The sequence below is a fragment of the Ruditapes philippinarum genome, unplaced genomic scaffold (assembly GCF_026571515.1).
Source record: "Ruditapes philippinarum isolate M1 unplaced genomic scaffold, ASM2657151v2 ctg2174_1_1_1_1, whole genome shotgun sequence".
NCBI classification, from domain to species: domain Eukaryota; kingdom Metazoa; phylum Mollusca; class Bivalvia; order Venerida; family Veneridae; genus Ruditapes; species Ruditapes philippinarum.
Genome location: NW_026859712.1, coordinates 122,831 through 194,919, shown reverse-complemented (window position 1 = coordinate 194,919; position 72,089 = coordinate 122,831). Strand labels below are relative to the sequence as shown.

The following is a 72,089-nucleotide window of genomic DNA, read 5'->3' as shown; positions in this document are numbered from 1 at the left end:
ATAACATACTTTTATGCTACTACAATGTAATTGCTTTCAAAATTATTATTACAAATATGACACTGTAGCCAAACAATGAATATGTATGATAAATGAATTGGAATTTCACAAGAAACTATCTCTATTATCAGTAGAAAAAACACATGCAGTCTGTAAGCGCACAAATATTTGGTACTTCATGGATAAATATAACAAATCTTATTTGTAAGTTTAAAATTCAAGATCAAATTATATTTCATTTGTGAATACAAGTTGTTTCATTTTCCCTTATCTATTTTTTTATTTGCAATTACATGACAAATTGCAAACATTTATTTAAATATCCAATTTTTACATAATTTCATTTGCTTTCCTATTGAAGTGATCAAGAAACTTTACACTCTTTGCTAAGTATTGGTTGGTTCCAGGAACGGACTCAAACGTGTGTCTTTAAGCTTATAGCTTCCTACACAATCGACAAAAATGAATTTTGTATAAACCAAAGATATTGTTTTGACTGAAGGTTCATCTTCTAAACTATCTACATCCTTGCTTTCGATTCATATTTTGTTTCCTTTCGAGTCGCATACTTCGGGATATCACAATATTAAGGGAATTATTTCAAGTAATTGACGATGAAAGTGGTCAAGATATACATGTATCTATTTAACAAGCACAAAGCAAATACAACATATACGAGACCTTACAAACATAAGCGCGAAAAAAATTAAATGTTAACAATGATACTAGACAGAAATGATCAAAGAAACCATCTAAAGAAAGAAAGTAAGCGTACATTAAAGATAAATGTTTCCAAACAAAAATGCTAGACTATAAAAATCAAATTAAAGCAATCTTATGTTGCAGGAAAGATTAAAAAGAACCAATATAAGTGATGATGTAATTGTTATGATGGAACAAACGAAAATAAATCAACGTCGCGTCAGTGAACAGTTTGAGGAAGCTTATTTGCAATATGTTAGCATCCAAGATGTAAGAATATAGAAAAGAATACGTCTATATAGCATAAAACGCTCTTGGGATTTATCTTTCTATAATAATTGTGTTGTTAATTATTTATCCAATTATTTCCGTGTGTACATTAATAGCGCAACATGATATGATAGTAAATAATATAGACTTTCAAACTTGTCTCGCTTAGCTTATAAACTTACTCCCTCTAATAGAATTATCATTTTTCACTTCTGTCTTGAATGTCCTTGCTCTTAAGGGACTTCTCTGCATACATTTTGTCATTCTTTCCAAATTTACAATTACCGTAAGAAGCAGCGAGGGCGTGTTACGCGACAGTATTATATTTTACATGGCGATGTTCCGTGTTTATTTATAGAAATAATTAAGTTGCAACAGTTTACTTATACCATTTTAACATCATCATACTCAAACGTTATAATATTAATATTTTGATACCACATTTTAGGTGAACTTCATCTTATGACGTGTTGTAACCAGACATAAAGTGAATTGAATTTTAATGCTATAGAATTACTACCGATTGATTGTTTTGCTCTATTACCAGTGGTTTATTCCAAAACGAAAACAAAATCTTTATTTCTCAATTTCGAAAAGTGTGTTCTCAACAACAACAACCATTATAATCTGACTTTTAAAACTTTTCAGAAAATTTGAGCAATTTTGAATTATGTTTCTTAGAAATAAGACATATTATATCACCATAGACATTGAAACATATTAAAACATTTCTTTTTAATTTCTTTAAAAACTGCACAATTGTTGTCCATTTTAAGCTTAAGGTCTTTTCTCAAAATAGCTAAAAAGACCATGGATTAATAACTACAACATGACATAATGTTGGTTTCAGATAGATACTTTGTAGTATTAACTTGTGTTTTATGGATAATGATTTCTGAAAAAAAACTGTCTAACTTTTGATTTTACTATTTATTGACATGATTTAGAGAATAATATGCTGCTTAATTTAATGCATTATTTTTGTTAAGTAATGCTAATTCAATGCATACCTTTTTCAAAAAAAACAGTTATACCCATGCTAATTGAAATATAACTTTTAAAAGTAATTCGCCCAATATGTGGTTGTAACAAGAACGGCATTGCTTTATTACAGTACTGAATGTTTATGTTTCATGTTTGTTTTTAAGAATACGAGTGATTGGCTGTGTTGTATAGATTAGTTTCAACGAATATTAAATATGTATAAATTAGCACATCATAATGTTGGCCATTAGCAGAATCAAAACAATCTATATTCCATTTATCTTTTAAACAGAATTTCATGTCATCGGTTCACTTATTTTGACACGAGTATTTTCAGAACTGCCTACAAATATTGATGATATTTTACCAGTTTATTTTTAAAGATTATTATATTACATTTCAGGTACACATGATCTGTCGCCTGGTATCTGCGTGCCTAAACTCACCGCTTACTTCTATTCTTGAGCACGAATTAGCACAGTTGGACAGAGTAGAGTTGACAGTCAACCAATATGTGAATGCAACCATAAACGCTTACAGCAACCCGTTGTCATGTGACAGATCAGCACCCATTACACATAATACGCCACTTCATAGCAGGACATTATGTCCCTGGGAATTTGTTAACGATATAGATCCAAACAGATTTCCGCCTGTTCTTACTATGGCAAAATGCAAATGTGCGCGTTGTTTTGATAATTATGCATGCAAGCCAGTGTTTTATTCTATACATGTACTACAAAAACAATGCATACACGGATCAAATAAATGGGTCAGAAGAACGCAACTAATATCTGTTGCATGTACATGTTCAAGGTCTGCTTTTACGCAAGTAAAAAAGAAAAGATTGTCTGAACTGATGAGTATAAGCTCGATGTTGAAAGGTGATGTTTTACCTTGATTGAAATGTTATAAATCAGGAAGTCTCATGATACATTATCAAACTCTTTTTTCTACAAGAGTTGTATGAATAAAAAGCGTTGTATGGATACACAATAGGTGATAAACTTGTCAATAAATATTTTCAAACGGAAATCAGATAGACACATTCAAAAGAGATTTTCTCAGTGTACGATGTAATGTTGGAAACACACTAAAAGAAATATTTGAGAATTGCAAATACATATATATCTATCTTTAAATTAAAAAGGTATTTCAACCATTTTAAACTATAATATTTTCATACAATAATGTACCTTAGTAATTAGTTTGTTTATTGCAAAATATTAACCTACACTATTCTATACATGTGATAGGATACATATTAAGATGCCAAAATGCTGGACGTACCGAAATTTTGTTCATCGATGTAAATGTTTATATTCATAGTACACTTTATGTTGAGATATATTATCTTTCTTTTTACCTGCTTACCATTATCTATTGATAGTTATAACTTATAAGACGCTTCACACTATTCCTCTATCAAACACATAGGGCAATCATGTGCATTATTTCACGATGTACGCACAACATAAAAATTCTTACATGTCACTTGACGTCAGTCATGACGTCAATAAACCAAATGACGTCAGGTTACATCAATCTATTTTATTATCATATTAGAATGGAAATATATTTTATTTTTTATTGCATTTTAGTATAATAATGCACGGTTAATCGTTCCAATGATATGTAATTTATCACTTAGGCCTATTTGTCTTCGTGATTATATTCCTGCGCATTTGAAAGCAAACCTTGCATTATTCTACAGCGATACACTTAAAATTGATATAGAAATCTATATTTCCAATTATATGACGACGTAAATTAACTTGTGAAGATCTATGTATTACATATAGATATTCCTCTTGAAAGGATAACATGTTTGTACATTACTAAAGTGCATATCTTAACAGAGAAGTTTAGAGACATTTACAGAATTGTATTGATATATAAGAAATGTGCTATAAGAGATAAAAATAGAAACTTCTGAAGCAAGGAAGGAAAAGTTTAATTTTCGTTTGAGCACATAAGGGTTTAGTCTTAATATGAATACATTGGCGACACAAAAGCTCGACTCGGTATTATCATGTGTCAATATCACAACGTAATTGTAAATCATTTTAATAGGGAGAATAAGTACAATGAACTAAATGACAGTGTTGAAGATCTGCAGTATATCAGTTGCATTAACAACAAAAGAAATCAATTAAGGATCAACGTTGTCATTCTTTATTTTGTGTAACCGTATACTGAAGCCATATTTGCATTGATATAAGTTTGATGCACGTGTTTAAATTGACATTGTTTCAGGAAACATCTGTTCATGCAGGAATCATTTTGTTGTTGTTTTAATGATATTGTAAGTATACTATATTGCAATAATTATCAGCATAATAAAGATGTATAGCATGATTGAGTTTTTGTTTATTTCAACCATATCTAATCGTATTATTACAAATACAAATCTTATCATATACAACCATATCTTATCATATTCAACGATATCTTATCATACAATTGCACAAACAACAAAATCTTATCATACAACCATATCTTATCACATACTATACCAAATAATCACACATACAACCGTAACTTATCACATAATTACACATACAACAATATCTTATCATACAATTACATCAACAATTTCATGAAAACTTACACATTGTTTAAATCAGCTTTGTAATTAGTGAAACACCATAAGTTTTGTTTCCAAAAGTGAAATAATATTTCATAAGACTTTGCTGTATTTCATGTCAAACATTCGTTTGCAGAGTTTGAACGATCACACTTGAAATAAAATGATAAAAAAAGATTTGACAAATATTATGTACATATCTAATGAAAATAGATAAGCAATTGAAGTGGATAGGAAACTACATTTTGTTATGTCCTTTATAACAGTCCTTTATTACTCAGAGTTCATGAACGCAATGTTTGTCAAATTTATTTCTTAAATGAAACATCGCCATTACCAAAATTATTATTGTAAAATATTTTACCTCAAAAATAGATAATAATTTTGCCCTGGTATCTGATCGAGTCACTAAGTAATGGTATATTAAATTGAAAAGAGAAACTCTGCTGACTAGCCTTGTTAAAAAAGGTATAAGTGGAAAATTATGAAAGTGAAATACTTCTGTTCGGACTTCTGTTTAGAATTTATTCAATTTTGTTAGTTTTGGAATATTTACAGAACAGATGGGTATGTAATACAATACAAAGCTCATGATTGTTTCATCTAGTAAGCTTCAAGAAAATATCAAGCATGTTGAAGACATACCGTATACTCAGAGGTCAAGCCTTTTACAGTTGGACACTCCGCTTTTCTTTTTATTTACATCCGACAAACCACGTGGAACGTCATGATTGAAAGTTTTTAAATCCTATTGGAACTAAATTGTTTTAATATTTGTCTTCTATCTAGCTTTGGCGGACCATCGTAGGAGATATTCTTGCTGCTCTGCCTTTAAGACATTGGAAACTTTTTTATGTTCATTTTGATTACTTTCTTGTATGTATGTTTTTTACTAATTTCATCTTTTGTAACTATAACAATTGTTAAATTTTTTCTCGGCGGGGATTCATTTTATATACACTGTCCCTTTTAATAGGAAAGTGACGGGGCAAAGAGTGAGGTTTGGTGTAATATTAACCAGTATAAACTCCCAACTCGTGCTTATGCTACTGACCGTTCCAAGGCGGCGCCCTTCTTTTTCCGTAGATGTATATGTTGTTTATTGTTATATGCTTATTATGGTGACATGCTTGTCTTTGTCGTCTTTGGTAAGCATCATCCCTTTCCCCTTGTTTTCATTTTTGCCACTTCCAACTTTATGTCCTCTGACCCTTACCACTGCATCCTTCTCCTTCATTGATTGTCTTCTTTAAAATCTGTTTCGGCTTTTATAGTTTCCTTTTTCAATCATTTATTATAGTAACTACCCGTTCGTACTTTGCCTTGTTTCCTCTCCTGTTTTTGTTTGGTGTCCTACTGTGCTCCTTGACAAATGGTTCTGGTTGCTGGGTTGCGTCTACAGATGCGTTCATTTAATGTCGCCCTTATTTATTAATCTGTTTTCATTTACTTGCACATCAATATTCCAAACAAATTTATATCACAGCCAAAACCAGATGAAATTTAACAAGACGTTATATAAGGTAATCATGTTTGATCGGCAAATCTACAGTTTTATTTATAACACCTTTATGAAAACTTGTTGTCTGCAATTTATATACTCTGCTCAATCAGAAATGGGCAGTAGATAGTCACAATTAACACATAAAGCAATTTAAAATGAGCATTTTAGTCTTTTTAGTAATATCAATCACTTTTCTGTCTTTGAGTAACAACAAATGGGAGGTTTCATAATAATTGTTCAAGAAGCATCTTTTTTACAGAGCATTGATTATTATTATTATGAGTGGTTAGCTGAGGTGAAGTTGTAAGAAGAAATGTCAGATAATTATGATCTTCCTCTTCGTCCTCCTCAATGTCATTTTTCATGTTTCTGAAATACATGAACTTATTTACGAAATATGAAAAGCTAAAGACGATTGAGCATTACCGCATACTTCACGTGCTCCAGGTGTAATCTTTTCGACCTATTTAATCATCATTCCCAAGGAGATATGTTATATATTACATGAAAAATTGATAGAGGCGTAGATATCACTATATTATATGAATCAAAGTTAAAATATGGATAAAAGAGTAATCCCGCAGAAGTACTAGTATTAAAAACAGCAAATTTACATGAAAATTGAAAAATTGAAAAATTAAAATCAAAGTAAACCTATTTCCTAGTATATTATTGTAAATACGAGGACTGTTAGAAAAGTATCCGGAAAGGTTTCATTTTTTCTCATTTGTGCACTTATCGTGATGAATTTTCAACTATGATACTTTCGGAAATTATGCTTATGGTCCGACAGAAGAAAAAACTATGTATACTTACGAGTTACCTTCAGTCACAATGCCAACGTCGGGTGACGTCGAGCGGGAAAGCATTGTTTAATTTGGTAAATAATCACATATTAACCTGTTTCTAAATAGATTAAAAAATGTATTTCCGACGTCAAAAGTTGACCAAATTGCACGTGACATTTTTGCGCGCTTTTATGTTGACGAACGTAAAGATTATCATGGAACCTTCAATGTGACACATAAGTGCCATTCCATGAAAAGCGGCATATGGTCACCAAGTAAAAAACGCGTGTGCCCTAAACGAGAAAACAGTGGGCGAAACTAAATAAAATGGAATTTCGAAAGGGGATCAGAGGTTATGAAGCCTGCATATCACGGATAATACGCCACAAGACAAATTTAAAAAGCAGGCCACAAATCCTAAGGGTGATTCAACAGTATTCAATAAGTGAGGAATACTGGAACCACCCAACAAGAAAATAGCCAAATAGAAAGAACTAAATTACAAGCAAAACAAATATGTCGTGCTGAACGTCATCGTCTGTAATATGACGTTATCTCCGTAAACAACAGAAGTTAAACACATCACTCTACTGATATCGCAATTATGGCGCTAGAGCAGTTGTATTCAATTATGTGTTGCGTGCTAATGTGAAAATCAAAGCACTGAATGTACTGATGGGGAGGCTATGACAGAATGTTTCAGACTTATAGTTTCTTTTCTTTTTGCTTAAAATGTGCTGTTAAATAAGAAGATATGCACATTTCGCCATTTATCGTTCAGCCATTCATATATATGGTTAATATGGTTGACTATTCATTTTGTTAATATTCCAGAACATTTCATTGAGGTCTACATTCGGATTGTTAATCATGCAAATTTTGAAAAACCTAAAAACCATTTATAAATGACATACCAGCAGGTATGACGACTGTTCATTATAAGATCATAATACCATTTTACAACTGACGGTTCCTTATCAAAATATTCTAGGACTGTTCATCATAAATACTTTATGTCGTTTTAATATCATTGAATGATAATAACAACTGCAAGTTAAGCAACATTTTAATTGAACATAAAAATTATACATATTTACATGTACCATAACTGAGATTAATAAGACACTGTCTTGTGATGAGTATTAATATTCATGCTCTACGGACAGAAAGTTGTCTTCTCCCGAAGCAAATCTCGAATGAAATCACGTTTCGGAAAATTATTCCCATTTCATTACTCGTCGCTGACTTTGACGGCTTCGGATAATATTAAAGCTAAATATTTCTTGAAAAAATACATATCTGCAAAGCTTATTCAAAATTGAATCAACCTAAGTGAAAGTTGATCAGGAAGTTATATCTTCTTTTTTTACCAACTTACGGTAGTTAATCGATAGATTTTAAACCTCACTAGCTTGAAATATATACTGCGGAAAATCTGTTGTTAACAGGGTGTGCGGTTATTACGTAGGGTTTTCCTTGTCGACCATTTCCCGCAAATAGATGAGAACATCGAAGGGTCAGTGCTATGAATGGTGTTTTAAATAGCGTGTTTTGGAGGTTTTTGTTGAAACTTCTCCAAATCCCTCCAGAGATATGCACGTCGCGGAGAAGGCACACGGCAGGTCAAGGTCAAGTCATCTCAAGTACCAGAGGTGATTGGTTGACCTGTCGTAACTTACTCTGGAGGTTTGGCGCTAATGAATGCCGTTTTTGTTGTCGTCAGTCAGAAAGTTGATGCCTTGACAGTACAGTCGTCTCCTTTACCACTAACGAACGAAGAATGGGCTACCAGGAAGTTTCTGCTTGAAAAAGACGTCCCCGATGCTATAATCTCGGACATATGGTTATTCCGGTGCCGAGAATAAATTAACTTAAAACACACACTCTTGTTGAAAACAAAACAAGAAAAACAACAACATATTTTCTGTAGTAATTTTTCAAGTGTTGTAAAATTAAAACGAAATTCGTCTTATGCCGCCAATTATTTTTAGAACACAAACATATAAGTTCTTTTTATTTGATTTATTCATATAAACATTAATCACTTCAGCGCGCGCAAATATCGTTTTCAAATTAAAATTTCGTAAGGTTTTTCCCATGCTCGACTGTAAGTCATTCGTATATATATGCGTTTTTTTGTTTTGTTTTTTAAAGCTTCTTATTCTTTAATATTTTTATGTATCTCATAATCTGTATTGAAAATTTTATTACACATGGACTATCAAATTATGATTCGTTGCCCTAGAATTGAATAAACTTTCTAATTACACAATACGGGGTCATTCATTTGATTGAAGACTGATCTTTGCGTCTTTCTCTGAAATAATTATTTCCTTGTTAAAACATATTTGACCACATATTTTTGTCATTTAACTGTTCACTTTACTTCCGATTTTTGTTGTACCGAAACACATGTTTCTATTTGTGTTTTCTATTGGAATCTATAATCAGTTTAATGGGATCACCACCGGGTAAACGACTACTAGGTATTGTCGATTCAAATATGATCGAGAATGGGAAATCTTAAATTTAAAACCACATAGGGGTGGCAGAAAAATAACCATATACAAAAACACATTACCTGGGAAACAGGTGATTGAATATTATCTAGCCTGATAGTGCAGTGGTTATGTTACTTGTTTTGCATGCGGAAGGTCTTAAGTTCAAATCCCACAAAGGGGTAATACTTTTATCAGGACCTTTGTAAAAAAAAATTACTTTCTTTTTTTTCTATTTATAATTTTTATACAAGTCATGTATATAATTTCCATGTTTTTATTCACGAGAATGCTAAAGCATATGTAATAAATTACAATTCAATTAAAAAATTCGAACAAAGCCTTAAACCTCTGTGGTACTGTCAGTCGCGCTGACGCGTGTTCGTCTCCAGTGCCAAGATAGACTGGTTTGATTTTGGGAAAATGTTCATCCTAACGGCATTTTTTAGTACAAGCAGGTAGTTGGGCTTACTTGCCTATTTCGAGTACGCTGAATTCATTTTTTTGCTCTACCACGGCTGTATTTTTAGTCCTCGACCTTTAAAAATCAATTTCAAAATGGTCGCCATTGACTTTTTTAATTTTACTTTAATTCTCTCTCGGGCGAGATATATACACATTTGTTGGCATTTTAATTTAAGGCTTTGTTAATTTTAGTCTGCTAAAGTGTTGATGAGAAGAATAGATGCAAAAACAAACAAAAAAAATATTGCGGCAGCCATCTTGGATTTCAAAATGGCTGACTATTTCCTAAGTTTTATACATTGTATTATAATTAAAGTAAAGAAGCACAAGAAGGCATATTACTAGGCATGTTTTCTTTTATTAGAAGTGTAGTGATACTAAGTAAGACTTACAAGCGCAGACTTTGAAAAACATCCATTAAAATTACAAACTTTATGGTGCAAAAAGGTCACAATTTATACCCTAATACAACGTAAATGAGAGTCATAATTGCGTTCACCTTGTCATTTAGATGTAATTTATATACTTCTAAGAATACAATGCATGTTCTTTAAAAATAATTGCAATGTTTTTTTAAATTCGATTTGTGTATCACCCTGAGGGGGGGGGGCTGCTCAAATTTCTGTCCGTCTGTCTATCTGTCCGAGCGTCCTCTTGTGTCAGTAAAGGGTATTTGCGATCACAATTTGGCGTTAAGATTAATTCCGTATTACCCCGACCTATAGGATGAATCATTGATAATGGGAGGCAAAAGGCTGCTTTTTGACTAAGAAACAAACATGAAGATAACAGACATCTTTACAAATCTCTCAGTAAGAGCTTGTTCCTGTCTGCCCGTTTTTAATCCTGTCCATATCTATCATTTTTGGATATATTTTGAAATAAATTGCAATAATGTGTGTCACATTGATACAATAAGAGAGAACGTCAATATTTTATTACCACGTAGATATGGATGGCGAAGTCTTCACCAAAAGGCTTAATCAAAAGCTAATCCCAAATCAGCACACATTGTCGTGGTAATAGACAACGAACCTCATAACACTTTTTGCGATGACCAACGAAATCAAGTACAAAAATTGTGATGACGTATTTCTAACAGCGCCACAACATACCTCAACGCAACAGATCAGTATTGCGTGCTAGCAATAAATAGATGATTTTCGTTGCAAGCCCAAAACCTTGCATTGATATTATATATTATTTTTAAAAAATGGAAATGATAGGATTCGAACCAGCACCTGTATAGTTACAGTGTAATAGACCAGTACGTTACCACTACACTACAATATCACACTGCAAGTAGTATTGCCAATAAGTATTACAGTTCTATTACAGTACTACCCGTACACACATGACTTTAAAAAACCTTTTCTTGAGTGCACTGATCCATGCTATGTTTAGAACGGTTCCGAAATAAATTAACTTCAACAGTACTTTGGTCATGTTTTTTACCCCAAATATTTGAATGTTTCTATTGGGATTAAAATGAGCGTATTGGGATTAAAATGAGCGTAGATAACTAAACTATTGGTTGTATAAATCCCTGACCTGTCTAATTCTAATTATGAGATTAGTGGATATATTAAGACTTTCACTACAAAATATTCCTAAACAAAAGAGCACATGTTTAAATTTATTCCTTTACAAATAAAAGATCAGAGGTAGGGATCTGTCAATTGCCAGACATATTTTTAAAAGATACTTTTATGTTAAAAGTTTGATTAATGAATTATGTAAGATGAAAATATAAGTATTGCTTTTTTTTTTTGCTAATATTAAATGTAATCTTGTGGTGAAATTTTGTCGGAGGGTCCTTACGGATTTTGTAGTTAAATAGTTTTTTTTCGGCGATACATGGTTTAAGAATATAATGTTTTCAAACTATATGTTCATCACCATTAGTGAATTTTTAGTTAAATGTATGCAAAATATTTACTAACAGCTATATGATATAGCGGTTTATGAGCGTTTTCCGCGTACAGCCTCCTAAGGTGTACTAATAAGTTAGTTTTCCTTAGTTATCACGCAAGCATGATCCATGTCTCTGATGTAAGCGACAGTTTACCATTATTTGTCTTTAAAAAATATTAAGGACTATTAATGGTTTATAACAACAAAAGAACATGCATGATATTGAGACTACAATGTTGCAACGTTCTAGTTAATGACCCGTCATAAACAGTTGGTCGCTGCGTAGTAATTGGAAAATTGTTATCAAAAATAATAAAGAATATTTGCCACCTAATTAAAGCATTTACCTGTAAATTTTCATTTATGCTTTTTGTTTAAAAGATATTGATAAAGTTATTATATAGAAGGGTTTTCATACCAGAACTATTTATTACCAACGTACGTATGCCTAAACCTGATTACCGCGGCAGTATGATGTCACGGAGTAGTGATTTTGAAAAAATAACAAACAAAAATAAAGAATTTTTCAGAGAATTATTATCTTTACAAATTGCAGATATGAAATAAAAGAATGAAAATATTTTAATATTGTAAATGTCTGTGATGAGTGATCAGTCAGCTTAGAAAAAAATCAAGGTACTATTTTTTTGACTTGATTACCGCGGCAGTAAGATTTGACAGATAGTATTAACATTGGGGAGGTATAGCCTCCCCAAAAATCATAGACGATCTCTGTGATAATGAATACCTACGACAAATGTTCTATGAAGAAACCAAGCATATATGAGTGATACAACATATTTAAAAACGATTCTTCGCGTGATGTTGTCGACCGAGAATGATCTGGTAACAGTGTTGAATATTTTATCTAGATATGTTGGTAAATTATGAAATTATTACTGGAACCATAACATGTCATGATTTTAGTTTTTCTATACAACTTGTGTTTATTGTTAGCAATGTGATCACGCCATTGTGATTTATATTCGACATAATTTTACATTATACCTCAGAAACTAATACATTTTGTCTTTTTAGAGTGGGCAAACATGAGTTTTATATATGTTAAAATGATAGTTTTAGACATGCAAGATGCTTATAACTGAGGGTCATAAAGTAAAACATGTAAACAAATTAGTATTTTAACTTTAATACAAAAAATTGAATCACTTTAACTGTACTAATTGCTAAAACGCACCAGGCAAAGGATGGTGTATGTAATGGTTCAGTTAGTAACATCGTGTAAACGTAAACAATATAACCTTGTTTGCGAATTTCAACTATTTAGTTTAGTTATTTGTCATTTGGTTTGGTTTAAACATACTGATTTAAGCTCGATTGCGAAACAAGTTCTTGCAACTTATATCAATCACTTCAAGTCCGCTTCCTGGAACCAACCAGTACTAGTGTCATATGAAGAAACATGGTCGTAACCCGAGTACGAACCCATGATCTCTGGGTTGAGAGGCAGATACCTCAACCACTAGACAACTGCTCCCCATATTTCATTTGTGTTGAGGATCTCTTCTTTATAGAACATTTCTATAATCGCAAATGTTATAGTATTGATCCTTTAAGATCGTTCATCATGGCATGATTGCGTTCTGTGTACATGTTTGTGGTATGTTTAGTTCCTACTACTTAACCCTTTTCAACTTGGGTGGTTCCAGCATTTCTCCTTGTAAACTGTATAATTATCCTTAGGAAATGGTGCCTGACTTTTGAATTTGTCTTTTGACGTATTGTTTGTGATATGCAAGCTTCATAACCTCTAATTTCCTTTTAAAATTCTATTTTTTTAGTTCCGCCTATTATTTTCTCGTTTTGGGCTCACGCGTTCATTTATTTGGGGACTAACGCCGCTTTTCATGGAATAGAACTAAAGTCTCACATTTAAGGTTTCATGATTACCGCCGTGTGCACATATCTGCAGGTGTTTCTAAATTCAAAATTTCACCTTTTTTAATATTCAAAGTTCAGTTCTGCTTAAGTCGGTGTTAGAGGACGTTCACGGGAACTTTCAATTTTAAGTACCGTCCATGAACAGGTTCAATCAAACCGAGCCATAACAATTTTAATTTTTCACTTTTTTGTTTGTGTTTTTTATTCTATCCTCGCATTGCAAAAGATATTAACGTGGTCAACATATATCTATATATATTGAGACACAAACATTAGTACAAAAAAAATGGTAAATGATGAAAACAAAGATACAAGACAAAGGAAATTAATACGATAATGCTCAAATATAGCACCTAAAAGTAAATTTGCCAAACAAAAAAGTAAGACAATGAGAATCATATCAAAACCGAAATAAATTCTATGTCGCGTCAGTGAACAGATTAAGGAAGCTTATTTGCAATATGTTAACATCCAAGATGTAAAAATATAGAAAAAGAATACGTCTTTATAGATAAAGCGCTCTTGGGATTTATCTTCTGTTTGTTGGTAATAGTTCACTAATTATTTCCGCTAGTACATTAATGGCGCAACATTATATGAAAATAAATAATATAGACTTACAAACTTGTCTTGCTCAGCTGATAACGTTACTACCTCTATAGGAAACATAATTTTACACTTTTGTCTTTAATTTCGGTGATCTTGAGGGATTTTCCAGCATAAATTGTCTCATTCTTTCCAAAATACACTTACTGTGAGAAGCGAGGGCGTGTTTCGCGACAGTGTCATATTTTTATTTTAAAAACCTGAAATAATTTTAGTTTATGGCAGTGTTCCGTGTTTATTTATAGCAATAATTATGTTGCTGCATTTTACTTAAGCGTCATTTTATTTATATTTCAATACCTCATTTTTCAAATTTAGCCTTACTTTATATTTTGACGTGTTATATCTCGAACAGCATTCCTTATATGTATAAATATACTACAATACTATTTTAGTTTAATGTTTCTTTGAGAGAATATGATATATTAGTTAGATTGTGTTGTATAAAGCCAAAGAAAACTGTTGTCTAAAATATATATGCATGTCATAATTGTTTACCAGGGGAGAGTAAAAAATCTATAATGCTGGAATCATTTTGTTGTTGTTTTAAGGATATTGTAAGCATAATATCTTGCAATGATTACCGGCATAATAGAGATGAACGTATATCATGATTATGTTTTGTTTTTGTTTATTTCAACAATATCCTATCATACAAAAACACAGACAACCATATGTTATCATATAAAATCCCATCTTATCACATAATTGCACAAACAACAAAATCTTATCATACAATTACATATACAATCATATCTTATCACATACTTATTTTTATTAAATAATTACACATACAACCATACCTTATTACATAATTGCACAAACAACAATATGTTATCAAACGATTACATAAACAATTACATGAAAACCTCCCACATTGCTTAAGGCAGCACGCCTCCAGATTCATGTCATTTTAAGGAAAATTTTGGAAATGTATTGTGAGGTTGACAAATAAAGCAATAAAATACTGCATTTTAAATAGTTTTACCTTTCTTTAAATTTTAGTACATTTTTTCTCACTATTGAATTTCTTGAAATATTTTGGCTCATCTGGAGTCGTCCAGCTTTAAATCAGCATTTTAATTAGTCAATTTAATTTTGTTCAAAAGTGATGGGAAAAGGGAAAACTTTAATTGTTGCTTCTTACCATAAGCTACGTTTGCTACAGTCAAATAAAGATATACATGCAAAATGGAAACTTTATATAATCAAAGATATTATATTTTCGATCCTTCAAGATCGTTCTTCGTCACATTAATTTGGTGTGTACATGTATATTGTTCATATTTATTGACTTTTTACAAGTCTTATTTTTTTAAAGATTTTTCATTTTGATTTAAATTCAGAAAATCAATTGTTTTATTTTCTTGAAACTTACTACATTTTAGATATTATATTGGAGATTATGCAATACACAGCTTATTTTAGAATATTATGTTAATTAATGAAATTAAGATAAGTCTCAAGAAAATTTAAAAAAAATTAAATTAATTGTCTTCTTTAAAATCTTTGTCTTGTTGCTGGGTCGTGTAGAGGTTTCGGCCTTTCCTTGTTGATCTTGTTTATCATTTTCTACGGTTTCCCTTTTCGAAAATTATTTATTATAATAACTACCTGTTCGTACTTTGTCCTTCACTGTCTTGTTCGGTGTCCTGCTGGGCGCCTTGACAATGGTCCGGTGTTGTTGGGTTGCGTTAGAGGATGCGTCATTAAATGCCACCTTTCCTTGCTGATCTCTGTTTTCATTTATTTGCACAATCATTTTGGGTGATAACACTTTCCAAACAATTTTATATCTAAAACAAAAGAAGATGAAATTTAACAAGGCGATAGGTAATCATGTTTAATCGACAAATTTGCAATTTTATTTGTTACCACTTTATGACAGATTTTCGGATAGATTTCTGTTCTGCAATTTATGTACACTACTTAAACAAAATGTGCAATTGTAAAGCAACGTGAAACGGGCATTTTAGTCTTTCTAATAATATCACTAACTTTTTTATCATTACGTAACAACAAATGGGAGAGTTAACTTTAATTGTTCAAGAACCGTCTTTTGATCGAGCATTGCCTATTATTATGTTGTTAGCTGAGGTAAAGTTGTAAGTAGAAATATCAAATAGATCTTCCTCATCGTCCTCCTCAATGTCATTATTTATGTTTCTGGATTACATGAACTTATTTACGAAACATGAAAAGCTAAAAACGATTGAGCATAACCGCATACTTCACGTGCCCCAGGTGTGAATCTTTTCGACCTATTTAATCATCATTCCCAATGAGATAAATTTTATAGTACATGCAAAAAAAATTGATAGAGGCGTAAACATCACTATATTATACGAATCAAAGTAAACATATTTCCTGGTCTACTGAGGTTAAAGAGTGTAAAGGAGTGTTGTATAGCCGACATTGTAGCAATCAAGAAAACAAAATACTAAGTATAATTGATTATACATGCATCTTATACAATGAGTTTTACAGGGGTTTACGTCGTATCAACACAGTATAGGTCATGGAATGTTTTATGTACATGCATTTATTAAGTATAAAGAGGGCATTTCGTATATTTAATAAGCATAGTTCTCATTCTAATGGTAAAAGAGCAAAATGACAAAAATACTTAACTAAGTTTTGTCAATGGAATATTTTATCAGTGATTCCCGAAATTTTCTTGAAACAATTAGGAACTTTTTTTACTATTTAGATCTGTTATTCATTAAGATATACCTATTAAAGCATGGACACTTTTCTCATTGGGCAGTTTTTTAACTGAAACAGATATTTCTAATTCAAAGTTGTTGTACTGATATCAAATAAAAGTTATGAAAATAGCATGGTATTTCTTATGTGTCTATATGTTCGTATGCTCATGCCAGTAAACATTTTTTCTTCGAGCATTTATATTTTTGTGTTGTAATACTTAGGTAAAAGATCATTTTTATGCTTGCGTGAGTGCTCAATTACACTTTATTTTTACTTTTCGTTAGAATGTAAAAAAATTATCACTGAATCCATAACATGTCATGATTTAAGTTTTTTATACAACGCGTGATTATTTTTAGCCATGTCGACATTATTATCACGCCATTGTGATTTATATTATGTCAAACTTAAAAAAAATACTTACAATATATACATTGAAAGCAGGTTTAAAAGGTGAGCGGGAGATCATTTACGAGCGTATGGTTGCGTACATTATCATCACGATATACCCATACAAAACACACTTTTGTCTTAAAGTGAATAAAGTTCACATCTCACGGTTTATTGTCAGGATCATGATTGAATATCGCTTACGCTGGTGCTTGATGGCTGGGCAGATGCTACATTTACACCAATAAACAGACTCAAGAAAACCTAGTCTGAGATTTTCAACTCTTTGGTTTTGTTCTCATTTGTCTTGAGAGATATCTTCCTTATAGATGTTTTCTTAAGAAATCTGATTTTCCAAATTGGCTTCATTTGGCAGGTGGTTAAGAATAAAATATGATTATGAGATCTGGACAAACATTTCCCACTGAAGATCATTTCGTTATTATAGAAAAATGATAGCATCTTTTTGTATGAAAAGGAGAAGAAACAAGAAGTATCTTTGAAAGACAGATACTCGCCCGAAGTAAAACTGGTTATTAACTTGCATATGTTAGTTTTTAGTTCTCCATGCAAAGTCATATAAAAAAAATTTAGCATTGCTTGCATAAAAATGACATAATAGTTTCTTGTTGGGTTATTAATCTTGAAAATTGGAACACTTTAAGATGTATGTGTTTCTAAACAAACATGTCGTGTTTCGTTAAGTAACACCAACATCTACGCAGTCGGTAAGGCAATTATTTTTTTATAATTAGTTGATTAATATGCAAACATATATATAAATTATAAACATTATATCAATTGAAAACATCAATAATCATATAATATATTAAACAGCTATTGACTATCATAAAATAAGGAAAACTGATGAGTTCTGATGTTATTCTCGTTATGTATTACAAAAGATTAAAACTCAGATATTGTGTAAAATCAACTCAATATGTTCTTAAGTATAATAAATTGTTCACTAGCAATGAATGTAATGAGATCCGAATGCAAGAAGTATTGTTAAACAGAACTTAAATATCTGAGCAATTTAAATAGAAAGTTAAAAAACTATCCTGTACATTTTATTTTAGAACTATCTTTTACATTTTATTTCATAGTGGCAAGAACTATTCTTTTTATTTTATTTTAGAACTATCTTAGAATGAAAAGAACTATATTTTAGAATAGCCAATGAGATTCCGACATTTCATTTTGCAATTTTAAAATGACCACTGAAAAGCTTTCTTATGTACAGTTCTTCCCTGTAAATTTTACAGGAAGTCAAACTGAATAAAGATCGGTCGTCTACTCTAATATTCTTATCCTCAAATTCCCAATGATCTTATCTTAAAGTACTACTATATCAAATATGTAAGGTTAATAAATAGGTCAACAAAATGTCAAAGTTGAACTAACTTTTACTTTTACTGTTAAAACATACAGCGATTTTTAGATTTTGAGAAATATCTAACCCTTAACAACGCTGCGATAAGATTATTTTTAATTATCCTACACAAAAATATATGTTTTGCAGTACATGTAAAATTATATCTCTGGAAAATGGAAACCCTTGGGGACGGAATAACAAGATGGTGGGAGGGGATGTTTTCAATAACGGAAAGAGAATTTTTGTGTGGGATTAGGATATACAAATAACTTACATGAACCGTTTTACAAGCGGAAAGTTGATTCTTTGCCCAAGGTACTCATACTAAAGTTAAGGTCAAACCTATTTGCATTACCTCCGCTCTGTCAATTGCAATTTAACTTGGACACCAGTAGGGTTAACTTCTTTCTTTCTTTCTTTCTTTCTTAACAATTATTACTAGACGGTAAAAGTATTAAATCTGTAACAAGATCAACCAAAATGCTTCTGAGAAAATTTACGAGCCCCTAAATTGGTAAATTTTAGGAATATTTTGAATTCAGCTCTCAGAGCAGAAAAATGGTAAAGACAGAGTTTAAAACGGGAGGGATAGAGTAACATTTTATACATCCAGTATTTAAAACATTTTTAGAAGAAAAAAGTCATTTGTGTTTGATTTTAATTATATAATTTTTATAGATATTTATTGGCTTAATATATTAATAATGCTAAATCGTCGTGACAAAACTCATAAAATAAAATACAAAAAAAAAAACTACACGGTAAAAGTAGTAAAACTAGTGTTAAAAATAGGTGCAGAAAGGGTAACATTTTATACATATTTCAAACATTTTGAGTCGAAACAATTATTTCGCTTTTGTGATTTGTTAGCTAATTGCTAATATTTGTTTCTTAACAATTAAAAATAGGAAAACATTTTTTTATAATAATGCTATTATAGTTTATTTAGAGTGTCCTCATTTCTGAAAAAAGCCCTTCTAATAGCAAAGTTTAAGTTCAGAAAAAAAAACCCAAAAGTCATAAAGCATACGGTAATTTTTTATTAAATTTTGCATACATTTTCATTAAGGCATATAACTATTTTGTCAATTTACAGTTCAATTTAATTCAGTTTATTCAGCAAATCGCCATAATATCATACCTTTGGCCAATTTAACAATTGCAAAGTGAAGAATATAGCCAAGACATCATAAACATATCAACAGAACATAATACAGTGCTTGCAAAAAATAAATACACATATAACTTACACAAATTGTCATAGATATACAGTATAATGAAATATTTTTATATTATGCAAATTAAGAAGCAGCTTCTACAGCAACAAAATTTTTCCTTATTTGAAATGCTTCATACAAATATTTGGCAGTTTTACATGAATTATTCTTACTCTTACATGATATAATGTTTGAAAATTTAATGCCTACTAGGCCATGAACAATTACATAAATATTTTGTTCTTATTTCTTAATAAATAGGGCACGTTAGTAAAAAGTGATATTCAGATTCAACTAGATTGGTATTACAATCTTTACAGATTCGTTCATTTCTAAGCATACCTTGATATCTACCGACCTCAATTTCTTATCTATGAGAACTTAAATTAAAGCCTGACATGCATTTTCTAAATTTATCTATATTAACACATTCCAAATATTTTTCAAAACCAAAAAATTGTTTATACATTCTATAATATCCCAATTTGGACATGTCTCCTATACATTTATGCCACTTTTGTACATATTGATATTGTAACCTCTGCTTTAAAATAGATGCAAAGTTGTAATTGACCCAGGAAGATAAATAAATATAACTACATCCTAAGTCATCCACTAATGTTTTTTAATCTAAGATGCCCATGGGTTATTGATATACTAGTAATTGCTACATTGTGCAAGATATAATTTATACATTGGTGAATTTTGATTATTCATTATTCTTAGCCAATATTGTATTTATCTCTCTTTACTAATAACAGAGAGAGGGTATCATCCTAACTCGCCAAAACCGCAGAATTTTGAGTTATAAAAATGAAGTTTATCAACCTCCTTCAAAATAGAGAAAATAAGAATCCCTAAAGAAAACCGAACACGGCAAAATTGAAAATGTTGCAGGCTCGGTTTGATTGAGCCTGTTCATGGACGGTACTGTCAAGTACAAACTACCGTCCAGGCCCCCTAGCACCGGCTTAAGCAGAATTCAACATTTAACATGAACTTGTACAATTTGGAATTTAGAAACATCCGCAGATGATCATACATTCCCCATTACATCAGAGCAATACAAAATTATTGGTACAACCATAGAATCAAAAAGAGCTAGTTTAGCTTTAATATCCAAGTTCGCTCTATAAAACAATTGTAAAAGTGAATTATAAGCCTTGAGAGCTTGATCTGATAAAATTTTAACAGAATTTTCCAAATTACCTGTATAAGTTTAATTAACACCAAGATAAACAATTTTATCAACAACTTCTACAATTCATCATTTATTGACCAAACATAATTACACGCTTGTTTTCTTTTCTCAAAAATACAAATTTTTGTCCTTTTTACATTAATCTTAAGACCCCATTTTGTAGCATAATTGTGAACCATGTTTAGTTGTGATTGAAGACTATCAGGACTTGTAAAAAGAGCTACATCATCAGCAAAAGTAACATATACATACTCAACATATCTAATTCTTTTTACAGTTCCTTATAGTACCCATGAGGAGGTCTTACGTTAATAATTATCAATAGGAAAACATTTTTCGTAAAGGTGATACTATAGATTAATTAGGGTTCCTAATTACTGAAAAAAGCCTTTCTAAAAGCCAAACTTTAGTTCATAACTCGTAAACCGTACGGTATTTTTTTTTGTTTAAATTTTGCATACAGGTGACCTTTAAGGCATATGACTGACATATGTTGTCAATTCTTTCCAGTTCCTTAAAGTATCCTTAAGGATTGTCATACAATAATATAGACATATAAGCGAAATGGAAATTTTATGATACAAATTGAACTTGACATGATCTTAGGTAATTATTATAGAAACATTTTAGAAAATATGGAGAATTCAATAAAACATTTTGTTTTCAATTTTAGTAAAGACACAGAAAATTCTTAAAATATAAGTCATTTTCAAAAGAAAAATGCATATATTCAGGTAAAGAAAAAACGAAATGTAAGAAGAAAAAGAGCCATGCTTACCATGATTTTTGTATTTCATGCATTTGCCCTTCAATTACGCATTTTTTGCACTCCGTAGGGTGAGCTTATATTCGGTGCTTTGTCCGTCCGTCTGATCATCCGTCCGTACTTCCGCTTTTCTTGTCCGGGACAACAAGAGGTATCAAGATGAAACTTTATAGGTTTATAGATCTCATTGGGTAGATGTGCATTGCACAAGAACTGTAACTCTGCCTTGCCTAATTTTGGAGCTATTACCTTTTGTTCATTTTTATACTTTGAACTTTGTCGGTGACATAACTCTAAAACTACATGTATAAGAGATGTCAACATGAAACTTTGTAGGTAGATAGATCTAATTGGGTAGATGTGCAGCAGTGCCTTGTCTAATTTTGGAGTTATTTCTCCTTGTTCATTTTTATACTTTGAACTTTGTCCGGGACAATAAACTGCTAAACGTAGACGTATCTGTCACTGGATGTTTCGCCCTTTATCTCGGAACATCCTCTAGATGGTGGGGCATGTAGTGTTGATCAGGTACTACCTCGTTTACGATGGCTTCCAGGTTGGTTCATTGCGTCTTAGCCAGAGCCAACTAGACGCTCTCTCTGCAGCCTTGCCAAGAGCATGTGCTGCGGTTTTCCGGGCTCCTCCTCCAAACTGATTCTGATGGAAAGCCTCTGCAACCAACTTCTACTGGGGAAAACCCATGTCTTCCACCCTCTATCTCTACAGGCGTCCAACAAGTCTTGGTATTTTCCTTCTAAATCACATACGACTCTTCTACTCTCTCTTCCCAAGGGACAGTGAGTTCTACCATCACCTTCAACTTCGGAGACTTTGCCAACATAACTATGTCTGGCCGGAGGGATGTGTGAGTCACTTCCTCTGGGACCTTAGTCTTCTTCCCAAGGTCACCCAACATTTCCCAGTTCTTGGAATCATATAAAACGCCAGTACTTGTTGGTTGTGCAGATTTCCTCCTTAGCCCTTCTTCAACATGCTGCTTTAGTCTTTCTTGGCATTTGATGTCCTTGAGTGTGGAATCAAACCACTTTCCCAAACACTTTACTGGGTTGTTGACTAACGAAGGAATCTCCTCTTTCCGTATAGTTAGCTTGAACCTGTATATTACCTTCCCCTTTCTCACTACCAAACATTTTGACTTTTCTGGCTTAAACAACATCTTTGCCCATGAAACTGTTTTGTTAAGTTCTTGTAGAATCCATCTGGCCTGATATGGGTTTCTGTGGTGATAGTCATGCCATCCATTAATCCCCTATTGGATTGGAGGCGAATCTCAGTATTTGTTTGTGGACCTCTTGATTCCCTCTCTGCTGCTTGGATGATCATGTTCATACTCATAACGAGATGGTGCATCCTGTAACAATGCCATTCTTCAGTGAAACCCAATCTGTAGTGAATCTTCTGCATGGGAACCTTAGATGAATGTTACTGAAGTAGCTCGTGACAAAATTTCTTGCTTGTTCTGGAACATGGTAGTGTTGTAGTGCCACATGAATTAGTTGGTGGGGTATGGAGCCATGAGCATTTGCAAGGTCAAGCCATACTACTGTTAGGTCTTTTTGGTTCGCCTCGTGTATCAGTTGTGTGAGCGCGCTAGTGCGCTGGACGCAGCCAGGTGATCATGGGATTCCACCTCTCTGTACAGACGTGTCGATATAGTTGTTTTCTATCATGCAAGTCATGCATAGATCTCATTGGGTAGAAGTGCAGTGCAAAAGAACCATCACTCTGCCTTGCCTAATTTTGGAGTTATTGCTTTTTTTCATTTTTACACTTTGAACTTTGTCCGAAACATAACCCTAAAACTATAAGGGATATCAACATCAAACTTTGTAGGTAGATAGATCTCATTCAGTAAAAATGCAGTGCAAAAGAACCATCACTCTGCCTTGCCTAATTTATATATTGCCCTTTGTTTATTTTTACATTTTGAACTTTGTTCGGGACATAACTCTGAAACTATAAGAGATATCAACCTGAAACTGTGTTAGTACATAGCTCTTATTGGGTAAAAGTGCAGTAAAAAAGAACCATAACTCTGCCTTGTCTAAGTTTGGAGTTATTGCTCTTTGTTCATTTTAACACTTTAAACATTGGCCGGGAAATAACTCTGAAACTAGAAGAGATATCAACATAAAACTTTGTAGGTAGATAGATGACATTGGGTAGAAGTACAGTGCAAAAGAACCATAACTCTGTCTTGCCTAATTTTGGAGTTATTGTCCTTTATTTATTTTTACACTTTGAACATTGTCCAGGACATAGTTCTGAAAGTAAAATGGATATGAACAAGACAATTTGTAGGTAGATATATCCCATTGGGTAGATGTGCAGTGCACAAGAATCGTAACTTTGCTTTGCCTAATTTTGGAGTTATTACCCTTTGTTCATATTTACACTTTCAACTGTGTTCGGGATACTGATACTATAAGAGATATAAACAAGAGACTTTGTAAGTAGATAGATATCTTTGTGTAGATAAGCAGTGCAAAGAACAACATTAACTCTGTCTTACCTAAGTTTGAAATTATTGCACTTTGAACTTTGTCCGGGATATAACTGAAACTACAAGAGGTATACTTTCTGTGTCCAAAACCTATTCGGGGAGGCTCATATATACCACGTTTCTGAAAGAACTGCCATGTTTAACGCGTGACTGGCAAAGGCTCATATAAACCACATGCCAAAAGTGGTGCCAGATTTACCACGTGAATGGCAATGACTCATATATACCACATTGTCAAAAGAGGTGCTAGGTTCACCACGTGACTGGCGGAGGCTCGTGTATGCCACATTGCAGAAAAGATGCTAGGCTTACCACGTGACTGGCCTAAGCTCATATGTACCACATTGTCGAAAGAGGTGCTAGGTTTACCGCGTGACTGGCGGAGATTCATATATACAACATTGCCAAAAGTGGTGTCAGATTTAACACGTAACTGACGGAAAGCTGATATACACCACGTTGTCGAAAGAGGTGCCAGGTTTAACACGTTACTGGCAGAAATTCATACATACTACATTGTCGAAAGAGGTGCCAGGTTTAACACGTTACTGCAGAAATTCATATATACTACATTGCTGAACTAGGCTGCCAGGTTTACCACGTGACTGGCGAAGATTCATATATACCACATTGTCGAAAGTGGTGCCAGGTTTAATACGTACCACGTGACTGGCGAAGATTCATATATACCACATTGTCGAAAGTGGTGCCAGGTTTAATACGTAACTGGCGGAGGCTTATATATACCACATTGTCAAAAGTGGTGCCAGGTTGAACACGTAACTGGCGGAGGCTCATATATATTCCACATTGCCGAAATTGGTGCCAGGTTTAACACGTAACTGGTGGAGGCTTATATATACCACATTGTCGAAAGTGGTGCCAGGTTTAACACATAACTGGCGGAGGCTTATATATACCACATTGTCGAAAGAGGAGCCTTGTTTATCACGTGCCCGGCGGATACTCAATGACATATATACCACATTGCTGAAAGAGGTGCTATTAATTACACGTGAAGGCTAATGTATACATTATGGCCTATATACCTAGACACAAGGGTAAAAACTCATTCAATAATATGCGCATTATTTTAAAAGACTGACTTCCCTTTGAAAATATTTCAGCTTTGTTATTATATATAAGTATTAAAAGGAAAACATTTATCTATATCTTTTCAAATGTATAAAGTAGGATTAGATAAATATTGTAACATATTTTATAACTTTTGATATGGTTGTTAAATGATAGAATTATAATGTTGTTTGTGTGATATCACTGTTAAATGATAAATTACCATGTTGTTTGTGTGATATCACTGTTAAATGATAAAATTACCATGTTGTTTGTGTGATATCACTGTTAAATGATAAAATTATCATGTTGTTTGTGTGATATCTCTGTTAAATGATAAAAGTATCATGTTGTTTGTGTGATATCACTGTTAAATGATAAAAGCATCATGTTGTTTTGTGTGATATCACTGTTAAATTATACAATTATCATGTTGTATGTGTGATATTAGTGTTTAACGCAAATATTATCATGTTGTATGCATAATATAAATTAAACTTGATCATGGTGTTTGTGTAATATGACGATAATTATCATATTGTTTGTGTGACATGACTGTTGAACGAAGTACTTATCATGCTGTTTGTGTGATATAAATGTTTAACGATACAATTATCATGTTGTTTGTGAAATATGACTGTTTAACGATACGATGATCATATTGTTTGTCTAACATGACTATTTAATGATACTATTATCATGTTGTTTGAGGGACATGAATATTGGGCGATTAACTGATCATATTGTCTGTGTAATATGACTGTTGAAAGATACAATTACCATGTTGTTTGTGTAATATGACTGTTAATTGATATAATGATTATGAATAGAAGATGTAGAGAACTAAAAACATAACATAACTAAGCTTAATTATGATTAGCAAACACAATTAACAAAAAGCTTTGTAACAATAAGAAACTTAGGCATATTAAACGACAAAAGTGAACAAAATGTATCATGCTGCATGTGTCAAATAGTTACTGAAATTGAAGTTGAATTAAACGGGTATCATGGGTATATCAATCAGTTATTGCTTACCTTATAACATTTGAAAAACCGTTTATTTTCTTGTTTATGGATAATCCACACCGTGCGTGCTGGCTGGCACAGACGTTATACAAATGATAACAAATATTGCAGCCAAAAGTTGTTCAGTGGTAAAAATTGTTCCCTATCTCTATGTAGAAGGAAATGTTGATAAAATTCAAGATGACCGGTGAACCATGTTGGAGTAAGAACTATAGAAATTACTGTCATTTCAACAGATATAACCATATAGTATACATTATATTGAGAGGAAAATGTCAAGTAATCTTCACGGTACATCATTAGTATTTATTGACATTTGAATAGATAAACTTTTGAAGAAAACATATTTATTATAGATATTGCTAACAACAATTTTTCGTGTTTTTATTTTATCATTTTTAAATTTTCAATTAATATATTTTCATTTTATATCTATTGTTATAGTTCAGTATGTTGACCGGAGTAGTTACAGCAAAAAATCACACTTTACGGCGGACAGGATTAATAAGTATTGGCAACCAGTGTGTACACAAACTGTCCAATGTCATTTGTGGTTTAAATAGTTCAAGTTAATCCTACAGAAAACTGTAAAATATAAGATCAATGTGCTGTATACGTCTCACGCTGGCTTTAATCGGTATTTGAAAAAGTGAAGTTAAACATATACTGCATGACAAAGGTTACGTTCAACAGACTAGTGTAGTGCGGGTGTAAGTTATATCATCTAAACATAGACACGATATATGGTTATTATATGTCTCTGATCTAAAACCGCATTTTAAAACATTGAAGTAAGAAAAAAAAAACATTGATAATGTATTCACTGCAATATCATCGTTCGTATTGTATGGAATAGAAAAATAAATTCTTCTTAGCTTCTTATGGTAAAAAAATAAAACTTAATTTGTGCTATTCTTTTATTATTTACTAATACCAAATGTAAAATATTTACATTCTTTTGTCGCAAGATTTTTATTTATTTATTTATTTTTACTTTCTTTGTTCAAATTCATAATAAATTTTTCATGTTTTCCTTGACGATTAGATGGAATACAAATGGCTAGAATTGGTTGTCCTCATCTGTGCTTGTTTTATAAATAAAGTTTAAAGTAACATTGTGCCTTTCTCCGTCCACACTAAACATAAATCATCATCATGAGCTATGTTTACTGTTGTTAATACAGACTATTGCGTTACTATTTCTTTCTGGTAAAATCATAAATTCATAAAAGTTGCTGTTATTCTTGAAGAGATTCTGATTAATTTATTTTTTATACATTAACTACTTGAATATCTCGTCAAAAACACTGTAGTATGTTGGTACTTTTCGTAACAACCAATTATGCATGTATGTTTTTCTACGAATTTGAAATAGTGTTACAATAGACATTGATTTTTTTACGTAATATATTACGATTTTGTTTAACTTAAAAAAATGAATATTTGCCTCTATTGATTATTTTTTTGTTTTTCAATCATTGGCAGCTAAAAATAATTGGCATTTGAGAGAACATCAAGTTTTTCCATCTTTTTGCACAATAGCTGATTTACGTAGGACGTCTTTTATTCCAAGAGAAAACTGTAGAAATGTAACATTAATGGCAGATCGTGTTACTTCGTCTTCAACATGATCGCTTAAGTGGTGCATTTAACCTTTTCCAATTTGTATTCATTCGTATTGACAGTGATTGCAATCTCGGTTTTGTCTCAATCACAAAACTATCGATCTTGTCTATGAGACTTTGTCGATATACAGAGTGATGGGAACTAACCAGTGCATGAAATAGGATTTAAACGAGCAATTCTAAATATATATATATTTGTGATAAATCATAATTTATATTAATCAATGGAAAATGTGACCCGAACAAAAATGTCAAACAAACAGTGAATAAGCGTGTTTATTTCAATTTGAATACCAATAATCAACATTTAGATTTCATTTGTTGGAAATTGTGTACAAATATGCAGGAAGAATCACTTTTTGAGCATTAATATTACTTCAAGGCTTACATGAAGAATAAACATGATTTTCTAGACACTGTCAGAAATATGATAAAACATTCATCACATTTAAAAGTATTATACTTAAAACTTATCTAAATTTTATTTTCAGGCTGAAGAAAACAAGTGCCCTATATAAGAAACTTTGAGGCATAGAACAAACCGTATTTGACAGTAATGTACGATATATAGTGTAGATAATGTTGTAGTAAATGTAGTGCAGTATATTTGTAGCTCTCGTTCAGATCAGCAAATGTTTATACTGTATCAACCAGGCTTATGTATGGATTTAAACATTATATTGGATTTATTAAAAACATGCGGATGAAATTTATAGCCAGTTTAAATGGCTCAAAGGTAATTTTTAATATCAAATATTTATTTTATTGATGGCACGTGTTCCCTTATTGATAATTATTTTTTTTTTTATCATGAACGTTTTTTATAATATTAATCATATTCAAAAAAACATTGCTCGTTTTAAAGATTAAGTATATATATTAGTATGATATATCAAAATATGGTTGTAGATATTCTATAATAATTGCTAGATTTATGCAAAGTAATAATATAAAGACTTTATTATTACTTTGCATAAATATAGCAATTATTATAGATATACCAGCTTATACAACATTTTCAGATAAAACTTAATAATTTAATAACTTGTATATCAGGTGATAACACTAAAGTGCTAATACACAGGGCGGTGTGATATATTTTCATAAGATATTAGTTTTCTAAATGTAAAGATACGTCGTAAGATAAGATAAGATAAGATAAGATAAGATAAGATAAGTTTTATTTCAAGTCGGCAAGTTTTCAACATTACAACATAAGCTCTAGGAGCTTTTATAACCGTCGTATAGGCACATGTACCCAAGGTGAAAATGCACACTCAATATTTTACAATGTACAAATTATTGTTAATTTCCGCGTCTCGTTTTACTTTAACTGAATAGAATAAATCTATGTTATATGTTTAACCGTTTTAATCCTTACCATTATCAATATCATTATTGTAGCCGTGGATATATAAACATATATCTCACTCTCTTTTATATTTTCACATGAATGTGCCAGACAACATATAACTGGACAACACGTTTTATGAGTATTAATATTGAAGCCGAAGTCAAATTTCTAGGGAACATGTACGCCCTACAAACGCTAAGTGAACGGTTCTACTGAAATACCCAAATTGTACCTAGATCTATATAATATTGAATGAAGAAGCATCTTCGCCAGTAAAACTTTGTGTGTTGTCATAAAAAATGATATTGGAGATTGTTTATCTTGACCTCAATTTTGTAAACAGTTAAATGCATTAAAGTTGTTCTAGCAGGCGTTAATTAATATTCTTTACATAAATCGGCATTTCATATGTATATTGTTACATAAAGCAAAACAAAGCGTAAGACATGAATGTAGTAGAAATTCAATGTAAATTTAAGTTAGTCAATAACATAATATGTAATTGTTTAACTCGGGTTTCAAAATTGTAACAATGAGGCATTTTACATTCACGAAACAAATTCGATATGTTAAATTTTTAAAGCAATCATTTTCCTATATTCATATTGATCTATTTAGTGTGATTCTCACGGCTTGCATTTATACTTGATCGTCATATACAAAAATAAACTACTAAAAATTTGCATTTTATTATGAAAGGGTGGTGATTTCACATCATAATATTTGAATAGGTAATGGATGTTTACCAATACATGCACAAAATGATTGAACATATCAGTATAATCAGTTAACATCAGCGTTGCCCGGCGTTAGAAACGTCACTTAAAATATCCAGATGATTAAATCGATTTGTTAAAGAAAGATACTAAAAGCATTGTCTAGTTTTATTGCAAGTTATATTTTCAAACACTACGGTTTTATGTTTTGATCCTTATTAAATATATATGAATAAATAATCTATCAATTCAAATGTGCAAACGTTTAGCAAGGGTGGCCATGTGTGTTTTGCTAGTAAAAGAATACAGACAGATGAACGGACATACACGTTACATCACGTAGAGACTTATATTATTTAACGACATTGAACAATAAAATGTTTGAATAAACCAGCTAACTTTTATCACAAGAAACCCATTATTGATTTGAAATAAAACTAAATGTAGATTCTCCTTCTTCAATCATAATTATTTACTCTAGTTTGTGTGAATACTTTGGCTATTCGGATGATAAATGGTACTTTGTTATATCACCATGACAGGTGCTCTAAATACCAATTTAATGTCAAAGGAACACTATCATTGACATGAATTCTTTTAACTTTGTACATCAGGATAATTATAGGTCGAGAATACAAATATTGTGTATTGTCAATCACTTTTATTTCGTCCATTACGCTGAACACTTTATCGATACCAATAACAAAGTCAAATATGTCACCTATTATACTCCACCTTACATGTTTAGAATCAATATAATTGAACATTTGTCCATTAATTGCACATGTCGTATAGTAATCAGGATTTGTTTGGATTAATATGAAAGTGGGATTATTAGTACCTACTATAGTGAAAATATATAGAACACGGGCTTAAACCAAAATATTCAACTGTTTCCCCCCTGATAGAAACATTGTGTTGAATATTGAAACGAATGCAATATAGCAATGAAATAACTTTCCATCAGATCAAACCGACTAGTCCGCACGTGTTCGTTTCTATATGGCACGTCTTGTAAAGTTAAACTTAAACATACTTTTTTCAACTTTTATTGATATGTTCAAATTTTCTAAAAGTCTAAGTCGTCTTTATTGAATTAGATACCAGCCGTTACATGAAATTAACATTTTAATTATGTAGATTAGGCTGCTGAGTTTTTGTAATGTAAACAGTTTAAATCAAAATATGGATATTAACCGTTTATATTTCGAATGAAAACATTGAGAGACCATTTTTAAATATTCAGACAAAACAAATGTATTAATGGAACAGCTCCCGTTACATTTTACAATAGTATAGTTTCTTCAGATTAAAGAGCTGTGTTAGTATGGTCAGTGTTTTAGTTAATGTTTTGTGGATTCAAGTACTATGGAAGTCACAATCATGATTTTGTTTCATATAACACTAGAAGTGTAAGATCCGAAAACAGCTAAAAGTGAAAGAGCAAAAGCTATTAAAATATATGTGGCATACAGAAGAGAATACATTATATACGAAATATGTTTTACATTTTTCTTTTTATGTATTTGCCAACTTATTACAAATACATTATCTCAATTATTGGACTTTGAATCATTAGAACAAAGTACAGCTGTATAGTCGGTTTTAATGACAAGTGTCCAGTTAACGTATCAAGAATATGAACTCGTCCAATAGGTTTGTCATAATATTTAATTATTACTCTGATTCCAAAATACCTTATCAAAATAACGAGCACTTGTTAGATTCAACAAGTATTGTGAAATCTACAAGTAATATTAAGCTGTATAACGTGATCAAGTGTTTCAGAATACGGGCAAAGCAATGCGTTGCCATTGTCCTGTTTTTCAAGAAAAAAAATATTACAGTTTATTCAAAGAAGTTAATTAACGTGCCAAACAATATAGCACTTAATGTCTGTTACATCAGTCGGTACTCTGTAATTTAACGAGTTTATTTCTGAAGCACCATATTCATTGGCATTGAAAAAAACATGTCGCCGACCTGAAAGCAATAATGAAAGTACAAAAACACAAGGGAAGAAATTGACAAGCCATAAAGAAAACAAATCAATCAATCGTTTTATTGTGTTTTAATAATAGTGTAAAATGTAAAAGTGGACATAAATTATCTGACGGCTTAAACATTATAGTGATTTTTTAATTAAAGCAAGAGAAAAGATCTATATATGGTTTATAACACTTATACGATGTAACTTCAAAACATCAAAATTACATAAAAATGATCTGTACGTTGCGAATTGATTAAGGTTATGAGCGTAGTACATGTATTAAACGATATTTTGTTATGTTAAGAAGTATATAAATAGAAGCAATAAGAAGACAAGTTCCCCTTAAACCACTTTTTACTTCAATATAAACAGTTTAATCATTAAAAACATATATTACAATATATTTATGTTATTTTTCAGTACATATATAACGGTTCTTATGTCCGTATTGCTGGGGATATGTGTGCTGTTGACTATTGCTGTGTTCTGTCATAGATGCTGGAAGAAATGGATACCAACTTTAAGATACAAGATAAGACATAAAATCAGCCCACCACCACCTTTAAATATGCCAGGAAACACAGTAAAATGATGATGTTTGAAACTATAGATATATTTACAGTGAGGAAACTTTTATCACAAGATGAAGCAGCCAGAACAATAGATATATTTACAGTGAGGAAACTTTTATCACAAGATGAAGCAGCCAGAACAATAGATATATTTACAGTGAGGAAACTTTTATCACAAGATGAAGCAGCCAGAACAATAGATATATTTACAGTGAGGAAACTTTTATCAAATGATGAAGCAGCAAGAAGCTCTTGACGCCATGATATATATCACTTTACAGGGAACATGTTTTGTGCTAGATATTGATTTCATATTGAAGGAAAGGGATTTATATGAATCAAAGATTGTTCAGAATTCCGAGATTTAAGAGCCTGGCGATTTTGGGCTTATGTTGTACTTATATTGTTTTGTGTCGGTTCTAATCTTAAAGGGAAGACGTATTTGTTATGGATGCTAAAAGACACGTTTTATATGTGAATAACTGTGATCCATTTTTGATATATTGATATGTTTATGTATATATAACTTGGTGCTTTTACATTATGGAGTATTATTTGTCCGTCCACTTCATTTACTAGTTAAGATAAATTTTAGCGAGACGCTGCATTACTAAAATAAATGAGATTCAATTTTGTTTAAACATTTGAACTTCCCCTTTAATCTCATATTTTATAAATTATTGTATGTCTATTCCAAAATATCATTCAAGTAACATACGTTTGCTTCTCTGTTTTACAGGCGAGGCAGGACTTATTCTGGCTATGCAAACAAAGAAACAAACTCAGTCATTATTCGTCATATTGACGTTGTATTGTTGTACACATATCTAGAATAAAACATATATTACCACACATCAGTATGTGCTGAACTTGCTCGTGTAGACATATAAATGTATAAGTATTACGCGTATAGGCCTAATTAAAGTTCATTCAAAATATCATGCCGCAATATTTAGTTAGTTTTACAATTAACTTATTCTGGTCATTCCTAGCAAACATATTGTGTCAGACATTGACGTTTGCTTTACTAAAATAAATCATTATTATATCAATATCTTATCTTATATATCTAATTGTCTTATAAATGTATGCATGTACTCATTGTAAAGACTATTGCCAGTCCGGATTGCGGATTCCTGGCACAGCATAACATTTTACTTAGTAAGCAAAAATGAACACTGAGGGCAATCAACTGGTATCGAAAATATTTGACCTACTTTTACTGTACGGCAAAAAAGAAAAGAAATCTACTGAAAAACATGATAACTGGTATAAGATATTACTATATATAAATTGAGAGTTAACAATGAATCATAATTTGTTTAGAATATTGACAAACATTGGGAGCGTTAATTTGAAATTATAAATAAGGTATCAAAAAGTAAAAAAAAAACAGGGTTAACTCAGTTATTACTTTTTTCAGAGCTTGGTGGTGTTTTAGAATTTTTAAAATTTATCATTTCAATATAATAAAAAACTTCTCACAAAAACATTCATGCGGATATTATATGTTTCGTTAAGAAAATAGGTTTGTGTTCCTAAAACATTTACTACTAATATGGAACACTTCATGTATTGTCTCCATGCAATATCATTATTTTATAATATACATTGTTATATAAATGAATTCTTATTTAAGTAAGATAGTGGTCATTTTTTGTTCATATGTTGATTATTTAAATTATACATTGATTTAGATTTGGAAAACAAATCTATACTGTTAGTAATAAAGTGTTAAGTTGAGTTTATGTCTTTGTTTTGTTTTTGAGTCACCTACTGCTTTTTTTAAATATCATGTACATGTGCTTATTTCTGGTAAAATATGAACAAAAATCTGTAATGTTTGTTCATCTTTTTTATATAAAATCATTATAGCTGCTTTCAAGAACGTTTATAGTTATATGGATTTGATTCATTACAAACATAAGCAGCATGCACCACCATGATCACCAAGGTATCACGTGAACATCATATGGAGACCTACAAGCTAGATAACGTTTTACACGGTGTCACTTTTCATAAAAACAGTTAGCTGAAACCATATAGGTGTTCGGCGCGTTGATTGGTCAACCCTTCACCCACTGTACAGTCCCTCCCCCAACCTCTCAAAACCATGTAAACTGCAGATTTTTTCATTTGAAACATGTTTTAACATTTGGTATATGCTTTTAATTCAATTTCCTTCATTTCTCACAAAAAAATTAAAAAATGATACATATATATTTAGTAGTAAATACTTTTTTTTACTAAATATATATGTATCATTTTTTGTGTGGGAAATGAAGGAAATTGATTTAAAAGCATAAACATGTTTCAAATGAATAATACTGCAGTTTACATGGTTTTGAGAGGCAGGAGGGTTGTAGAGTGGGTGAGGGCGGAGCCCGGGGGTAGTGACCAATCAACGCGCCGAACACCTATGGTTGAAACTGGCATACAACGATAAAACAGTCATCTTTTTTCTTCAGATTGACTAGAAATCAGAATTATTTATATAAAAAAATATATACATACATCATAAATATAAATCCTCTTTAACAAGTATATATATAATGTATCAGTATAAAATATCAAATCTCGGTTTGGTATAAATATCCTTTAATCACATATCTGGGTGGATTAATGAAACAATTACAATCAAAGCACAGAAGGCGCTGAATTTGTTTGGGTCTCAGAATGTCAGAAAGGTGAAGGTTGTGAGATTATAAACCAATTTGTTTTTGTATAGTGCCACCAATGCTTTCCAGTGTTTTAACTGTAGTAAATTGGCTATAAGACTAATTGCAACACTGATATTCAATTCAATGTTTATTTGACTTAAACAATTTTAAAAAAAGAGTTGCATTAACTGGGATTTGAACTCCAGACCTCTCGACTCATAAGCGAGCATGCAAACCCCTCGGCCACGGTGAAGTTAAAAGGGCCTGAAGAAAACCTTATTATTCTAAATTAGGGTTTGTAACTTATTATTTCGACGCTAAACCTGTTGTTTAACACAAATAATCATGTAAATAATCATGGGGCTTACAATAAGCATGCATAACTATAAAGAATAAAACAATATTAGAAATCTTCGACCATTCGGGAACTATTTTGCTTGACAATTAATGCGCCTGTCATTTGACAATCCTTACGCAGTGATCTCCCCTGAATTTTACGGCGTTAGTGTACATATAAAGGGAAGTAACCGCTTCACAAAAGCGGACTATTTTCGGCATTTGCAATTAACAGCATCAGAGTCTGAAATTTCGCTATCATTATTTGTTTGGTCTGACGACCCAAACAAATAAAAATAAAATGTTTTCTTTTATTTTATTTGCAATACTTTAAACATATTCAATTACTACTAGAACATATATAATATTCGGTGTACATGTGTATCTTTCAATGCATGCACACTTTCTCAACTGCTCAGATGATACGAAATCGTTACATGCTCTGAGTTCTGTCATTTTGGACTCAAGTCGGATGTCTTTTTAGCTGGTTGAACATAGGTTATAGACATTGCGAATATATGTATTGTTTTTAGAGAAATGCGCATACTGTTGAAAATGATTATAATAGATTGTCCGCTATACAATGAACTAAGCTTACTTACTTTAAAGGCTAATTAAATTAATAGTTAATGTATTCTTAACCTTTTACCCCATGTGCATATTGTGAAAAATGGCCGTTTTCATTGAAAAGTCTCCTGTTACAAGTTCCAACTGCTATAAAACTATGAAAAATGCTTCAATACTGATGAAACTTGGCTATGTTGCCTGAACCATAACCTCTGTAACAACATGCTCAATCTTAAATTTCCTGTTACCATGGTAACGGGGGACGTCTCAAATTGTCAAAAATCACTATTTTGCATTTTTTTCCCACAAGACTGATTTCAAAGTGCTGCAACTTCTCAATGCAATGAGATAGAGTAAAAGGCTTTTCAGCGTTTGTTACACGTCACCTTAAGATCGACCTGAGGCCATTTTTAGCCTGTTATATGTCCAAAATTTTCTTGGCGATGAGGGGGACTACCGCCTCCTTCAAACCCCCCAAATAGAAGGGGACACATCCCCCTTCTGGCAACCCCATGATGTATCATTTTGATTGGGGCCGCGTCTAAAAAGTGGTTACTTTTTCAAACGAAAAATACAGTGTTTGGAGCCTAATTAGGGCATTTTTCACTGTTTGAGGCCTTAAAAGGGGGAGGGGGCAAAAGGCCGCCAAAACACGCTTATATCAGGGAAAATGTTAACAAAAAATGATGAAAAACCTTGAATTACCCAATTTCTAGATTTTCCATGTTAACACGTGGCCTTACACATAATTTTGGTGAAAAATTGTTGTTTTTGGCGTTTTTTTTATTTTTTTTAGTTAACAAAAAATGATAAAAAAAACCCCTTGAATTACCCAATTTCTAGATTTCCCATGTTAACACGAGGCTTTACACCTAATTTTGGTGAAAAAATGTTGTTTTGAGGCATTTTTTATTTTTTTTAATTAATTACTTGTTCAAATCTATATACGTAGATTACTACAAAGTTATGATCGTTACGAACGGTATACATGTACCATAGATTGGCAATGTTTTTCTTGTATTACAATATATTGTGTTAGTTTTTATTTGTTTGGGTCGTCAGACCAAACAAATAATGGTAGCGAAATTTCAGAGTCTAATGTTCTTAATTGCAAATGCCGAAAGTAGTCCACTTTTTTGAAGCGGTTACTTCCCTTTTGTATGTACACTAAAGCCGAAAAATTCAGGGGAGATCACTGCGTAAAGATGGTCAAAGACAGGCGCATCAATTTTCAAGCAAAGTAATTCCCGAATGGTCGAAGATTTCTAATATTGTTTTCTGGTATTTTCTGATCGAAAATAACTAAATACAAAGCGGACATTCAATCTCTGACACAGAAGTTTATGACAAACCTAACAACAAGTAGTTCTCAAAACAGCTTAAAACTAGCGATTTAAAAGAAAGAAATATTTTATTTTGTTACAAGTATCCAACAAATAACAACGCATTTAAAGTTAAACAATAGCGTTGGCTTATAGAATTGTCAATAAATGCACAATCACAAATTACGCGGATGAATATGATTTTATCAATGAAAATACTATTTTTAGCCAATGTAGATTACGAATACTACACAAACCGAGTAGTGGAATATATAGATTCTACATGTCGGACTGTTTGGGCGAGAGGATTTTCGCTAAAATATTTACTTTCAATTTTAAACAACAGGTTTACCCTGAACAAAATACCTCGAAATTAATAAGGATTACAAACCTGAATGCAATGGAAGTTCTAAATTTAGAATGACTTGATATTATTCAGACATTCTGTGTATAACTTCTTCGTGGTACAGTGGTAACGCGTTCGCTTAGTGAGTGAGAGGTCTCGAGTTCGAATCCCAGTCGAGGAAATTTTTTTTTTGTTAAATTCTTTTTTTAATTGTTTTTGTTAAGGAAGTAGCCATGATTTACAAGGATAAAGTGTGGCTGTCGTAAAAAAAGTACATAAATGATTTTTTGATGCAACTCTAGTTATGCAGAATTCCGTATGTGCCTTACAAAATGAATTTAATACATAAAAATAAACTTATACAGGAAAATGCATACAGATATACAGTACGATTTAGATTGCAAAGATCAGAAAATACCAAAGAACTTGAAGCCCTTTGATTCTTTATAAATATACATGCTTATAGTAAGCTTCAGGATTATTTACATCTGTGTTAAACAACAGTTAAAAGTCGTTACAAGCCCTAATTTAGAATAATATGGTTTTCTTCAGGCCGTTCACATATAAATTTAACCGTGGCTGAAGGGTTTTCGGGCTCGCTTAGGAAGCGAAGAGGTCTGGAGTTCAAAATCCCAGTAAAGGTAACTCATTTTTTTTAAAATTGTTAAAGTCAAATAAACATTGGATTGAATATCAGTGTTGCAATTAGTCTTATAGCCAATTTACTACAATTAAAACGCTGGAAAGCATTGGTGGCACTAAACATATAATCTCACAACCTGCACCTTTCTTACATTCTGAGACCCAAACAAATTCAGCGCCTTCTGTGCTTTGATTTATGATGAAGGCATTAATCTACAATTAAACTTGACTTGTCGTTTTTATAGATGTTTGAGGTGTAACAGGTCGGGGTTTGTATTAAAGATATTTATTAAATATGTTGCTTGTTTTCGAGCAGGTTGTTATCAACTAGAGAGGCAACATGCCATTTTCTAGGAGAGGACGGATTTGTATTTGTCTTCCCAGATGGTGGTTTGCTGGCTTGGAGGGGGGAGGGGGGAGGAGGAGGTAGCTATGGAGAAAGGTGACATGTACTGGAAGAACAATGACAAGTTTCAAGCAGATGTTCGGTAGTAAAAAATGAAAACAAAACAAACAACATACCGTCATACAATCAATCCTCCTTGGATATAATATATACTATATCCATGTACATGTATATATAGGATGATTCTACATAAATCTATTTAACCCAGTCACAATAAGATAACTGTTATCACTATTTTCAAAAAGTATAGATAAAGATACTAGATATTATGACTTTTACTTGGACAATAACGTTGGCAGTTCGTGGTTTAGGCCATCCTTAAAAAATGTTTGTTTGCAGTAACCCGACCCAGAATTTTCAAAGAGGGTAGGTAGGTCGATTTTTTTTTTTTGATTTTTTTTTATTTTTTTTTTTATTATTGAACTGTACTCCCAAATAAACATGGAATTTCAAAATGCTGGACAATATATGCTTTGATAATCTGGTAACAATTAATAAATTGATAACTGAATTCTAATTTAATAAGAACTACATTTTATTTCTTCTATTAACCTTTAAAAGAACGAAAACAAAGCACAAGGCATAATTTTCTGATTCAAAAAAAAAATTTTTTTATTTAGACCATGAAAAAAAATTTTGAGTAGGGGCAAATTTTGTGAGTCGGTCGCGTTACTGCAAACAAACATTTTTTAAATAATTTAATAATGTGCCTATAATCTTAAAGATCTTATTATCAAAGGGGAGGGGTTAAGTATGCTTAGCTTATCTCTGAATATTAACATTTATATTTACATTGTTGATACATGACAATATAGTATATTTTTATGTAAATTTCCCTGAAAAAACCGATACGTCAACAGGACCATCTACCAAATACAATGTCAAACTTATATAGTGTCTTCAGACCTACCATAATGTCACAACGTTCTAATCTACATACACCGGCTAGTAACAAATCACAACATCCGGTCAAAAGTTTTTAGTATTTTTTTCATTTTTGAAAAGGAAAAAAAAACACTTATAAGCATAATAAACTAAACATTTTATGTTTAAAGGAACGGCTTTAAGAAGATAGGAAGACATTTAGAAAACAATTGTCAGGTGGCAAGTCAGGTATGTAGTGTTATGAATAATTTAGTTTACCCCACCTGCAGATGTATATTTAGCACCATGACCCCACCTGTTCACGATTCCATAATTGTGTGAATCGTGATTCTATGCAGGCTCTTTCAAATTCTATTTGTAAGACCCTGTTCTATGTTATAAATTATTTGTTAATTTAAATAAATCAAAATCTCATGCAAGGTTTATAGTCTGATGCGAATATTAAACTTTAAAGTAAGGAACAATTCATGTGGAAATATTTGAAACAAGAAAACAGAGATGTTATGGGTTTACTGTAGTCCTATAAATATGATATTGCTTTGAGGTATTTTTGCTTCTGGGCAAAGCAATGTCATATCGAAATTGCTCAAAAACGCAAGAAAATGTGGCAGAACAAAAAACCACATACATTTCATTTGTGTAAGTCGGCGTTTAAAGACATTAATTTTAACCCAATTATAGACAAAATTGAAAAATAAATAACTTTCAACAAAACAATTAAACTGACATATCCAACAAATCATGATAATAAATCCTCTTATGTATACAGCTGATAACCAAGTGGCTGCCATACAGAGCGCAAAATCTGATTGGCTTATTCAAATGCACGCGTTTAAATGAGTCAGTCTCAGAAGTTTCAAACAAAATATTTTTGAATGAAATATTTGCCCATGCACCGCCAGCCTGTACAAATATATTTTCCTGTTCAAAAATTTGGAAACAATCTGTAAAGCGCTTAAATAAACTATAACAAAACCGTAACATCTGATATATTGGACTAGTTAAGGGTTGAACCACGGATTTAAATTACAGGGATCGGACACTCCTAGTAAACCTATATAAAACGTTAAAATATCTTGTCGCGCGTGTACCTGTACACTCGATATCGGGAAACCGATCAATAATTTTTAGTTTATCGGAGTTAAGCGTAAAATACCTGCGCTAAACTGATACCTTCTCTACAAAAAGTCTTGTTGTCGTTCCATTTATTATCCGATTTTGAAAATTAAAAGACACATTTTAAGAACATTGATTCTATATTGCAAATTTCAATTTTTATTGAAAAAAATATATATTCTCTGTCCATACCGACGATTAAGAAATTGAAAACGACGAAACCCCGGAGTAATTTACCGTTAACTTTTCGGGGTGCGCAATTGATACTTACAGTACAAAAAGTCTTGCTGCTTTACCATTTATTATCCGATTTTGAAAATTAAAAGACACATTTTCAGAAAATCGGCCCCTTATTGCAAATATCTATTTCTATTGAAAAAAATATATATGTTCTGTCCATACCGACGATTTTAGAAATTGAAAACGACGAAAACCCGGAGTAATTTACCGTTAACTTTTCGGGGTGCGAAATTGATACTTACAGTACAAAAAGTCTTGCTGCTTTAACATTTATTATCCGATTTTGAAAATTAAAAGGAACATTTTGAGAAAATTGGTCCCTAATTGCAATCATCTATTTTTATCTTAAAAAATATATATGTTCTGTCCATACCGACGATTAAGAAATTAAATACGACGAAAACTCGGAGTAGTTAACCGTTAACTTTTCGGGTTGCGAAATTGATACCTACAGTACAAAAAGTATTGTTGGCGTATCATTTATTATCCAATTTTGGAAATTTGTAGATTATTTTTGAGAAAATTTATTTTTTATTACAAATATAGGTGTCAATTAGATAATAATATATACATATATAATTAGCCCGTCTCCCTTCATACCGACGATTAAGACAAAGCCGTGTACAAACGGTTAAAATCTTCTTTTTTCAAATACAACATTAAACTTGATTTACGGATATTTAAAAAAATACCATTTCAGGTTATACCACGGCTTCTATTATTTAAATGAGCGAAGTTGAAGTTGCTTTTATTAAGGATGTACGAGTAATGAGTTGGATTGTACTTTCCTGATGCAGTTATTTTCGTAATATCGTAGAACAATTTCAACTATACATGTATTGTTTTTTTTGGTAAGCACGGGCGTTTACTTGACTTTTTTTTCAATCATATTTTAAATACAAAAAACAGGCCCTATTATTTCTTTTGGAAGTCATTATAACATTTTTGGGATAATTGATATTGATACAGGCATTTCACAGTTTGAGTCGGTATTGAAGCGGTCGTTTTTTATCTGGTAAGTGTAAATTATTCATAAACACCTCATTAAAATTAACGTGCCTAAAACTTTTTAATTAAAGAATAAAATTTCTTTGAAGTTTTTTGAAGAAGGAACGTTAAAAAATTCAGGTAGTAAGTGTTACTAACAGTACTTAAGTATCAATGCTATTACCAGCACAATTTGTTGTTCTATATTTTTACTATTGCATGGTACTTGTCTATGTTAAGATGGCTTATTCAAATGAGGAATTTTATCAAATTTTTGACCTAGTCCTAAATTTGCTTTTGGGGGATTTTACAGAAAGTGAGTACAATAATAGTGACAGTGATTTTGAATCATTACAATATGAAACAGTAGATTTTTTTTTAAAACATTTATTTACATACTTGAACACATGTTTAATTTTCTTTCAATCATATATGTAATTATTCATACAAATGTATGAATTTCAAGTCATTTGAAGATTTCATGTATGTGAAATTGTCATTTGTTATATGCCTTTTACAGTTTCTCACGGAATTCACTAAATATCCTTAATGATTCATTTTCCACAAACTCATCAAGATCAGTATCTGGACAATATCTGTAAGGCTTGTCAGAATAACAAAAAACTCGTCAGCATGACATCCATCACTGTCAAAGCACTCAAACTCTTTTCTAGAGGTGTTTCATAACTTTGTGGTAGTACCCCATTAACGAAGAATGTGTCACCAAGCGATTTTGATAAGAGGTCTTCCGCCAGAACATCTGCTGACAAATGTTGCTTATGTTCAGTTTGCTTCCGTGGTTTCTCTCGCTTCATTCTTCTACCAATTTGTCCTTTTTTCTTGTCATGATTGTATGTTGATATATCACCAAATGACACCAGGATCAATAATCTGAAAATATATATAAATACCCATAAAATTGAACACATACAAATCAAATATTGAGAAACATTGATGAAGTAAAATTAGTTTTTTCACTTTTTTTAAAATTGTTTTCTCTGCAGTGAAACATATTTTCACTTGTGTCTTGCAGGATTATATTCTTCTAAATTCAGCCGATATTTATTTGCTTTGCTGCAGCCCATTTATTTCAAGATTTTGAATCCAGCTTCTGAGTCAGACAATAACACAAATGAGTTTGTTTCACAACCCTGTTGACAACTAATTTTGCTGTCCCTGATTGTGTTTCAGATTTATATGCAAAATACATGTACAGCAACAAAACATCACTCATGCAATCTGTAATATTTATATCCAGCTCATATTAATTTAATGCTGGTCATATACTTATCATTAAAATGAAAAATTCAAGACTTCACTCCTATTTCTTTAAGTAAATTTTGTCCAGGATTTCTACATGTATTTTGAGTGTTATTGAATCCTCCATGACCTTCAGGAAAAGGGTAAAACTTAAGTTATATGAACAGAATATTAACAATTAACTTAGATGTAATAAACCAAAAATAGACAAATTTCAAACTAAAATTACCAAGGAAGTTTGTAAGTAATTCCCTAATTTTTACTTCTGTTGCACTAATCACACAATGGTGATAATAATAAGAACGAATTTTTGAAACAACAACAGTTTTCCCTTCTATGAAATGGGAAGCAAATTTCGAAGATTTTTTTTTTATTTATGCGGCCATCTTTGAACGAGGGGTGATTTAAAATCTAATGTTGCGGTATTCTACAGCCATATTCTAAGAAAGCCATTTATCTGACTGCACAAATCAATACTATGTTAGTATAAACATTACAATTTAAACATAAAATAAATTCCTGTTTCGTCATATTTGGGCAGCAAAATCAGCTTATTTTCGTTCGTGTTCACCGCCATCTTGAATAATTTTACCGTTACGATAAGCAAAATTACAATACCAAGTTTCACGGCAGTTTGATTGTTTTAGGAGCTAAATAAAATAAATACTTAATGTAAACATATTCAATAATACTTACTTGACAAATAGTGTGTACCAAAGTTGTATAAACAACGCAATCAACAGCAAAAACGAGTTTTATTATCAAATGTTTACACATGACATCGGTCTACGCCATTATTTCATCTTCTTCCGGTGAGAAGATCTCGCGCATGCGCGCGGCCCGATTTAAAGCCCCATCGGAAGTGTCCGATCCTTGTCAATTAAAGTCCGTGGTTGAACTTAGTGTTCAACTTACTTCAACTTAGCCAGTGGCCCAGTTGGACTGTCCAATTTATCAAACGCTATTGGCTATTTATAGTTTATGTTGGTCAAGCCTGACCCAGAAGCAAAAGTATCTCAAAGCTATGTCATATTTATAGGACTAGACTTAGTTAGAAACAAACCATGAAAAGGTCTTCAAACTAGTCAAAATATATTGACTTGCCAATGGTAGATTTTCTTCTGGGTCAGAATCTTGCTTCTACTTGAGGGGAGATATTGCCCAATCACAAATCAGCACAATATCTTAATGCAAAGTACAATAATAATAATTAATAGTTGGAATAGGGTTCAAACAAGAACTGTCATTGAACACAGTGTAAGTCAACCCAGCCCCACCCAGGTCAACCCTGCCCCAAACAGGGCTTCCATTAGAAGTTTGGGAGTCATTAACTCCTTGATTTTAGTTTTGGCTTCCAAAATACAATGCTTTTCCTTCTTTATTTATATAATGGGACTTCCAATGTCAGACATAATTTGAGTCTATGACTTTCAAATGTTGGAACTTAATGGAAGCCCTGCCCCATAAATGTCAATCCAGCCATGAGTCAATCTGTGTTTGGTCAACCAGGCTCCACTTTAATACAACTATCTCATCTTTGTCCCCTATTTTCCTATTTCTCAATAACTTACCTATTAAAATTGATCTTTGTCATTTACATGCTTGATTACTAAAATTACTCACTGTTTTAAAACTTTTGCCTAATTTAGACTGTGGTATTGTATATTAAGTGTCTTTGGCAATGTATATTTATATATATGCAATAAAATATTAATAAACACGATTAAAATTTGTGGTAGTAAGAGCTAGAACTATGTCTATTTTCTTCTACATACTTCTCAAGATCAACATCTTATATTGTCATATAACACTTCTACAAAGCCACCTTCAGCCATATTAACAAAATCAAGCCTTAACTAACTCTAACACTTTTCTGATAGTTACAATATGTATGAGTCATAAAAAAACAGTGGAATAAATAGCTACAGTTAGGGTTATTTTGACATTCTTGGTACAAAGAACCTCTCGGTTTAAAGTACCTTGAGTATCTTATTTATTTAGCTGCATTTTTTTTCTTTACAATGTGTATAATAATCAAGGTAGGTTGAAAATGAATGAGAAAAGGCACCTACTGCAACAAAATAATGATAAAACTGATAAGAAAGGTATAAAAAATGTTAGCAATGCATGTTTCAGCGAACATGGTTACTATACAATCAGGATGTCGGTTTGTTCAGTCTTGTAAACAATTTTATTAAAGTTGGAAAACAATGCCTCAGATATGTTAGAAAATCTTGTGTTTTCGATGTTATTTAACACCTTTTATAATATGTGAATAATGGAAGAAAGAAAAAATACTTTATCTTTTATTATTTTATTGTGTATTAAAATTAAAGAAAGTGCTATTTCTGTACAAAATTTATACAAAAATAAATATAAAGTTGTAATTTTGTCTATTTTCAGAATGTAGATTCAAGTTGCTGGAAAATTTAGTTAGATTAGTAGTTGTCTCAAAATGCGTTGTGTTCCTCGTAAAGGACGTCAACAGTGGGTGTTCTTTCTATTGTTAGTATGTCTACTTGGTGTTTACCTCACATATAAACAACTACAGGATAGTGAACCTGGTCATACAGATATACGACCTGATGGTAAACATGTAGAACATTTACAACAACAGTTGAAGAAAAGAGTAAACGGTAATCTAGATGCACCACTAAAACATGCTGTAAATAGTGCTCACATTCAAAGTTTAGATAAAAAACCTGATGTTAATGTTGTACGACAAGGTTTTCCTGCTGGCAGGGCGTTGGAAAATGAGGATGATTATGTAACAGAGGATGAAAAATTAGCCAGACTTAAACTGTTGCTTATTACCCTGTCTCCGTCAAACTGGAAAACAACAATTGACCCAGATGAGATGATATTATTAACAAAATCTGAGTTGTTAGATTTAGGTATTGAGAGTAAGTTATCTTGTAGAGAGATTGACAATATGAAATCTAGTTATAGTCGACATCAAGGTTTCTATGGTAAGAAAATAATAGACTATGTACAGAGAAGTTACTCCTCAGATTATGTTCTGAAAAGTGTAGGAAGAGATCAACAGTTGAAGATAGAATGTATGAAAATGGATTATAGGGAAGACAGGTGTCATCTGATGGGAAATTATAAACTAGTTAAAGAGCTAGTTATGTTTGCCGTACTAAATCAGCCGTCTATTATAAAACTGGAAGGTTTTTGTCTGCGGGGAGAAACTATTGATCCTCGTGTTAGAATGAAGGGAGCAATTATTGTTACAGAAGCAGGCAAGAAAATGCAGCAAGACTTGTATCAATTATTACCATGGTCATCTAAAATTGAGGTTTGTTAAATATATTCAAATATTCTTGTCAAAGACGGTTTATAGCTTGATCTTTTTCAATATTTTTTCAGAGAATTATTTATGTTCCTACCATTAGAAATTATTGACTTTTGTCATTGTCATAAATTTAAATTTTGTTTTCTTATTTCTCACCTTTCATTGTGCTGAGAAAACAATTTTACTTTAATTTATTATCTATTTTCAAATGACAAATAGGGTCTTTACTTTGGTTTATTTGCTTTTATCAAATTGATACACTTTTTCTATAATTTCAGATTGCTATCCAGCTGATGAAGTTGTTGTTGTACTTAGAAAATAGTCCTATAGGATCCCTGGGCTTTGAGAAACTACAGCTAAATGACTTTGTTATGTTGAACTCTGACATCAAACTTGTAGACCTTGATAATCTTATGATTGGAGAGAAATTCTGTAACACTGACAATGACTGTATGGTAGAGGATATACCACAAAAAGGTGGGTTCTTATAATAGTATGGTAGAGGATGTACCACAAAAAGGTGGGTTCTTATAATAGTATGGTAGAGGATGTACCACAAAAAGGTGGGTTCTTATAATAGTATGGTAGAGGATGTGCCACAAAAAGGTGGGTTCTTATAATAGTATGGTAGAGGATGTGCCACAAAAAGGTGGGTTCTTATAATAGTATGGTAGAGGATGTGCCACAAAAAGGTGGGTTCTTATAATAGTATGGTAGAGGATATACCACAAAAAGGTTGGTTCTTATAATAGTATGGTAGAGGATATACCACAAAAAGGTTGGTTCTTATAATAGTATGGTAGAGGATATACCACAAAAAGGTTGGTTCTTATAATAGTATGGTAGAGGATATACCACAAAAAGGTTGGTTCTTATAATAGTATGGTAGAGGATATACCACAAAAAGGTGAGTTCTTCTAATAGTATGGTAGAGGATGTGCCACATAAAAGTGGGGTTCTTATAATAGTATGGTAGAGGATGTGCCACAAAAAGGTGGGTTCTTATAATAGTATGGTAGAGGATGTGCCACAAAAAGGTGGATTCTTATAATAGTATGGTAGAGGATATGCTGCAAAAAGGTTGGTTCTTATAATAGTATGGAAGAGGATGTGCCACAAAAAGGTGGGTTCTTATAATAGTATGGTAGAGGATGTGTCACAAAAAGGTGGGTTCTTATAAGCAAAATTACCTAAAATAAGCATGAAAAATAATCAGAATCAAGGGCAGGTAAGTGTGAGGTTACTAAAAAATGTCAAAATTTTTAAAGTTTCGTATTCTAAGTTTTCATTCTGCTTATATGTCATTAACTGATTGTCTGAAAAGGATTGCTAGATCTGTATTCTATTATTTAATTCTTGACAGATTCTTCACCCTATAACATTTGCTTTAAGGTGTGATTTTTCTTGTAATTATATTACCTCACTTTTCCTTATTATGATACAACGTAAATATTTTGGTTTTTATAACAATTTTTCTATATGGAAAATTAATTTTACTCTGAAACCTATAATGGATCTACCTTAGATCTAAATTTATATTTATGTACACTAAAATTCAAGTTGACATTACTGCCTAAACGTATGTTACATCATCTTTGTATGTTGTTGATTTTCATTTCTGATGAAGATGTACTGAAATCAAATTTAGTAGAATTTGTTGTCTTGATATTTAACATTATTATGTTGTTGTTTTTTTTATCAAATTTTAACTTTACTTTCCTGTAAATACTTTTTAACGATAATATATATATTGTCTAACAGCTGTTTCAGACAAGAAATGTTTATATATATTACAGTTATATCATGTGAGGAGAAGATGTGTAAAGGTCGTAACATGATGAAAAACTTGTATCTGCTACAACAGTCAGTTCTCTCACTGTTGTTCCAGTACTCACCTGAGGGAGAGGAAACTAAAAAATTACTTGCAAGTCTTCAAATTCTGAAACTTACACCGAAGGAAGTTCTCAACTGGCTAGAAAAAAGGAAAGGAGGTGGTATGTAATCTCTGCAGTTGATTTGTAATGATAAATCTTTACAACAATGAAGCCAACACGACAAAATTGTACCCACCAGTACAAGTTCCATTCAGCTGATAATAAAAATACACTTGTGCAACTTACTTTTTGAAACAGTTCATTTTAAAGAGTCACAGTTATTGTTAAGCAATTCTTAGCCATTGCCCTAGATAAATAATATAATTTCAAAAAGATTAACATCTGGTTGTGTCACAAAAAAATTTATGCACAATGCAACAGCAAAACTAGTATACACTGTACAACAAGGTAGAGAATAATACATAATACTGTTACACATAGCTAATAAATTGAATTATGTACATCATATAGTGTTAGAATGATAATTGATACAATAATACAAAGAAAGTATAGAAAGTATTTAATGTATTTTTCTAGAAAAAAATCCTTCATCAACTTTTACCAATATTTTTGGTAAGTTAAATTACTGTTAAGCTTGACTATTCCAAGAATAGGGAGAGCTATTGCACTCACCCAAACGTCGGTGTCAGCGTTGACGTCACATTTTGGTCATGTTTTTGCATGCAGGTTTGTTACCTCCAAAACTACTGTTTGTAATGGTTTAAAATTTTGCATACTTGTTTGAGACCATACTACGATGTATCTTTTCAAGGTCCCAATGTGGATTTTGAAAAAATTATGGCCCTTTTTGAACTTAGAAAATTCTACGTTATCAAGGTTCTTGTTTTACTATTAAGAATTGAGAAGGTTCAAGCAAGTTGTCTTACCTACAGCTCTTGTTATTGTAAGATGATGATGGATTTTCATTTAGTATGAGAAATTGAATTGGACTTTTATCACAAAGCTTGGAAAGTTGTAAGTTTAAAATACAGAGTTGGATGTGCAGGCTGTCATAGCTTAATACTGTTGTGACATTTTTAGATTTTGACCATTTTGATTCTATCAGCTAAAGCCGTTTCTTTGACAGTCAACATATTTCTAGATGGGAACATGTTTTGAAATCTTTAAACCATGAGTATGAGCATTACTTGTTTTATTTCATTAGCAGATCTATCATCAGGGATAAGGATACTGTATATTATGAACATATCTTCTTTATTTTATATCACTCAAGTTAAAAGTATTACACAGTGAAACCTGTATTTAGGAAATCTAGTTGAAATTTGATTGAGAAGTTAAAATGATAAATGTTCCATTTATATATTTAAGATCATACAATGTTCAGTGATATTTTGAATGTTAAGTTTTATTTATAAATTGTAGCTGATAAAGTACAAGAGATGGACAGACAAAGGAACGTACAGAGAGAGATAGAGAGAGAAAACAGAGAAAGACAACAAGACAGTGTTGTACAACATAATCAGGATACAGTTCAAGTATATACAGTTTTATAATATATAGTTATATACAGTTTATTGTGTTGCCTTGAAAAGGCGACATATAGGGGGTTCTTTTGTCAGCGTCGGAGTCGGCGTCCCATAAAAGCTTGTCACAGAAACTGCTGCTCTGCACTTATTGTTTTTTGAGTTATTGCCCTTTGTTAGTTTTCATATTTCATTTTAGTCCTGGCCATTTCTCCTAAACTATATTGTTCACAAGGTGACACATCTGACTCGCTGAGTTCTAGTATAATATTTACAGTTTAATTCATTGTTGGATACCCACAGTCAACCATTTACATTTATCAGTCATGGGTTTTTTGGCCAATATCCAGTTGATTACAGGTGTGTCAAAGACAGGTATTTCATTGTTTGCCTCACAAATTTATATATGTTTCAACTAAAACCAATCAAAATGCTCATTCTATACGATGTTCGGTATTGCAAAAAAATTGTGGCAACCAATTAAATTCAGCTGTGAAAAGTTAAATATTAAAAAGTTATACAATTTCCAACAAAAAAGCATAGAAAATTTACTGTTACTGATAGTTTTTACTTTTGCCGTTGAAGAATATAAATTTTGTTAAACATGATTTTATTGGTCAATTTTTACGCACCTGTTCTTGTATATCTACGCAAATCAATTAATTTTACACACAGCTTGATTAAATGTTACTCAGCCATGGTTATCTGATGATGAGTTTATTATATGTTCAGTTTTATTATAAGTATAAAATAAAATTGGATATCAATAATAAAGCATGAAATTTATGTATTTGAATTGTCATATCATTGGCACTGATTTTTAGCTCGACTATACGAAGTATATGGAGAGCTGTCCTACTCGCCCCGGCGTCGGCGTCCGCGTCCAGATTTTAGATTAAAGTTTTGGTGCAGTAAAATATTTTTCACTATAACTTTGTCATGTCTTAAGGTATCAACTTCAAACTTCAAATATATGTTCCTTATCATCAACCACATCTTATGTGACAAGGTTCATAACTCTAGCACCAATATTTTCAGATTTATCTCCCCTTGAACTTAGAATTTTCCTTAAAAAATACTATTTTTTACTGATACTTCTTTATTTCTTAAGGGATCAACCTCATACTTCAAATATATGTACATTATCATCATCCCCATCTTATGTGATAAGGTTCATAACTCTAGCACCAATATTTTCAGATTTATCTCCCCTTGAACTTAGAATTTTCCTTAAAAAATACTATTTCTTACTGTTTCTTCTTTATTTCTTAAGGGATCAACCTCATACTTCAAATATATTTACGTTATCATCATCCCCATCTTATGTGACAAGGTTCATAACTCTAGCACCAATATTTTCAGATTAATCTCCCTTTGAACTTAGAATTTTCCATAAAAAATATTATTTTTGACTGTAACTTATTTATTTCTAAAGGGATCAACTTCATACTTCAAATGTATTTACGTTATCATAATCCACATCTTATGTGACAAGGTTCATAGCACCAATATTGCAAGAATTATCTCCCCATAAACTTAGATTTATTTACTAGAAAAATGTTATTTTTTATTTTAACTTTTTTATTTTTAAAGGTATCTACCTCAAACTTCAAATACTTATTCCTTATCATCAATTACATTTTATGTGACAATGTTCATAACTCTTGAAGCAATATTTACAGATTTATCTCTCTTTGAACTTAGGTTTTCTTTAAGAAATATAATAACTTCTTTATTTTTTAAGGTATCTACTTCAAACTTCAAATATATATTTCTTATCATTACACAAATGTTGTGTGGTAAGGTCCATAACTCTAGCATGACTATTTCTAGAATTATTCCCCTTGATCTTGGAATTTATGTTAACAAATGTTATTTTTTTACTATAACTTAATACATAATTATACATAATTGATTTTTCTTTCATAGTTTTGTCCTCCTTACTGCGTCCAGTATTTTATTAGTCGAGCTTCGCTGTCTCCTGTGACAGCTCTTGTTAACATAAGCAGAAGAGAAATCTTGATAAGACATATTTTTACTTATTTCATTTACATCACAGTTTATGTACAGTGGAGGTGAACTACAGTTCATTCGCTCGAACTCGGGTCGCTCGAATACCTCCCTTCGCTCGAACTCATCGCCCAGTCCCGGCAAAATTCCTATATAAGATATATTGTTCTACCTCGGATCGCTCGAACACCGATCGTTCAGACTTTCAAACCTGATCTTTGGTCCTTTCGGCAGAAACATTGTTAAAATCACACCTTTTTGGTCGAAAATAAAAAGACAACAAAAGTTGTGGGTCGACATGTTCTAAATAAGTGACAGCTGGTGACACATGTTTTTAACACCTTGTGATAGTGATAAAGGCAATTAAGGTTAATTGATACAAAATTAGTGGTTTTGTAACCGATTTGTTTGTTATGTTAATATTGTTTATTTGTCGCCTTTAGTAACGATGAAAATAAATAAATATGCAAGTCAATAAATAGATGATGTTTACCCGGATGGCTTAAATTACAGCTGTGGTGCATGTAACCTGAATATCTATAGAATGATACTTGTACGTGTGTTTATTTGAGTAAATTACTACAAATAAATGCTGCTGTTAAATGTTTTTCTTTAATATTAGAATTAATTTTATCCCATAAATTACATATAAATATATTTTGAACATTCAACAAGATTGGAAAATGATTGCCCAATCGAACTCAACCATTTACAATATGCATGAATAATCTGAATATAGATTAACACAATGTACCGTTAATACATAACTAAAAACACTGGGATAATTAAAATACATTATTTATTCTGTATTTCATATTTTACAGGAAATGCAACAAGGATATGACGGCAAAAATTCCTACATTAGACAAAATAATGCTAACTTTCCAGGTATGTGTTATATCTACATGTAGCATCAGTTAACTTTATAGGTTGCTATGTGACAATTAATAAAGATGTCCAATTAGTATACTGTAATTTATGTAAACAAATAATGTTTTCTGCTCAATTTATGCTATATTTCTATGTCTAACGCATGTAAAAATGTGATGGTTAACTCAAATATTGAAGTTTTTTTATATTTCTAAAACAATAATTTGGTCTGGTTAATATCCATGTTTGTGATCCTTAAAAGTACATGTTATAATATCATCATATCCCCTATCATTATATCCCCATCTGTTAGATATTATAATAATATAATAATTTTCCTCTGTTAATATATGTTCAGTTAATGTAAACTTTCCTCTTTTTTTTCCCACTAACCTGGTTATATACAACAACAACGGAAAAGGTTAATTCACAAGTGAATATTTTTTTCTATTTAGATTTTTAGGCAGTCCCAATATAACACTTTTGATTCTTAAACCTTTATTGAGTTTCAACTTCAAGTATTTCCCAGAGCCTTCTTACATAATTATATACAATGTATATTGGGAGTAAGGTGATGGTAAATTTTGCCTGTGGATATATTTATAATATTATATAAACTTGAGATTGAGTTTAAGCTTTAAAATAATTTCTCTTTGTCAAAAGGACGGAGCTACATGTAGGTCAGCAGAAAATATGGCTATCATTTCATTCAAATATATGTAATAATTTATTTGTTTTATTTGCCATGTGATTCATCCAATACTTAACAGAATTTCACTGACAGTCATGAATACTGCAAGTGTCCCTATTGTTGTTTTTTTTCCCAAATTTGTCAGCATTTCTTCCCAACTCTATAAATGGTACAGAATACTGATGATGAAATATTTACTATAATTTGCTGGAAATATTGTGGAAAAACAAGATATCTTCATTTAATCCGACAAGTAGATAATGTTGAAATCACTCCACTGAATACTGTACTTAAGGACAGTAGCTTAGATAGTGAAATAGCTATTGTTGATAGTTTTCACTTTCATCCATATCAAATTTTTTGAGTGCAGTAAGAAAACATTAATTACAAATAATTTTCGAAAGCCAATACCTTTTTTTGCACTTTATATGCTTTCACAAGAAAAACAATAATCAGAAAAAAATCACAAGCTTACTATAGTTAATGCTTGGCACATTTCATACAGAGATGTTTAAAGTGACAGGAGACGTGGAAACATTCGGACAAGATTTATGCTAGTTAGAATTTTATAGTCTTTGAATATTTCAGTACCACAGGACTTGATGATGAAATTATATTTATTACCTTTTCTCCACTTCAGTTTCATCTTTATGTATCTTATTCATTAATTCTTATAGTCTATGCTTGGCGTCATATTTGGGATATGTTTGTCTTGTCAAATGCTATTAATGTGGGGAAAAAGTATAATATATTTTTTGTGTATACATGTGAAAACCTTTTCTTATGTTTCAGGGAATGTTGCTTGTGTAATTATTAATATATATGTTGTGTTATAGAGTGTGTTAACACGTGTATTATACATATTGCATATATCTTACAATAACCACTAGGCCGTTATGACTACTCATGCGGGAAGTCTCGTGTATCATGGGGCTGCGTGCTTACAGTGAACAGCTTAGACGAGGCCAAGTCTCTGTGTGACAGGGATGATAATTGTGCCTCGTTCATCATCTTTTCATCTCACCCAGAATCGGATGGTATATTCTAATATAGTTAACCAAACCAGTTACTGTTGTAATCATTTATTTTTACATGAGAAAGCATGAGATTTTTCTCTCACTTTTCTTCCTGTTTTTTTTTTCTTCTTATCTTTCTTTCTGCAAGCTCACCAGGATATAACAGTGTTCTGTTGGGTAATATTGTGATCATCAAATGTCCAGTAGAAATTTCAGTTACCAACCGGTTATCTTGCTGAATTAATTGTATTTCAAGCTGCTACCTTGTAGAAAGATCTTCATGTTAAACCTTATGTGTCAAAATATTTTACATTTTGAAATTTTATTATTACTAAGTAAAATGAAAGAAGAAATTTTCAGTCCTTACATGGCACATAAGGCCTCCTAGCATTAAAATGAACGATCCGTCAGCCCCAAACATTTACTGGACCAATGCTTTTGAAAAGAAAAAGTTTATCAATTACAAAACAGCAATGGCACCCTTTAAAAATAACAATTATTCATTGGTTGTCAGGACATGAAATGTGTAAATCTTCATGTAATGATTTTATAAAAATCTCTTTGAAATATTCTAATGTTAATGTTAAAGTAGCAAGGTGAGCGATTTTCTTTCATGTCATATCTTGTCCTATTTTTAGTCTTTTATAACTTTGATGGCATTTGAGTTATCATGCTATATGTATATTATAAACAAATATTTATATTGCAGTTTGATATATCCATTTTGCTTGTTTATATAAAGCTGCATTAATGAATTAAATTGCCAACTTTTATATAAATTACCAAGGTTTTTTATTAATTGCCAAAAATTGTATAAATTGCCAAGTATTACATTAATTGCCAAGTATTACATGAATGGCCAATTATACAAATGGCCAATTATTATATTTATTGCCAAGTATTCTATAAATTGCCAAGTAGTTTATGTTAAATTTACTAAGTGTTTTATTAATTGCCATGTATCATATAAATTGCAAAATTTAACAATTCTTTCCTCATTGAATGTTCAAAGTAATTAAATCACTCAATGTAGAAATATTTTGACTTTTTATGTCCTTTGTAATCTATTATCTACTGTAGTAGGTATTTTTGGAAGTGATACTAAATGTTGCAACTTGAAAGTTACATGTAAACACAAGATTGGTAGACTGTGATTGGACTTTGTTACAATTTTACCAATTTTATCCTCAAATTTATTTGAACTCACCTAGATCAAATAATTTATCACTATTTTGTGACTTTAAACTTTAGTTCATCATCAAACTTGATTGACCATCAAAGTTTTTAGTTAACTACTCTACAATTAGTATAGTTTGACACATTTCAATGTTCCTTATGCAGGTTAAAGTATTGTACATTGGATAGTTTAGTTTAAACATATTTTATTGCTAATATATACATGTAAATATACAGAGAAACAAATTAATTTCGAACTAACAAATAGCAAAAGGGCCCTACATTGGATATACAATTCATTATTCACAAGAAGACAAAAACATGATTTGAGTAGACTGTGAGTATATAGAATACTTCACAATATTACTGGAATATTCCCTCATAAGTGCATTTTAATTTCACTAAAAATAACAGCTTGGTATATTGTAAGAAGTTATAAGTCCCTTTTTGTCTGTCTGAAGTACAATACTTTAACATTTTGTTCTCATGGTATATATTAACTCTTACAGTAACACTCTAACAGTTTATAAATGTAGTTCATGTTCGCACACACAGACAGTGTGTATTTACTGTAGTAAATAATAATTATTGTTGGTGATATACAATTTAGTTTAGTTAAATTGTTCAACATGAATGTCGGTGGTGAGTACAATACACCTGTACAAGTGACACACAGTCTGGTTTCTGAATTGTTGGTCACTCTATTGTAGTATATAATGATTATACTGAAATCCCTTGTACCAGTAAAGCTCTGTTGTTAATTTAAATATAAAAAAAATATTAAAAGTTAATGTTATCAAAATTTCAAAAAAGAAAAAAAAATCAGTTTTACTTTTTTTGGTCTAGTCTGTTAGTAAAGATTTTATTTTTTATTTTTGTCAGTCTGGTTTAGTTAACTGGAAGTGATTTTGTGGTAATATTAGTCTCCAGAGTGATTTCCCCTACTATATCATTCTGTGTTTGTATTTGTAATGTTCCAGTTTTCCCAGGTGTTGTTAGGTTGATGATTATCACAATTATAATTTATTCATCTTTTCTCATGTTATTTTATAAGTTACATTTTCTAGGCAGTATAAAATATAAAAGAAACATAATAATCTTAATGTTTGGAAGATTTAATACATGTCATTGTATATTGCAGAAAATGACTAGAATTTGAAAACTAAACAGATGAATAGACAACTTTTAAAAACTTACCATAGTTAGTGTGTATCTCAGTTTATTATACTTGGCATCAGTCGCCAATATGAGGGAATCCTTCAAAAGAGTATTGGTCATTTTAGATATTGGAATAGAAAGATGCTCCAATTTCAGAAGCTTCTCCTGGTTCTTTTGTATGTCAAGTGTTCACAGGACCTTGATTTAAAGTCTCATTCGAAAGACTGTTTAGTAATTTTAGCTGGCCATCCCGGTAATCAAACCTACCATGTTTAAATTACAAGTCTAACGCTCTAACCTTTGTATTAAATATTTTGATATTAAGATACCTTGGTAAAAATAAATATAAGACAGTTTATAAAACAAAATAGTGAAAGACCTTTAGTACAGGGGTTTTAGTATGGTGAATGGGCGATGGGAGGCGGGCGGGCATTGAAAACTTTTCGTAACAGTTTTCTCAGCAACTACCAATCAAAGCCTCTTGATATTTGGCATACAGCATTGACACATGGTCCCATACTGTGTGATTTGATTTCAGATCTGTCGCCTTTTCACTTCCTGTTAACCGACTTAGTTAAATTTTCGACATAAATTATCATTGGTAGGAAATTTTCGTAACAGTTTTCTCAGCAACTACTTAAAACAGCCTTTTGATATTTTGCATACAAAATTGACATGTGGTCCTATACTGTTGGATTCGATTTCAGGTCTGTTGCTCATTCACTTTCTGTTAACTGACTTAGTTAAATTTTCAACATTAATGGTCATTGGTAAATTTTTTTTATAACATCACAGCATCATGATGTTTGTTATACAAATGCAACCCAGCATTTTCTGTCTTTGACCCATTTTTACAAACCTTGAGAGTTTTTTAATGAAATAAATTCTTGTTAAATTTACATATATAACTTTTTCATAAGCCAGTTCTTTTTAACATGAGTCATGTTCATATATGTTTAATGTTCATGTATATGTAATGTTTACCAGTGTGTAATGTTCACATGTAGGGTGTCCTGTTCACATGTTATGTTTGTGTTTTATCATCAATTTTTTTTATGTAATTCATTTTTTTCAGCATGTTACAAGCTATACTATTTCAGCTTTGTGAAACAATGGTCTGATTCAGGAAATGTAGAGAAAATATTGTCCTTCCACTCATGTTCATAAATTTACAAAATATTCATAAAATCAAGTTATGTCAAGTATTAATTTTCTGTGAAAGAAAACTCAAATTTGCAGTATAAATTGTTATTTTGGTCTGTAGATCTGTTTAGCTAAAAGTTGAATTACGTTTACTTAGTAAGTTATATTAAATACATGCATACTTTATACTTGTATAAATTGACTTCCTACTTTCAATAGTGTCTGCTTATTAACATGTATGATGTTAATTTATAATGTAAGTACAGTATTAATGTTTGGGTTTTTTTACCGTCGCCACAGGAAGTGATAATTATGATAATGACATGTATATCTGCCAGCAATATATGTCATGTGACCACTAACTCAGTAAGATGCAGAATTTCACAAATAGTTCCAAAATCAAACTAATACAAGTCAACTGGAAGTAAACAAATTTAAGTTACATAAATTATTAATGCAGAGTTATAAAATAAGTGTATTCTCCTTCTCAGAATTTTTTTTAAACTAAATACAGAAAATATTTTGTTGTTGTTCTTTTTTTTCTTAATAATGATTAAAATCATTGCCAGTTAGAACAGACAGAAATTTAGTGTATGATTCAGATATATTTATGCATGGTCACGAAATTATTAGATTGCAATATAAACATCAAGTTAAAAACTCTGAATTATTTACAGTAGGAGCCATCTTGTATACAAGAAATACTGCATGGCATGAACTTATATTGTTAATCTTGTAATTTTTATAATGGCTTTATTTTCTTATTTACTTTGTTAAACTTTAACTGCATGAATTTGTTTACTCTATTTTACAGCTTAATATAGATTAGGCTTGATTCCATATATATATTTCTTTAATATTATTTTCAACTTAAAATAGCAAAGTAATCTAATTAATGATGATTTCTTTTTTGCATTTGTTTAATAATTTCTGCAAATATTTCTTTGTGTGAAAATAATTTGCCTGTAACTGTCTGTTTAACATTGTGACATTATTTAACGATAATCTCTGCTGTTTGATAATGATAACAATAATTGCTGATGCTTATGAGAATGATAATTAATAGTGATAATGATAATTGCCAATGATAATTGCTAATGATAATTTTAATTGCATGTGTAGCTGGTTAAATGTGTTAGGTGCATTTGTTACTTCTTACATATTAATATTTCATTAAACTTGAGTTTTCATTTTAACATTATATTATACTACAATTACAGCTGTGATGACTATGGTAATGAAGAACTCGTTGTCTGGAAGTCCTGATCCAAATTATGGGGCAACATTGTTTAAAAAGAACAAACGCAAAAAAGTGGATTATGTTGAACGTATAAGTGATGCAGCCAACAATGCTGGCAACAATGCAGACAATGCAGGCAAACTGGTTGAACAGAAAGAAGAAACCAAAGTGGAGGCTGTAAAAACAGAAAATACAAATTCTAAATCATGTTTCACTAAGGTTGCCAACACTACAAAGAGTGCAAGAATAAGACGTGAAAAAAGGCTGTTTATACATCTAGGTCTTAGAGGTGAGTTAATTGTTATATTTCTTTATAACATACATTATGCTATAAATGTTACATTGCTGTTATAGACATTGGTCTGCTATACTTAGTATAGAAAGTATTAGGTGAAAAGATATATGTATTGATCTTCACACAGGTTCATATTTTTACCATGACTATTTTATGAAGATAAGTGTTTTAATGCTATTCATACTATTGTTTTAGATTCTGTAGATCTATATAGAAATGTTGCAATCACTTGAGGAGGTAATGGGTTGGGATACATGAACAATCTTTGTATTATAATGATAAATACTGCTCTCAAACCAAACAGACAACATATATTATTACTATAAAACATTTATTATTCGCGAGAAATTTATTTTTGCTAATATTCGCGAAGTTTCTAAGACGTGAATTCATATTTCTCGCGAATATTTCACTTTGTCTATACACTTGTCCGAAAATGAACACTATCCGAAAATGGGTACACATGGATATATATCTGCGGGAAAGTATCGAAACCAGTTCTAGTTACATCATGTAGCTATTCAAGTGTTGCAGCATATACATATCGTACAGATTACTAGTATTAAATATTTACCTGTAACAATTTGGTATTATTGAGGAATTGGAAAAAAACTTCTTCGCTGCATATTACCTGTGTCAAGGAAGGTTACTATGACTTGCACGAGAGTTAAGTATAAACAAATTAATGTGTCTCACAAAACTTTAATGGTATTTCTACAGATTGTTCTAGTTATTGTGAAAATCTGTCCAACCTAATGGATTAATTTAATTTTGGTACAAATACTGTAGCACCTGCGAGTTGTTAGTAACATTTCTATTGTATTGTACTACAGTTTAAGCCGGAGGGTAAACATAATCGTTTACTACAGATTAGGCAAATTACAGTACCGTTTAATTGATTTTCGTCTGCTTGCCTTTGAATGGCTAATCAGTGAAACTTTCGAAACATTCAATACTAGTATAACTAGTAGCAATGCTTGAGGCACAGAGTATAATCAGGGACAAATTACATGACAAACACAGTGAACACATATCAAATAATTATCAAACTTTATTGACATATTTTTAGACAGACGGTTTCACTTAACAAGAAGATAAGCAAGCTATCAGAAAAATCAATACAGATATAAATGCATTTGTCGCACATTAAACAACGCAAAGTTAGTGAACGGACAGAAAATATCCGAATGACATCGGGTTTCCGGTTTCACATTTTTCGGGAAGACGCGAATTCATGTTGACGCAAAAAAATTATTTTGGACATTTTGCCTCAAATTCGCGAAATAAGGTTCTCGCGAAAAATAAGTGTTTTACAGTATGTCACAGATGGCTGTCTAAAATGTTTGGAGGGTTACAAAAATGATTAATTGAAGTGAAAATAATGCATGGATATCATAATTATTATTTTATGAATATTATGATAATGTATAGAGCTGTCTTTGATAGAAACAATATTGATGTATTGTTGATATTTCTGTCATAATGGATACACATTTAAAAGAATCAATAATTTTTACTTATCAATTAAATGTCTAGCAATTAGGAAAATTCACCCAAAACATATCCAGAAGCTGAGGTGTCCATATCTTATATTACAAAATGTATCTGTTGTTACAAAGTGTAAATATTTCACAGCAGTGAATATATGATGACAAAAAAAAAGGGTCTGGATCAAAATTATGCAATGGGCTTTTATAAACATGACACTGTACAGAACATGTTTTAAACTGAAATCATTTAAACAGGTATAAAAGTGTATGACTGACAAGTAATTATAGGTAATTATCTATATATTGGTGTATCGTTGATATTTGTCATCCGATTTAGATATATCATTGATATGTCTTGCCTTGAATCAATGGCAGCTCTAATAATGTATGAATATTATGATAATGTATGAATATTAGAATGTATGTATTATAATAATGTATGAATATTAAAATGTATGTATTATAATAATGTATGTATGTATGTAGGTACATCAGAAGAAGACTGGAAGACATACGCTGAGTCAACAAAGATAGTTAGATATCTCGGTCCGTCACAACTTGCCTCTAGTTCTGTAAGAGGGGGACGTTTTAGATTCCAGTTTGACAAGAATACATTAGGATTGACTAAAGGAGAGTTTATAGCAGAGAAGGGACCAAAATATTATCATCTAGCATACCTTGCTTCTTACCATTTAGACAGAGTGTTAGGTGTAAGTTAATATAGCATCTTATATTATAGCATGTTTGTAATAGCAATATACATTGAATAATGGTATTACACCACTTATATAATATACATTGTATATACACAACTGGTGTAGATTTTAGTATAACACAAGATATCACATCAGAATATATGTAAGGTTGTGCAATACCACATATTTGGCATGGGTGTATGATAAATACTGTGGCGGCATGGCGGATTGGTGAACTTGTCAAACTAGTAATTTTAGGATGGCTAGCCGTGTGGGTAGTGGGAAAGTCGTTGTTTCCATGAGTAAGAAACTTTACCCTCATTGCTGAGAACTGGTTGGTTCCAGGAAGGGATCCGAAAGTGTGTCAATTAGCTTATAGCTTCCTACCCAATCAAACTCAAAATAAATTCTGTATAAACCAAATACTGTTTTACTTAAATATTTTAATATTCTTTATCAATGCATACAGTATTATACTCTCTAGTAAGTATGTTAAAATGTTGAGTTAAAGCACAGGTTGATAGGCTATATTGCATGATATGAAGTATATCTTAAATGGTATTATTTAAATAATTTTTTTCCTTAATGGTAAATTTTATATAGTATAATTGTATGTAAGATAACAGTATCTTTGTAACAGGTAATAATATAATAATAATATTTACATATTTACAAAATTTCAAGGTGTCCTGTGATGACCTTAATTGGTTTTTCAATTGATTTATATATACAACTAAAACAAAGTTGAGAATAGAAGGAAGAAAAGCTACATTTATTATTGATATGTTTTGCAGCTTTACCACATTCCACCAACTGTGTCAAGGACATTGAAGACATCAGAGGTGAAAGCTATACAAAGTGAAACATTTCCAGTACAGAAATACCTGAACATTACTAGTGATGGTGGTCTGAAAGGTATACACATACATAATTATAATCATAGAAACATATTCAACACTATTTACAAAAATGTCATACCTGTACCACTAGTAGGTTTAAAGTAAAACATTTACATGTTTTAGGAACGTTGTAGAGAAAGTTATTCTGATATATTTCCTTGCAATAGAATTTGACATAAGTATATGCCAATGTTAGGAATAATTCTTCTGTTCATAAATTTGATTCATCAGTTCATCCTTCTTTCAAAAGAAATCTAAGTTTGAAATTATATATCATAACCAAAACCTTTTGTTGTTAATTCTAGGATATTTGTACATTTATAAAGAATAGCAGGTTTTTGTTTGCAAAACTGCAAAGCCATATTTTTAAAGCCATATTTTCAGGCTGTGATTTTTTTAAAGTGCTTGTCTCATTATTATAAATTATTATTTAAGTATGGCTTTAAACTAATATCTGCAAACAGTTATTTAAGTATAGATTAGATAGATAGATTTATTTTGGTATAGAATACATGATATACATGGACATTTAAAACAACATGTATGATACAAACATTTAAAACATACATGTGAGTAAATAAGCCACGACATGCACACCAGTATCAAGGATAGCACAAAAAAGAGAGACTCTTATTTCCATTGTGATCTCCTTTGTTGGTGACATGACATAGAGAGCCTTTATCCAGTGCAAATAAATACTTTCAATTAAATATTATCACGGTTACATTTCAATTATTTTAACACAAACTAGAATTACAGCATTGTATCACATTGAACAAGTTAATACAGAATAATTTTACTATGAAGCTATGACTTTATAATGTATATATATATATATGACTATAGGATTGGTGACTGTATCTATGCCACCGGTTATGAAAACAAGTGAACTGACTATAAAGAAACGAGACAGTCTGGTTACAGAAGTTGTAGAGTTTACCAGGAACCAGAAAGTTCAAGTAGAGTATATATTAATGTGGGCATTAACAAAGATGATGCAGCCTCAACATGGTTATCTAGGATATAAAGGTAACATTATTTTACATGTTTATATGTCTAATATTAGGTTTATCTGCATTGAAGCTAATTTTAGTTTATAGATGAATTTTTTTTTAGACAGTTTTTATCAGGTGGTTCCATTGAATCATACAGCGTTCTTAGCTACCCATTTAAACCTGGGTGAAGTTCAGTATTGTAGAGTAAATTTCTTGCTCATGGAAATAATGCAGTGGTCCATGATCTAGCCAAAGCTTAGAGTCTTTAAATCCCAAAGTGATTTTGTACCACTGAACCACTGTTCTCCATAAAAAAAAATCTGTTTGTTATATTATTTTACTTACACATATTTTACCAATTTAGTGATTCATATAAAAAGCAAGAATCATAAAGAAGCAAAAAATGTTTGATATATTGTTATGTGATAACTGAATTGTGATAACAAGGCTAGTTTTAACAAGACAAGTGTCGTGTTATAAAAAAATGATTTGTTGTTATTTTAGGACATTTGATACATTTTGAAGCAGATCTAGCATTTGAAAGTCTCAGCAAGTCTTTGATTGGATATTTCTATAACTGTCAGTTTCCTAATACAGTATATAAGACACTGGTATGTTATAAATGTCCTGATTCGAAAAAATCCAGTAATATTTGTGGACTTGGATTTGAGGTAAGGATATTATATTAAGTTTATTCTGCACAGCTTATACTTGTTGATTTAGGTATTATTTACTATTACTGAAATACATAATAATGGTTGAAGCTTAGAATGATTGTTAAGTTTAGATTATATACAGAGTTTTAAAAAATAAATTTTTAAGTCAACGCACTGAGAAAAAATAGTTTCTGAAGACTCAGTTTGTAACCTATAACCAACTGATTCAAATGGAATGCATTATATAAATAGGCTGAGTCCATTAAATCTGCTGATTTAACATATAAATTTAATACATACAGTTGAGTTACAGCACTCACCATATGGTAAATATTTTCTGGAATACCAAGTACTGATATTTTATGAGAGAAAATCCCTGGGCTGTGTGTCAAAACCTGAATAATTTGTTAAACAGTGGGCAAGTTTTACATGCTGTACTATTTTTACTTGTATACATGCATCACTGGTCTTGTTTAATATGGGGAGATATTAGACACGTTTTTCTAGCACCGGTGTAAATAGTAGATAATCTTGTCTGATATGCAAGAATGATTATACTTTATAAAGATTATATATTTTATATTATAGATTATATTTTATATTAAAGATTATATTTTATATTCAAGATTATATTTTATATTAAAGATAATCCTGTCTGATATGCAAGAATGATTATATTTTATATTATAGATTGTGAGAAGGATCAGGAACAGTGGATATACAACAAATGAGATTCGTGTTGGTTCTATCAACAGTAAAGATCTGATCAATATTATAGACAGTAGTGCCTCAGCTGTTCTACAAGTGGTAGAACAATGTATTAAAACATTCGCTAGAGAAAAAGTCTTGTATTAATTTTGTTATATATACAAAATATGAATTCCATGATATTTTCATAAAATTGCATAATTGTGATGTCCCATTGTTTGTTTTTATGGTTATATATTGTTACATAATTATATAAGTTTCTTACATATATTATTGATACAGTAACCTCCCTGATATATGATATTTTTTATAAAGTTATTTTCTATGTTGATATTTTTTGTTCTTATATTCTATTATAATGATATAGATATATACATGTATATCCAAGTCTATTATATATCCTTAACTATAGGTGTGTAGGATCTTATATAAGTTGTTACATATTAACATTAAACAGAACTTAACATAGCTATATTCAGATCTAGTTATATTGTCTACAGACACTATGTAAGATATAGATTCTATATTCAAATGAATTATTTACCTGCTAGTTTTAATTTGTTGTCAGGTGGCACTACCTTCACTGGAGAATTTTTCATAAAGCTAAATTTTAACAATTGACTTAAAATACATATGTTGTCTAATTGGTTGAATTAAATGACTCATATTTCAACATTTGCTGTGTCTATTTGATATTGAAAATGTTTTTGATAGTGAATATAGTTTTGTTATCATAGAAACTTTGATAATATTTTATAAACTATTTTGTTGTTGTTGTTATATGGCATATTAAAATAGAAAATGTTGGTAACTGTACATAGATACAGTTATCTGATGAAGTGTTGGTTGATAAATCCAACAACATAAGATTAGTGCTTGTATTTGTTCATTTTTGAGCTCAAATAAAATGTTGTTGTTTTTTCAACTGAGGTTGTATACTAGAAACTTTTTGTTTTTTTCTGTTTTATCTATATTTTCTTACAGGCTGCAAATGTTAACAACCACAAAACAAAGAGTCCCTTTCTAGACTTGTATTTTTCAATGTAAATAGATGAGATAAAATTGTTGAAGTATATCTAGGTTTATAATAAGTGGAAGTAAAAAATAGAAAATATATAAACTTTTTTATTCAGATAAGCTGTAGATCTGTAATTCTCTTATTTTTGTTTGCATTTTAGATAAGAATCATCAAGTTTTTGCATGTACACGATATGTCTGTGATGAAATCCAGTGTTAAACTAAAAGAAAAAAAAACAAACATAAAATAAACAATTCAATATCACATTAACTTCTTAATGGTATTTGATTAGGTTTACGACAAATGTTTGTCATTGTTGTTCATAATTTAATTTTCTTGTAAAGTTTCCAAAAATCGGGTTATTTTGATTTAATTTTGAACATGTACAATTTGGTGTTTTTTTAATATACCTACAAAATTGACAATTTTTGAGAAAGAAAACAAAGTTAGTTAAAGGTTAGATAACTCTAGAGTGTTGTACAGAAGATATGTTTCAGTTAGATAAGCTGGATACTCCTACATTTATATTTTATGTTAGGTGTATAAATCATTATTATCAAATATAGCTTACACTTTAATCAAAATATTGTTTTGAAATTAATCATTTTGTATATTTTAGTTTTGATATAACTTTAATTTTTGTATTTCTTTTATGGGTCAGTTTATTTTTTGTATTTGTGGTAAGATAACCCACCTATTTGAGTACAGGTACTTTTTGCAATTTGCAATATTTTTTATATATTTTTTGTTGTTGTATTTTTCTGCAAATGTGAAGGGAATGTATGTAATTACATGGAATTTTTGTCTATATAAAAATAAATATTGCAATGTTTAAGTTTAAATCAGTTGATTGAGATATTTGGTGTCTATATATTTACTGTAGATTTAGACATGGGTCAATTTGTTGTTTTCTATGAAAACTATGTGTGATGAAATTGATGACATGTGTAAAATAGAGATACAATTTTTTGTCATTATAAAAACCAGTCTGAAGAAGATGTCAGTATAAAAACCAGTCTGAAGAATATGCTAATGGTTGGATTTATAATTAAGTCTTTATTACAAATATAAAAATGTCAGCATATAAGTGACCTAATTAAGCATTGTCTGGTTATACTTTATTGGTAGCTTTATTTGTGTATTATCTAGTTATATTGGTAGCTTCATTCATAAATTAACCGGTTATATATAGTGGTGGTAGATTTATTTATGAATTATCTGGTTATATACTGGTAGATTTATTCATGAATTATCTGGTTATATACTGGTAGCTTTATTCATGAATTGTCCAGTTATATATTGGTAGCTTTGTTCATGAATTATCTGGTTATATACTGGTAGCTTTATTCATGAATTGTCCAGTTATATATTGGTAGATTTATTCATGAATTATCTGGTTATATACTGGTAGCTTTATTCATGAATTGTCCAGTTATATATTGGTAGATTTATTTATGAATTATCTGGTTATATACTGGTAGCTTTGTTTGAATAAACCAGTTATATACTGGTAGCTTTATTCATGAATTATTTTGTAATATACTTGTAGCTTTATTCATGAATTATCTGGTTATATACTGATAGCTTTATTCATGAATTATCTGGTTATATACTGGTAGCTTTGTTAATGAATTAGCCAGTTATAAACTGGTAGCTTTGTTAATGAATTAACCAGTTATATACTGGCAGCTATGTTCATGAATTATCTGGTTATATACTGATAGCTTTATTCATGAATTATCTGGTTATATACTGGTAGCTCTGTTAATGAATTAACCAGTTATAAACTGGTTGCTTTATTCATGAATTAGCCAGTTATGTACTGGTAGCTTTATTCATGAATTATCGGGTTTTATACTGGTAGTTTTATTCATGAATTATTTTGTTACATACTGGTAGCTTTATTCATGAATTATCTGGTTATATATTTGTAGCTTTATTCGTGAATTAATTGGTTATAAACTGATAGGTAAGGTTTATGTATTATCTGGTTATATTATATTGGTATCTTATAATGGTTGTATATTATGATGTTGTCAATCATATCATTATTCTTTATGATCTCTCTACATTGCTATGGTAACTATAAACTTTTCCTGCCAATACAACCTTTCACATGTTTTCTTTTCTTATATATAAAGTTATTTGGTTACTGAAAGGACATATTTTAAATCTTAATAAATGAGTATTATATATATATGGTTGTATACTTGGTAGGATAAATTTTTGTGTGTTAAATTGATTTAGAACTTGTCATTGGTACTGTAACTTGAGTTATAGGAAATGCTCCATCCAAACTTACACAATGTTTAGGTTATATTATGAATGGTGTTATTACAACACAATATGTGAAGTTTTGCCCAATGCTTTTTTTAAGACTTCATGGAAACTTTTTCTTGTATTATAGACTTCATTAAATCCCTTGAAAGACATCATAGAACCCTAATAGAGACTTTATAGAGCCCTGTTTAAGTTAAAAACTTTTAAGAACTCTGTTTGAGATTCAATAAAACCCAATTGTAGGCTGCATAAAATCATCTTTTTCACTTCATAAAACCCTCTTAAAGTATTCATAGAACCATGCTTAAGTTTTCATAATTATAGAAGACTTCATAGAACCCTGTTAAATTTTGTTTAAATATATTACTGAAGATATGATTAAATCTTTTGCATTTTGTAAATTAACCAATGACTGGTTTACCGAGGATGACATATTGTTAACAAGCTTTGTTGATTTTGTTTAGTAAAATACACTGTAACAAATGTTGTTTTTTTTACTCATTTTTCTTTTCTCAGCAAGTTTCCACATATTTCTTTACAAAGTCTTGATTTTCATATAATTTTTTGTTGGTGGATTATATTTGATATTATGAAATGTGTTCGTGAATATTAAGTATACTCAAATTTTCGCTCACAAAATAGTTTCATTTATCCAAGTCACTTTTCTTTTTGTTTTTAACTCATGTTTTTCTGATATATAACATACTGTTTTGATATAAGAAAATTTAAAAACGTGATTTGTAAATTTAATCTGTCCAAATAAAACTTAAATTTTGCTCAAAATGTTATTTTGTTTGCATAATAAAGTAGGTTATTTTTTTGAAGCAATTTTAAGTGAGATGATTACCAGAACTTCTAAATTCTAATTTGATAGTTATTATGTATTATTATAGACCCTGTAGCTTATAATATACACAAATATATAGATGTAATTACTAGCGGTACAACAATATACCGGTGCAATGATGTATTGCAATGCCGCGCCCACTGATACATAAATGTGCTATGATGTTTTATATTATATATGATCAAAAATGTTTCAATTGCAACTTTGTAAATTTACAAATACATTCATTTTTTTTATTTTTTGATGAAGACCTGACAACTGTAAAAAGTTGTCCCATACTTTATAGTGCTGTTATAGTTTTCAGTTTGTTTCGGGATCATTGATTGTTAAAAATTTATGTGCAGCCTAAGCCAGTGCCAGTGATCTCAATTTGGGAACATTTTATTGTGAAATTATATACCTTTTATTATGTTCATCTCAAATAAACTTAGAGATTTTTTCCCTCAATGTTTTGTAAGTTACAGAAACATATAAATGTACAAACGCAGTAAACACCTGTAGCTATATGTTAGACATATAGCACAAGCTAAGGGGTTGTATACAAAGTATTGAATAAGAAGGATACAGTTCTTTTGTAGTCCAAAACAACTGTATTTTCATCATAAAACTTATAGATATATAATGCATTGCAATACAGGTATGGTCATATTGTTGCACCTCCAATAATAACTATTTCTACTTGTATAAATTGTCTACTATAAACTATTGTATAACATTCCCTATATTCTGGTCTTGTAGCTTTTGGTGTAAGGATGTGTACTAGATATGGTGTTTTGGAGAATATCTTCTTATAACATAATAATTATGTAAATATACATTCCAGAATTACTTATAGTTACTTTGTTAGCTGCTAGAATGTTGAATGGGCTTGTATATTATAGTGTATCTTGATAAAATCCCTATAAATCTTGTATTGATATTGTCAACATATTTCCTCGCAGCTTGGACAATGATATTGTTTACAGCTCTCTGTCTGTAACACTTTGAGTATATTCAATATTTTCAGTACCATGTGACCAAAACGGCTTTTAAATGTTACAGATTCAAACTTTACTGGTTGTTATTCGGTTAAACCAGAAAGGGGAGGGGGGTGGGGGAGAACATGATAACTATTGAAATTTTAAGAGCTATATTGGTCAGTTGGTACTGGAATTATTGATACAAGATACGGTTTTCTTTTACAAAAACATGTCTAGTATCTAGATAATGTTTTTCTTTATCATAAAAGTGTTCAGACAGACAGGTTGAAGTTTTTTTTTAATTTTGCTGAATCTTTCTTAATATAGTTTATAACAAATGATGCTGTATACTTGATCAAATATGTGAGAGAGAGAGAGTTAATATAAACTAGGCTGTAAACTTGATTAAATTTGAGTGTTAAAAGAAATAAGGTTGTAAAATTGGTTGATTATGAGAGATAATATAAACGAGGCTCTATATTTGAAATATATAAGAGTTATATAAACTTGTCTGTAGAGTTGATTAGATTTGAGATGAAGCTGTAAACTTGACAATGTGAGGGTTTATACAAATTAGACTGTAAATTTTATTAAATAATTAATGTCGTAGTTTACATATCTTGATTGTTTCTATACATGCTGCTATTTGATAGTAATAAATGATCTTGCAGAAATTATAAACTAATGATATATGAAGACCTAACTGTACGTTTACTGTACACAATACTTTCAAAAAATACACGACTGTACTTTACTGATATCACTAGCAATGTTAATCAATTGCAGAATATATTTGAATTTTATCACTTGCTAAAGATTACAACGTCGGTCACCGTGGATTCACGAGCAGAATTATTAAATGGTAATGGCAATTAGATATACTCGTTTAACATCACGTATTTTATGTTTGGTAGTTGTGTCGCCAATTCTGCAATTAAATTTTCGGGGTAAATAAAAATTGTTTATTTTAATGTACAATTGATTTTCGTACGAAGGGTTAAGATTGAGTATATAAAGCAGAGATTTTATATCTTCATTTTATGTAGCAATTCGTCCATAATTACATAAATAATTATGAAAAATAAGGGCATGACCACATCTGTCAAGACAACATATGTGTGTACTTTTTAATGAATTTCTTTGCATTTTTACTACATAAATAGATAACTAACATAACCAGATCTCTAATTGACAATTAAAAGGTATTTATGCTTTTATGGCCCCGCACATAGTACATGGGCCGGAGGCATATAGTGTATACCTTTCCGTCCTTCCGTCATTCCGTCCTTCCGTATTCCGTGCCGTCCGTCATTTCCCGTCCTTGCCGTCATGTCCGTTTCATCTTGTCATGTCCGGTCATATCAGTTTCGCGCTGTCATTATCTAGAAAAGTAACGGTATGACACACATTCAACATCAAATTTGACATATGGAGATATGTCATGAGGAAAACTTACAGGTCAGAAATGTTCGATATTTTGGGTCATGGCTTCGGGATGATTTTTGGCAGAGTTTATGCCCCTTTTACTCTTAAAATAATAATGAAATTTTCAGTTGCTCATTCATTATCTCCCACGGCCCTACAAGCACATTCAACTCAAACCTTGAATATTGGATACATTCAAAGGAATGCGCAGGTCAAGTTCAAATTTGGGATTGTGGTTCAATGATTTTTGCAGAGTTTATGGCCCTTTCACTTTGAAAATGAATATGAAATTTTGTCAGTTTCTATTTATTTATCTCCCCAACAGTTACAACA

The 72,089-nt window shown here is 31.0% G+C and overlaps 2 protein-coding genes and 1 long non-coding RNA gene across 4 annotated transcripts; 2 read left to right on the top strand and 1 right to left on the bottom strand.

Annotated features, from left to right (window-relative positions):
- Nucleotides 1–22,632: 22,632 nt before the first annotated feature.
- On the bottom strand, nucleotides 22,633–23,055 carry LOC132757602 (uncharacterized). The gene has a single exon (XM_060748924.1). It carries the CDS (start codon nucleotides 23,053–23,055, stop codon nucleotides 22,633–22,635), a length of 423 nt encoding a protein of 140 aa, XP_060604907.1.
- Nucleotides 23,056–28,627: 5,572 nt separating this feature from the next.
- LOC132757599 (uncharacterized) lies at nucleotides 28,628–33,967 on the top strand. Its single transcript, XR_009629473.1, has 2 exons — nucleotides 28,628–28,866; nucleotides 32,611–33,967. It is a non-coding gene; the product is annotated as an uncharacterized LOC132757599 (long non-coding RNA).
- A 6,014-nt stretch (nucleotides 33,968–39,981) lies between these two features.
- On the top strand, nucleotides 39,982–67,198 carry LOC132757598 (uncharacterized). Of its 2 annotated transcripts, XM_060748921.1 has the most exons (13): nucleotides 39,982–40,154; nucleotides 45,933–46,830; nucleotides 47,106–47,304; nucleotides 48,624–48,821; nucleotides 50,085–50,197; nucleotides 53,020–53,083; nucleotides 54,647–54,793; nucleotides 59,470–59,778; nucleotides 61,761–61,984; nucleotides 62,764–62,884; nucleotides 63,715–63,897; nucleotides 64,368–64,534; nucleotides 65,210–67,198. In XM_060748921.1, the coding sequence occupies exons 2-13, from the start codon at nucleotides 45,985–45,987 to the stop codon at nucleotides 65,372–65,374; spliced, it is 2,736 nt and encodes a 911-aa protein (XP_060604904.1). In that variant the 5' UTR covers nucleotides 39,982–40,154; nucleotides 45,933–45,984; the 3' UTR covers nucleotides 65,375–67,198. The 2 variants fall into 2 exon arrangements, with proteins under 2 accessions (XP_060604904.1, XP_060604905.1); XM_060748922.1 differs by lacking the exon at nucleotides 54,647–54,793.
- Nucleotides 67,199–72,089: the final 4,891 nt, after the last annotated feature.

Bases quoted from the DNA above. Each gene is read 5' to 3' on its own strand.
- LOC132757602 (XM_060748924.1), bottom strand. From the start codon at position 23,055: ATGTTGTTTAAGCCAGAAAAGTCAAAATGTTTGGTAGTGAGAAAGGGG.
- LOC132757598 (XM_060748921.1), top strand. From the start codon at position 45,985: ATGCGTTGTGTTCCTCGTAAAGGACGTCAACAGTGGGTGTTCTTTCTA. The intron at 47,305-48,623 runs GTGGGTTCTTAT...TATATATTACAG, and splicing joins AGAGGATATACCACAAAAAG to TTATATCATGTGAGGAGAAG. The intron at 53,084-54,646 runs GTATGTGTTATA...AATAACCACTAG, and splicing joins AAATAATGCTAACTTTCCAG to GCCGTTATGACTACTCATGC.